Source organism: Amphiura filiformis, chromosome 16 (assembly GCF_039555335.1).
Source record: "Amphiura filiformis chromosome 16, Afil_fr2py, whole genome shotgun sequence".
Taxonomy (NCBI): domain Eukaryota; kingdom Metazoa; phylum Echinodermata; class Ophiuroidea; order Amphilepidida; family Amphiuridae; genus Amphiura; species Amphiura filiformis.
In genome coordinates, this window is record NC_092643.1 from 42421631 (window position 1) to 42482578 (window position 60948).

General features: G+C 37.4%; 2 protein-coding genes across 2 annotated transcripts; both read right to left on the bottom strand.

The window, feature by feature from the left end:
* Positions 1–17305: 17305 nt before the first annotated feature.
* Positions 17306–27174, bottom strand: LOC140172657 (putative enoyl-CoA hydratase). The gene is made up of 4 exons (XM_072195790.1): positions 27053–27174; positions 22793–22971; positions 18586–18721; positions 17306–17468 (listed from the first exon to the last, which is right to left on the bottom strand). Exons 1-4 carry the CDS (start codon positions 27172–27174, stop codon positions 17306–17308), a joined length of 600 nt encoding a protein of 199 aa, XP_072051891.1.
* A 13614-nt stretch (positions 27175–40788) lies between these two features.
* Positions 40789–57668, bottom strand: LOC140172658 (uncharacterized). Its single transcript, XM_072195791.1, has 5 exons — positions 56221–57668; positions 46770–46981; positions 45348–45446; positions 42857–42960; positions 40789–40875 (listed from the first exon to the last, which is right to left on the bottom strand). Exons 1-5 carry the CDS (start codon positions 57666–57668, stop codon positions 40789–40791), a joined length of 1950 nt encoding a protein of 649 aa, XP_072051892.1.
* Between the last annotated feature and the right edge of the window lie 3280 nt (positions 57669–60948).

Here is a 60948-nt window from a genome sequence, read left to right on the forward strand (position 1 = left end):
AACCTTATAGCATGCATATCTTGAAGGGTACACACCCCCACTTACCAAGAGTGTCTGTGGCCATTTGCCTTGCTCTCTTCAATAACAGACTTTCATCTACAATTTCATCGACTAGACCGGCGTTTAAAGCGTCGACTGCGTTGAATCTGTTCCCAAATAAAACCAAGTCTCGTAGAACTTTTGGGGATTGAACTTTCATTCTGCAAGTAGGAAAATTGACACTTTAAACTGAACGTGGCTTTAAATATATATAATTATGCCTCTTTTTGAATTAAAAAATCCTAAAATGTTATCGTAAAATATTTTAGATGGCATTATTTTAGCATGTTGTGAAAAATGTTTTAAAATGTTATAAAAATATTGACGCGTTATATACCCTTTACGTAACCCTACATCGTGATATAATAGATAATAACGGCGCGCCCCCTGTAGAGAATTTTCAATAATAGAAGTCCAAAATGAGCCCCTCAAATTTTAGATGTTTGATTGTTTTGCTGGATTTATTCGTATTTAGATACTTTGAAAGTCTGGATTTCCAGTAATTATAACTGGACAAAATGTCGGAAAATCCGACCTCCTCTATAGGGAGTGTGTATCTATTTTTGGAAAAGCCCATTTAAACGTTCCGTGTCAAGCGTTTTGTGTTTCCTCAGAGAGCATTTACCACTAATGGGCCTCCTAGTTAATGATGTAAACCCTTCCCAAAAAGAAAGTATCCAGTTTAATTTTAAGAAGAGTGTTAAATCAAGACCTACCAAATGTATGTTATAGATAAATTTATCCCGCACAGTTTGATACCTCATTTGTCAAAATCAAATTGATGACAAAAATGACCTTTTGAATGCAATCGCCTCAATTTTAAAAGTTGCAGTAATTGCTATTGATTTGGTCCTGCTGCTCATTATTCATTTTGTTTCACTAAGAGCATGCGCCGCAGAGGTCTGGGAGTCATTGATGCAGCAGGAGGACATACCAGATATTGACTGTGAAGAGTGAAGGGCAAAACATTGAGGAAGGAGTAAAAAGTATCTATATTCAATCAAAAACATGAAGTGAAGTCAAACTGTCTTAGTCTGTCTCTGTTATGGTGTACCTTAATGTAAAATCATGAGAAGCAGGAAAATCACATCAATAAGAATTACTGCAAACATTAAAATCCAGGGTAGATGCATTCAAAAGGTCATTGTGTCATCGATTCTGCATCGACTTGGACAAATTAGGTATCAAACTGTACGGAATCAATTATTCTGTAACATACTTTTAGTAGGTCTTGATTTAAGGTTTTAAGACCCCATCGATCTTTGACTGATGGACCCAAATCAAACTGGACACTTTCTTTTTGGGATGTGTTTATAATAAACACAATAACAATTATTTAGGCTACATATATTGTTTTTGTTGCATTACCTAGCTATTTCCAACACATGTGGAGGTAGTTCCACGTTTAAATGAATCGCAGGAACATAGATCCAGCCTTTCTGTGTCCGCATGATACGTTTATCGCACAACAGAGCTAAAAATGCCCCTCCACCGATGGCATGACCTATCACATACGTGTTCGAGAAAGAAAAGAAGTACAATTCAATAAGGTACGTATAACCGATATACATGTAACACGAAAGGTGATACTCATGGAGGATTTGTCATTTGGTCTATTAAATACCATTTCATCTAATACCTTTTTTTGTCTGCAACCACTTGGTCTTACATCCATTACGTCCAGTAATCATTTGGTCCAGTTATCATTTCGTTCTATTAGAGTCACGCGGTGGCCGTGACCAGCAACGACTGATAAAGAATATTTATACGTAACATAACGCTATTGTTCTATGATATTTTTCGCTGGGTACAAAATATATCTAAAAGCATGTTAAATCTTATTTACTGTCCCAAGTGTAATATTTAAACAATTTTATTATTAATTCAAAAAGTAACACCAATCCTACAGTCAATCATTGATTTGATGATAAACAAACATTCTTACTTCATTTCACGCGGTGTTTCAAAACCAAAATTAGTGGCAATAATACTGATATCCAGAATACGGCTACAGCTCTTCCTGGGAATCACATTGGCACTTCTTTCTCACATTCACTTTCAAATATACCCTAGCCTTTTCCTGAATACCCTACATACACATTCGCCAAGAAATCAAGTTTTTCACAGTTCTTTTAATCTTTCCGGACCACAGCATACATTCATATTACTAAATACTCCATTTCACCATTTAATGAAGTGGTCGAAGCCATGGACTCCTAATGCATTTCTGATTGTTTTGCTCCGGTTTAAACTCGGGCACAACCTGGTTTGTTTTTTCAATGTTTTATTAACCAATTTATTGTCTTAAATCAAGGATAACACAATTTTAAACATCCCTTGCTATTGTGATTTTTTTTTTTATCAAGGCAACTTTTTTGATTTTCATTCACATTGTGGTTTCTTCGTCTTCGTCATATCATAACACCTCTGAAGTTTACAAACTAAAAGAAATTAACAATAAAGTGTACGTTCTTCCCCACATAATAGAGACATTGCGATTTTCTAAACGCAGCGCGTGGAACGTACGTTATTACGTACGTTAAATATTGCTTGTCTCTGTTCCAAGCTGGATTGTGCTCATTCGTCACGAAGGAGAACAAATGAGCTGAAAAAAAGACTATAATATTTGATCTAATCTAACAGCTTCTAACCTAGGTCGATGAGGGCATAGTGATTGAAAACCTAACAGTCCCGATAACAGTAAGCTGAGTCTATGCCTGATTCAAACAAGCCGCTTTTGATTTTGACTAAAATTTTGATCTACCTGCTGATTAAACTTGATTGTTTTTTGTGCTCCCCAATTATTATAGTTGCCCAAAAACATATATTTTGGTAGATTAAAGATCACTACATCAATGCATCATGACTTTACTTTCAAAATGAGACTTTTTCGTCCTGAAAATTGGGCGCGTTGCATGGACTTAGACATGAGGTAAAATCAGCATATTCAACGTAGCATCTGCGTTTTATTCTACGTTGGGAATCCATAATGGGAAATCGCAATGTGATTTTTTTGTACGCAAAGTATCACAGACATTTCAATGGGTAATCTCTGCGTATGAATATTGCGTTTAAATTTCGTCCATTATTAACACATCGCTGTACCTTTATTATAATGATTTGTTACAAACAAAAAAGGATCATAATAATAATTAGACTTTCCTTCGTATGTTCATTATCTTTGACTGTCTTTAACATATTGTGAAATGGACACATTTTGTACATTATCAACGATGTATCTACGTCGATTTTGCACGTGGAATATCTTCAAAAATAGCTAAATACGTGACCTCGCTTCGATACAGGAGAGTGGTTTTGAATAGATCAACGTACGTCCGATACGTTTACGTTTGGAATAATAGAGAGATTGCGATTTTCAAAACGTACGTATCGAACGGCAGTGGAATCTATTCAAAATCGCTCTCCTGTGACGGGCTTACCATGCAAGAACAAGATAACAGAATGCTTACAAATTAATTCGTCAGATTCAAGATGCATAACACTTCTGGAATGTTTTAAGTTGATAATATGATAAAATTTACGTTGTCAACGTTTTTTGGTCGATAACCATTTAGACCAAACGCCAATTAGTCAAATAACCAATAGAGGTTATCCGTGTTCTATAAGGCCAAAAAAAGTGTTTGTTTGCCCAGACACGACCGACCCAAAAACTCCAAAAACATCATACACTTTTTTTTCTTTCTTTTTTAACAATGATAAAAAAATAAAGAAAATGATGTTTTTCCCCAGAAAAATGCCAAATGACACTTGAAAGTTAATATTCCTAGCTTTCATTTTTCTCCAACAATATTTTACCATCAATATAGAAAACCAAGCATGACAAGTACATGTATGGTCTGGATTTTGTACTCCAGCCCGATTTTATTACCAAAGAGGTTAAACTTTATATGGTCAGGTTGAAATACATTCATACACTCCTATATCAAAGCAGCCAATCAGAAAAGCGGTTAGAAAAGAATGCGGAGTGCATTGATTGTGTATAAATCCGGGGTATCCGCATACTACTCGCAGTGCTTTCGCACGCTATCGTATCGCATAGGATTTATTTATTTTTCGGGCGGGTTGATGCATAATAAATGCATTTATATTTGGTCCTAATTTTCCAACATTTTTAGTGAGAGTTTTGTTATAAAAACAGCAAAAATCACATTTACTTGGTGCTTGAGAAATTAGACAAAATAATGCACTTGCGCTACGCATCAACATCAGCGTGCATGCATTATGTTTGTCTAATTTCTCTCCCAACAAATATACACGTTCATTAACCTGTAATTAAAGTTTGACACAAGTACAAAATGTAAGGCTGAATGTTGTATATATGTGTAAAGATCTAAGAAGAAGAAAAAGGGAAAAAAAGGAAATCGCCCTACTGACCCCACTCCTTTCTACCCCATGTCTGGGCAAACAAACACTTTTTTTGCCTAAGCTGCATATCATATCAATCAGCGACTGCTATACCTTGTTTAGCTTTTTCAAAAGATGTACCTGCATGTGCAACCATGACTGTTTCAAAATAACCCGCCAAAGTCATGTAAGTAACTCCGAGGTCGTGTATTGAACCGGGGGCATTGAATTAGTTTGAATATGGAATACTACGGAAACCAGCGCCTTTTGTTCGAAGTCTTCTTTATGATTTCAAGGAAGACCGCTCAAATGCTGATCTTTACAAACAGTACTGTAAAGTTAGAAACAAAATTCAAAGGGATATTAAAAGAGCAAAAGCTGAGTATTTTAGTAGTAAAATTGATGAGCATAAAAATAAACCCAAAAAACTTTGGCAGCAGTTGAAAGCCCTTGGCTACAGTACTAAAACTAAAGAGCAGTGCAAAGTTGTTTTGGAAATTGACGGTGAAACTTGTTTTGATTCTACTAAAGTTGCTGATCACATCAACACTTTTTATACCACTGTTGCTAGTAACCTTGTCAAAAAGCTTCCTCTCACTAAAAATGAATTCAGCACTGACTCGCAAAAATTCCAGAAGTTTTATTCTGATAAAGGTATCACTGAATGTAGTTTTAAACTCTCTCCTGTTACCACTTATTTTGTCTTTTCTGAATTGTGCAAATTACATCCTAATAAAAGTACTGGATTGGACAACATTCCTGCTAAATTTCTAAGGAATGGGGCTTCTGTCCTGAAAGATCCTATTACTTCTATTATTAATTTGTCTATTTTAACCAATTCAGTTCCTATTGAATTGAAGTGTGCACGTGTCACCCCACTATTTAAAAAAGGTAGTAGATCAATGGTTGGAAACTATAGGCCCATCAGCATACTAAGTGTAATCTCAAAGATTCTTGAGAAGTCTGTGCACAATCAACTTTACCAGTATTTAACTGACCATCATCTTCTTTATTCCCATCAATCTGGTTTTAGAGGTACTTACTCTACCGACACTTGCCTTATTCACCTCACTGATCACGTGCGTACACAGATTTCTCAAGGCAATTACACTGGTATGGTGATGTTGGACCTACAGAAAGCCTTTGACACGGTCAACCACGATATTTTGTGCAATAAGCTCCGTGCAATGGGGATTGAATCAGTAGATTGGTTTAGGTCCTACCTAAGTGAGAGACAGCAGATAGTCTGTGTTAATAAATCCAACTCCAAACCTATGGCAATTACATGCGGTGTGCCCCAAGGCAGTGTCCTGGGGCCACTTTTATTTCTCTGCTACGTCAACGACATGCCGATTAGTGTTGACTGTAAGCTTTTACTTTATGCAGACGATAGTGCATTGCTTATTGACGGCAAAGATCCAAAGGAAATTTCTTCCAAGCTCAGCAAGGAATTGGAGTCTTGTCAACAGTGGCTTATTGACAATAAGCTGTCTCTTCACTTGGGTAAGACCGAGGCCATTCTGTTTGGTTCACACAGGAAATTGAAGAAACAATGTGATTTTAATGTCACGTGCAATAATGAACCTATCCAATCTACCCAATCTGTTAAATATTTGGGTAACACATTAGATCAGTACTTATCAGGTGAATCAATTGCTAATATGGTTCTAAAAAAGGCTGGTGCAAGACTCAATTTTTTATTCAGACAAGCTCAGTTTCTTGATCAAAAAACTCGCAAAACTTTAGTGTCTGCTTTGATTCAGTGCTATTTTGATTATTCTTGTTCTTCTTGGTTCTCTGGTCTTTCTAAAAAACTCCAAAATAAACTTCAAGTCATGCAAAATAAAATTGTTAGATTCATTCTTGGTCTGGACTCACGGACACATGTTGGCCAGACTGAACTTGATAGGCTTGAGTTTTTAAATACTGTTGATAGAGTTAAACAATTGAAGCTTAACCATGCTTTTAAAATTTTTAATAACATGTCTCCAGATTATCTGAGTGACCATTTTATAAAAGTAACTGAAAGACACCGGTATAATACCAGGGATAGCCACCTCAATTTTGTTGTTCCAAAGTTTCATGGGCAAATTGGTAGTACCACCTTCCAATACACTACAGTCAAGGCCTGGAACTGTCTCCCAAGCAATATTAAATCCATCAATGGCTATGCCAACTTCAAAAAGAAGTAAAAGCTCATCTTGCTAAAAAAGCAAGATCACAAGAAGGGGGTAGTTCTAGTACTTGACTGTTTCGTTTGTTTCCCTCTTTTGTCATTGATGTTGTCCCCTTTTAAAGGACCCCAATGGAAATAAGCCTCCATGGCTTTTTGGGCTATCCTTGGTCTTATCAACGTGCTCTCTATAAATATGTGCTGTTTATATTCTTATTCTGTTTTTATAAAATGTATTTAAGTATTTTCTATATGTGCCTTTTAAAATGTCAATTGTTGTTGTTGATAAGACTAAATAAATATGATATGATGATGATATGATACACATATGTAACGTGTATAACCTCTATAAGTCTAAAACCATTTAGTCCAGTAATCTTTGGTCTAACACACACTTGGTCTATAACCATTACGTCTAATAGCCATTTGGTCTATAAACCATTAGGTCTAACAAGATAACTGGCGGAGATGAGATTTAAATTGCATAATGATTTTTTTATTAGTCCAGTAGTTTTACATATTTTACTTAAATCTTAATCATTTGCCATAAAATGTGTTTTATATCGCAATTTCAAAAAATCAGAATTACTTGATATCAAAAGAACGTATTCAAAATGCATTTCGATATGTCTGATGTGCTCTCAGGTCCCGCACAAAAATACGTGAAAACGTCGCTATCCGAGCCCTTAAGGTGTATCAATGTTGCTTATCGTGAATGCAACAGATATATTGAGGTAAAACGTTTTGTGTTTGCTTGGTACCTACCATTAATTGCAGCAATTGTTGGTAGTTGAAATGTCACCAACTTATTGTCTAATCGTTTCCATGCTTGAAAGAATTCTCTGGTTGTATCTTCATCTTGTTTATCCAACCACTCAAGATCTAGTCCACTGCTGAAGAATTTCCCTGTCCCCGTGATAACCAATGCCTTGGCATTTACATTTCTTTGAGACAAAATAATAGTGACTTAAAGGAACACTCCGGCAATCACAACATTCACAAACGCATATTGACCATAAAACTAATAAAAACAGCCGGCTCTCAACACGCGATATTCAAAATTCCCGAGCCGAAATTGCCTGTGGCAATGACGTCATGGTTATTTGTGCTCAATTGTTGTCAGCCTTCATTGTGTTATTGACAGGAATTGCCACAGGCAATTTAGTGTCCGGGAAATTTGAATATCGCGTGGTGAGAGTCGGCTGTTTTGATTTGTTTTTATGGTCAATATGAGTCTGATAAATAAAACCATGTGATCCGTGCTTGATAATTGTTTTTTTTAACATATAAACCACAATATTGTGATTGCCGAAGTGTTCCTTTAAAGCAGTTTTAATCCTCATTTTAAACTTCACCTCTTAAATGTATAATAACAAGACTTTCGGGACAGTACTAGGTTAATATATTCCGCCGATTGTAGGAATTTGCAGACATGTTTTTTTTTAAAGCGAGCACGTAAAAAAGCTTTATAGCGAAATGTTTTTGGCTGTTCCTGTGCGCAGACAATTTGATACTGATATTCGACGACGTGTGATACAAAATATAAATACTGTTGACATTCAACCTGTCACCGAGTGGCAAAAAAACCCAACGGCATTGATCAAGATTGTTACAGACATGATAAAAAACTGAACTTCTACAGAATATTAAGTAAATTGTGCCTAGTGAAGCAATCAATTGTCACATTTTAAAAGTCAAAGATCATTGTTTAGTAACATAGTGTCTGCGATTTGACATTTAAACTTTGGAAAAATGGCCCACCTTTTCCCGGAAAAAAGTTGAAAACATACAACCATACAACATTCGTACCTCTCAATACTGTTTACCGCATCCGTCATTGCATTGATACTGGTCACATTGAACTTGTTCTCGCCATCGTTGAGCACCAACACAGCTATATCATTGATGTAGCGAACTATGGGGCCAGCCATCTTTAATCAGCAATAAATACTACGTATAGTTGTTCCAAATATGGCAAACTATATATAATATCTGCCAGCTCTTATAATATTTTGTTCAATTTGTGATCAAGTTTAACTCGGGCACTATAACGCTTGTTTATCTAAATATCTGACCTTTGATTTCATATTATCTATGTCACTGCTAGCCTCACTATATCAAATATAAATTAGGGGTTCATACATACACGCTATATAACAGCGCGCGTGATTGGTCGAGAGCCGGGCATAAACAGCGTTTATGCCCGGTATCTCGGATGTGAGATCGTCGGGTAGGGAAAATGAAGGAAAATGATGTTTTTTAATGATGTTACATGTAATTTTTTGTTATTCTTTAACTGAAATAAAAATCACAAAATGTTCTGGTATGTATGAACGGGGTTCATTCATATATTTTCATGACTAAACGGTTGTTTATGCCCTCGGGCCGCAAGCGGCCCCTCACGTTTAGTCATAAAATGAATGAACCCAGTTCATACATACGCAATATTCTGCATGGTGTTATTTTTCTCTACAATTAAAAATATCATCATGTTAGCAGACTTGTACCCGAGTCCAGCTCGTCCGAGTCCAAGCCGAGCCGAGTCCACTTGTATCCGAGTCCGAGCCAAGTCCGAGTCCTTTTGTGTCCGAGTCCGGACTCGAGTCCAAGTCCGGGGTGCCGAGTCCGAGCCAAGTCCGAGTCCAATAAAAATAAGACCTCGAGTCCGGACTCAGTTACATACCGCGTATGTATGAAATAAGGTTCGCTATGTCGAAGGTAAGGTTCGCTATGTCAAATATAAAAAAGGTTCGCTATGTCGAAGTCAGCATCATCGCGATGTCGCACTTTCTTTCGCTAACCCTATATAGTAACCCTTACTTAAAATTCCCTAACCCTAACTTTAACGCCCGGCTTTAACGATTTTCAGACTAATGATCCTTCTCGGATTATTTGAATTTTGAAAGTTGACCCCACATAACGGCCCGAGTCCCGGTGGCTGTTCGCTGGCAACAGAGTAACAGGGGTGCCAAGAAACTACCGGATGATTGTTACTACTTATATATGTTGTGGGCGTGATGCGCCGTTTATGAAATCGCCCATGTACGCTACCAAAACAAGAATCAGTCGGACTACTCTCTCGTTAAGCAATAGAATAATGCCTGGATCATTTTAGTTATGTTTATTTTTATTCAATCTTCCAGATAAACACAACAGCATCGACTGCTCCAATCCGAGAGAGTACAACAAGCCTTACGTTGCACAATAACGTAATAATAATTTGTGTATAGACGAATGAATCCAATTTAACGCAGTCCTACTTCTCAATGGCAGCCATAGCTGCGACGGGGACCCAGCTATCTCACCTAAAATGTGAAATGATGCGGCCTTGAAGGGTATTTTAAACTGTATTCTATCGCCCGTGTTCCACGTAGACAAAAAATAAGGACAGTTTACAACGCAAAAGAATCTAACATCGAATTTTAAGCGGGTTTAATCCACCCAATTGTGCACTCACAACACCTGTTTGGTGCATGCGGGGAACCAAATATGGCTGACCAAATCCTGACCATGACTTGGCTCGTTGGATTCGTCTATACGCATTAAGGGGTACTACACCCATTGATTTTTTGCATTTTTTGCATTTTGTGAAGAAATTACAAAAACAATTGGACAAAGTGGTATGCAAAATGAAGGGGCAAATCTTCTCGTTTTATTGGTGGCATCGGTATCAACGTAGCTTACATGCTTTTAAAAGTAGAAGCCAAAAGGTGGTACATCACTGATGACTTAAATTCACTTCATTTTGGAAAGCTTAATATCAACGGATTTCGTTAAAATTTTGGATATGTGTTGCTAACACGTTAGGGAAATAAAGTGGATATGTAAAATGGGAATAAGTGGTTCCTGATTTCTTTTATGACTTCATGAACTTGGTGCTCCACAACTATCAAAAAAGGAACTGGTTAAAATGCTTCTATTTTCAATGTTGAGCTATATTTTGTATTTTAACTTGCGACATTATTTCACTGAAACTTAATTAAGCCATAGGTAACAGGTTACCACAACCATACTACAGCAATGTTGAAAAAAATTGTATTTCTTGTCACCTATACCACCATATTGGGTAGTTTTCCGTAAGCTTAACGTTTGTGATTTTGGTAACTATTTTATATTTATTTGTGAAATCCATCTCAACTAGGCATTCTTAATTGTACTCACCATTTACATCCCAAGGTATATTAGTATATCCACCTTGCACTTCTCGATATATGGTTGAATCCAACCAAAAGTGTTCACGGGCCAAAAATAAAAGTCCAAAATAAAAATGTCTCCACAATTTTTTCCTTTTGCCCATTGATTGATGGCATGTTGGCCTTATAGGAACCAAAAGTGCCATCACTAATCTTGAAAAAATAAATCCAGGACGTGTGATAGTAAATGTGACATCAAAACCCAATGTTACCTACGAATACCACTAGGATGCTTTCACTATCGCAATACTAATCAACCTAAATCAAATGGAATATTCCCATTAACACTTTTTTCGTGTAATGTAGACCACGGGGTGTCAGGAAAATGCTAGCTCAACCAGAAAATATTTGTTTTAATTTCTATAACGCGATCAATATGATCTTAGTCAATTTATGCTAGTTTATTTTTGAAAATGAAGTTTAGGTCAGTTTCTGTATTTTATTTATCAAATGAGTATGAATCAATTTACATATTGTATAAGAAAGAGTAGGATGTCTGTTTTCAGGAATATTAGGAATTATACGCATATACCTAACCCTTTACAAAATGATAGGTGAAAAAAACCGGGTATTCGTAGGTAACATGAGCGATTTAACAATATCTATATTAAGTTTAGAGGTTCAAATTTTGATATTATGATAATGAATGAATAAAATAGTAATTTTTAGATCTCTTTCAGATGGTAAGTCCAAATGAATAAGTGCTTTTACCTTAGATCAAATTTTTTTTGATGCTTTTAGCAAGATTTTGAACACTTTATTTTGATATACAAGTAGTTAAACAGCAAATTTACATAATAAATAATTGTTGAATGAATCCGTATATGGGTAATAATATTGTCCGGGGTACCGCTTTAAGTTTTGACAATTAATTTCCATTGGTAGGGACACTTCATTACACATGTCATGTATTATGCTGTATTCGAAGGTAACATTTCAGTATTTGTAGGTAAGAATTAGACTTTTGGTGGATATCGCAATCAAATCTTCATTTTATAAAGCACTTTGAATGTATTATTTTCTTTATGTGCGTTTATTGATACTTGAGACCCTATCATGTATATTTAATGTCGGTTCACAGTGGTTGAAAGAGGATTGAAGTAAGAAACAAAGGCACTAAAGTGACTTTAATTTGCACACAAATCGCTTAAAACCCTTATTGCAGACTTGTGAAGTCCGTCTTGGAGTCAGTTACGTCTTGTGGCCTTTCGTTTGAGAGCAACTATAATTAGCTTTATACTAGGGTCCACCACTGTGTTGTCTAGATCATGAGACAATGAGAAAAGTCGTTTTTGTCCATGGTATTCGTAGGTAAACTTAGCGAAAACGTCAAAAGTTACCTTCGAATAAAACAATTTGGACACAAATTACTCAGAAACCAGAAGGTCGGTAAACGTTTAAAATGAAACACACATGACAGCTGACAAATCCAAGTATTTATCCCCTTCTAATCTTCTTCGAATCTGATTTTTCTTTCAAATGAGCAGACCGTCGTCTATTTCAGTACATATTTTTCAACAATTAAGCCGTATTCAGTTTTGCATGGTGGGCATGTATGTGAATTCGCAACTTTCATTGACATATGATTTGATAGCAAACATACGGGCCTTCGTTATGTACCAATATGGGCATTGACATGAATGGCGGTGTTTCACAATACTGTCATGATGTCAAATTGTATTCGTAGGTAACATTCGGTTACCGAAATTTACCTACGAATACTTGCTTTTATTGTTGACATTTCAGAAATATTTAAACTCAGGCTATTGAAACTTGGTAGAAATAAAGAGTGTAGTACCCTGCACCTATTGCTTAACTATTGTTTACTATTCTCTCAGTTTGTGGAAATGACACAGCTTTTAACATGTATTCGAAGGTAATGCATATTTTTTACCAAACCTACCTTTGTGCCATTTAGAATTTCTGACAGCTAAACACAATAATAAAGATGTCCGAATGCAATGCATTTCAGTATTGTACATATCAAAGCTTGTATCAATTGCGCATTTATTAGTGATTTCCATTTTTAAAGATATATCTAGTGCTATGAAAAATTGTATTCGTAGGTAATGTAAAAAATACCACTCAAAAATTATCACAAAAATTCATAATTATGTACAAATATGTGAAAAATTGAACAGGCAATCTTTGAATACACACCTTTCAGGAAATCAATTTAGATTCAATCCAATGATTTCTTTTCATAACTGATTTAGATGTTTTTAAAAATACTTTAAGAAATATTTTGAAAAAATGGGTAAAAATAGCATGTTTTGGGGTCTCTGTGTCTAAGTTTTTCACAGAAGGGGGTCTTATTATATATGGCGCGAAGCGTATGATCAAGGCGAATAAACACAATATAAAAACAAATGCCAATTGATTAATACTTTTAAGTTATGGCCCTGAACATGCCGTGTACACTTTTCGTTGGATTCGACCATATATCCAGTTAAAGACAGAATATCAAAATTATTCCTCATTATGATACATTTTGTATCACAGACTCTCACATGTGTATTCAAAATTGATGCTTAAATTTGACCTGAACCAATTGACCTATAACCTGACATACGGTGACCTAATAGCCTTTTCTTCTCCTAACAACACATCAATATCAAATTGACTAATGACTATGCATCTATTGTGTAAGTGTTTATTTAATTTATTCAGTGTTATATATTTTGCAAGCACCACTAGATTTTCTATAGTGAGTATAACAAAGGATTTAATGTATTCTATTCATGTACCCTACTTGAACATGTTGAAAAGAATAAATTGTGGTTTGTTATGAAACACGCATCTGAGTTACCAGGATACGGTAAACAAAAAATATATAGGGCTAAAATGACTTACTATACAATGGTTTAAAAGCACCTTTTTTATTTATTTTTTTAAATTTTTTTTTATTTCACATGATCCGTGCATATATCGCCTCGCTATAAATGAAAAAATATTTTTTAGACCAATCAAACCAATATATGGGTGTAGTACGCCCTTAACTGCGATCGGTATTGTTAGAAGATAACGGTGCAACATTTTGACAAACCAACCCAATACGTAGACAACAGTTTATCAGTTAACAATGTCCGATCTATGCCAACTCAACCGAATGTGAAAATTTCTTTTGGTCTTGTCAATAACCCCTTATGCGAAATTTTTCAATTTTTGTCTTATATGATGGGGGACACAGCCCGAAGATACATATTTGTTTTCCGTATAAACATGTAATTATTCGTTTATTTAGTCAAAACACATTTCAATTGATTCAATTATTTAGAAATATACAATATAAATTTATTATTATATCAATAGAAACAAATGCTTACAAATGACATCAATTATCAAGATTAATGATCAAGATATTGTTTACATATCATAACGGAGGCCATCTTGGATTTGAAAGTTATTGCCACAGTTTTCTTCAAATAGCGATTTATTAATGTGGAAAATAAAACCACATACAATCGGGGTCACCAATCAACCGCTACATTAAAAATATTGTTTATAACGAGTATCGGGCAGCCACGTTGCATATTTTGTGAAAAACAAAGGCTCCAACATTGATACAGTAAAATCACTCCTTTGGTGAATAGTATATAATTGTTATTTCCACAGACGTTGCACATTGACGTAAGGCAAATTGTTATCAACAATTTTCAAAAAAATTTCGAGTATACATATTTAGAATGGCAAAGACTTGATAAGTTCATCTGTGAGGTCAAATTTGGGTCAAAATGCTCATTTTTGGCCCACTTTTATTTCGTACAACGTAAAAAAAAATTCTTGGGCCAACATTTTTTTTAAATTAATTTTTAAAAACTAGATAAAAATATCTAGGAGGAGTTTTTTCATTTTTTTGAATTTCGACCAACTTCGAGTAATTTGCACCAAAAATGGTCAAAAAATGCTGAATTTTCAAAAAAATCATAAAAAAGCCCAAATTTCAAATATGTTTGATGAAGTTGGTCAAAATTCAAAAAAATAAAAAAACATCTCCTAGATATTTTTATCTAGTTTTTAAAAATTAATATTAAAAAAAATGTGACCCAAGAATTTTTTTTTACGTTGTACGAAAAAAAAAGTGGGCCAAAAAACCGTTTTTTGGATTTTGGGCCAAAAATGAGCATTTTGGTCCAAATTTGACCTCACAGATGAACTTATCAAGTCTTTGCCATTCTAAATATGTATACTTTTATATACTTAAGACCAACAATTTAGGCCCGAAAGTTTCCATAATTCCAGGGTTCAGACCAACCTTAATCAAATGTAAATGTGTACAACTCCATTTTTGATCAAAATACACAACAAGACACCTTCGTGGGTCAAAATCTCGCTGTCAGTTTCCCAAACCCCGTTACTCTTGGTATCAACATAAAGGACTAATTGATTGCTTTCCAATGACACTTATTACGTCATAATCACGTATTGCTGTTGAGAGTTATGATCAAAATGTTGTTGCAACTGAAAATTGCGATCATTTTGGACGCCATCTTGGATTTAGAGGCGATAGAAGTAAATGCGCAACAGTGAACAAATCATTGCGTCATATGCAATAAGCAATCGAGTAGGTGTACTTAGTTTGTACGCAGGGTGCAATGGGACTCAAAAACTAAGCACGTTTTTGAGGTTTGGACCTTCGATTACATTCGTGATTTAACCTTTTGCTATGGTAGTTGATACATCATAACATCTACGGGGAATATTTAGTTATCGTCTGGACTGTATAAGTATAATGCGCATGACTACAATTTGGCATTAGGCAAACCGTTATTCTTCTGTGAAAAAAATATGTCAGAACTTAGAGTATCAGATTCCACAATGGGTTTGTATAGGTCATGCTTCATTGTCCTCAGCATATTGCGGTCGATCCCATGTTTCCCTGAAAAAGAAAGAAAGAAAGAAAGAAAGAAAGAAAGAAAAAGAAAGAAAGAAAGAAAGAAAGAAAGAAAGAAAGAAAGAAAGAAAGAAAGAAAGAAAGAAAGAAAGAAAGAAAGAAAGAAAGAAAAAGAAAGAAAGAAAGAAAGAAAGAAAGAAAGAAAGAAAGAAAGAAAGAAAGAAAGAAAGAAAGAAAGAAAGAAAGAAAGAAAGAAAGAAAGAAAGAAAGAAAGAAAGAAAAATTAAATTCATTCATTACTTCATACTATAAATTATTCTTCCGGAATAGAAGTTTCCCGCCTAAAGGCGATCGTCAGACGACTTAGTCGTGAAACTCAGAGTAACGACTTCTATTCCGGAAGGTCCAAACTTTGAATATTAATCCACATATCTATGTCATTTCTTTTATGTATTTTGTTGTTGTTGTTGTTGTTGTTGTTGTTGTTGGTTTGTTGTTCTCTACTTTTTACAATAATATTGTCTCATTTGACTCGATAATATCTCACACTCCATATGTGACCATCCATCTCAAACCGCTCGTAAAGTCGGCAAATTGTATTTAGGGACGGATCGTTATTTACGGCAGGGGGGGAATGGGTGTTTTGGCAAAAATATCGACAAAAAATTTCGCGTTCCCCCCTCACGTCCGCTCAAAATTTTCGCGTTCCCCTTGTTTTCCCAATTTTCTCCATTTAAAATTTAACAATCCCCCTCCTGGTTCAACTAAAATTTCAGGTTCCCCCTCAAGACCACAAAAAAATTTCGTGTTCCCCCCTGAATGTACCCATTCCCCCCCCTCTGCCATAAATAACGATCGCTCCCTTAGAGTTACAGTCCAAAATGTGTACAAAGCTTGTATTCATAATGTACCTAATAATTGTCCTACAAGTGTCTCATTTCAGTCCAGTCAAAATATCAATCTTTAATCCTATTGTTGAAGAGGATAATAAGCTTATACTTATAGTAAATAGCTTTAGTCTTTGTTTGCTTTCGCTAAATCCTGTTGAAGTGGTGAGTTAACCAACAATTAACAATGAGAGGACATTCCTGAACCTCGTTGACTTGGGGATGATTTGAAGTGACCGCCAATTATGACCATTTGATATTTAATACCAGCAATGTAGAAAAGAGAGATATTGTAGCACCAAAATAATGTACCTTTTTACTGAGGTAGCAAAGTTTAACAAGCCATAACCCCGCTTCTGGATATTGTTTGAAGTCAAATGATATATCATTGTAAAGCTTATGACATATATTTTCTAAATATGTAAGAAAACAAAATTGACCAGGGGCCGACTTTACGAGCGTTTCGATGTGGATGGTCACATATATGATGTTTCTGAAAGAATGTTTTTGGGGTAAGTATATGTATGTGGGGAGGGGGAAACAGTTAATCATTCCTAAATCACATAAGTATATCAAATGATTTAAAAAGGAGATCCCCATACGTTATGTTTCTGAGAATTTATTCATCATTGCAAATAAGCAAAGGAATCCAATTTAGCTCCAGTACCAATCTTTCAGAAACACCTGTATTCCTGCAACCAGTCTCCCTACTAAAATGATAACATTAATCATTCTACAGCAAAATGATCATAAGAATCATTTTAGTGCAGTGATAGCGCCATCTGTTGTTATTACAACCTTATAACATGCACTTCTACTCACCAAGAGTGTCTGTGGCCATTTGCCTTGCTTTCTGTAATAACAGACTTTCATCTACAATTTCATCGACTAGACCGGCGTTTAATGCGTCGACTGCGTTTATTTCGTTCCCAAATAAAACCAAGTCTCGTAGAACTTTTGGGGATTGCACTTTGATTCTGTAATAAGGAAAATTGACAGTTTAACTGAACATGGCTTTCAAAATATAAAATTATGCCTCTTTTTAATTATCATAAAGCAGTAATGTTTTAGTATGACGTGAAACTTTCCTTAAATTTAACCAGTTTCACTTGTGCGAATAAAGCCGCTATCGTCTGATCGATGATGGCGCAAAACGTGGCAACTGAATAATTTAAATTTAGGGTTACACTGTAACCATGGTAACTGTTAATCCCAGTGGCGTGTGATCCGGTTAGTCACCTATACAAGCCGGATGACGAAGGAGTCAAAACGAGCTGCACATCGAGTCCAAAACTTCTCAGAATCTCTCAAAGCCCCGCAACACTCACAAAAATTGAAAACGTTTCAAACGTGTCATAAACTTGTTTTGGTTTTCACCAAAAAAAATAATAACATTTAAATTTCGGTTCATGCAAACGTGTTTGAAAAGTTTTACATGAAATACACTACAGCTTCATTAAAAAAAAATCCTTAATGTTATCGTAAAATATTTAAAATAGCATTATGTTAGCATGTTTAGAAAAAAAATGTGTTAAAATATTATAATAATGTTTCGTTATACTCTTTATGTAACCCTCACGGTTGTTTGATGTGATCATTTATTAGTTTTTCAAACAAAACATGTACAAACCAATATTAGGCTTCAACAGCTTAAAGTGGTATCATGATAATGTATACAGATGCTTTTGAACCATTTTAAAATAATATGATTTATGATAAATAGCGCCACCTATAGTTTGTATTTACTTAATAATGAAGCCAATTCTATATACATCAAACAACCGTGCCCTACATCGGGCAATTCCAGATAATAACGGCACATCCCCTGTAGTGAATTTAAAATAAAAGAAGTCCAAAACGAGCCCCTCAAATTTAGAATGTTCGATTGTGAGCTATTTTCTTTCACCTTCCCTGTAGGGAGAGTGCATCTATTTCTGGAATAGCCCATTTATACGTTCTTTGTCAAGCGTTTTGTGATTCCTCGGAGCGCATTTACAGGGGCATTTACCCCCTTTACCACTAATTTGCCTCCTAGTTGATGACGTATAATAAGCACAATAACATTATATACAGATGTTGTTGTTGCTTTATTACCTAACTATTTCCAACAAATGTGGAGGTAGTTGGAAGTTATAATGAATCGCAGGAGTGCAGATCCAACCTTTCTGTGTCCGCATGATACGTTTATCGCACAATAGAGCTAGAAATGCCCCTCCACCGAGGGCAAAACCTATCACATAAGTATACGAGAAATGATAAGAACTACAATTCAATAATATACTGATATAATGTAAGTTATAACACGAAATGTGATACTCATGGAAGATTTGTCATTTGGTCTAGTAACCCTAGAACTACGAAGGGGGGTGTACCAACCCATAAGATTTTGTATCCGTCATAAAAAAAACGCACGCGTTTACGCCCAAACGACTTAAGCTAATCGTAGATCCATCGTGATAAAATCTTTACCCCAGCCCCTTTAATACCGGGGGTAGGACCGGCCATCAAAGATGACCATAGAAGGTGGGAGGGGTGGTGAGACTCCGTTAATTTTCATTTCGCTCTTGTGAAATTATTCCAAGAGCTAAAAACTTTATACTTTTTATTTATATAAAAATAGTCATTATACTTTTACATTCTTGAGACAATTCGGTGAAAATTTTTGCAGAATTATTAGCCGAAAATAAATTTTGCCTATACTTCTATATATAGCCAGAATTTCCAAAATTAACGGTATATAACGTTTATAATTGAAAATGAGGGGTGCACCCCCCCCCCTCGTAGTCTGTGTTATAAAATATGGCTCAGTAGTTCTAGGGCTAAATACCATTTCATCTAATACCCATTTCGTCTACGTCCACTTGGTCCAAAGTCCATTGCGTCCAATACTCATTTGGTCCAATTATCATTATCCTATAACCATTTAGACCAAAAGTCACTTTGTCTAGTAACAAACCATTAAGTCCAATAATCATTTAGTCTAATACCCACATGGTCTTTAACCATTAAGTCTAATAGACATTTGGTCTGCAAACCATTTGGTCTAACAAGACAACTGGAGGAGATGAGTTGAATATACAATCCCGCGCGAAATGCTTGGGACAGTTTGTTTATTTTAAACATCCCCGCTCCCCTTATTCAATATTGGATGCTGCAAAATAGTAAGTGGTTGCGCTCAATGTCTGCTCCAACATTGTTTCCAGGGGAGGGGAGGGGGAGTAAGAAGCAAGTACATAACATAAGCTATGAAACGTATCGTGTATTTTCAGCTTTATGTTCAATTCACAGGAAATTGAATTATAAATACATTATCTGTCCCAACGATTTTCGCACAAGATTGTAGATTGGTTGGTTTGATTGAGTTATGACAGACATAACAAAATGTATTATGCAATACTTCAACTGCTGGGGATGGCTATCACTTGAAAAAGGAAGTAATTTAGGTATATCACTTTTGTTAATTGCTAATGATACGAATGTAATTGAGGTATGTAATTTCTGGTAATTGTAAATGCTTCATATGTAATTAAGGTGTACTCATTTTGATATATGTTTAGTGATTCAATCATGTTTCACCGTTGTTCATCACCGATTAACAACGATGCGTCCGCGTCGTCTGCGTGGTTTACTTCGCGAGGGCAGCTTTAGCTGCCCGAGCGAAGTAAACCACGCAGACGCGCCGGACACAACAACGAAAAGAAGCTAAAGATCGTTGATCATTGCCACTCAGCCTTACAAAAACTTCGATGATTTCTCTGTTGATATCAGCAATAAAACTACAGAATAAAACGGCAATGTTTAGCCGCTACCTGAAAAATACTGAATTCAACTTGTAACCTTGCATACGCATAAAGGTTCCAGGCATGACGAATCTTACGCGCTCTCGCGTAACGCTTAGTCTCGCTCGCGTTCGCGTATACGCTACACTAAAAGTGCGGATTCATCATGGATTAACAACGGTCGGCACCTGTACAAAGGGATAGGAAGAGTTGTTGAAAAATGGATGTACGACCAAAATTGAGTCGAGAAAAAAATTGACATGGTTGTGGAAAAAGTATAGAATATTGAAACCATTGCAATTGATACGGATATAATTGAAGTATATTGGTAAATTATAAATGCGACGGATGTAGTTCAGGCATATCATCTTTGGTCATTGTAAATGTGAGGGATATAATCGAGGTATATCATTGTTAGTAATTGAATATATGAATACAAAAGCCACCTAAGTCCATACTTTGGCCAAATTGAGTTAAGCATGGGAAATTGTTGCTATACATAGGCCTGTCATATGCATGAAAGAACAACTCAAATTCATTCTCTGTGTCTATTGGGCATGTGAAAAATAGCATGTATGAAAGAATCACCCAATTCCATGATTTGAGTCTTGTAACACATTGATTGAAATCCAGTATGTATAAAAGTCCACTTGTAACACATTCATTGCTAGAGAATGACTTTTGAACAAAAATGGGTTTAATAAAGGAAAGTGTGTGGTTTATATTACATGGCAGAATGATTATCAACATTATACATACCTGTGTGCTTTATTTTGTATTATCTTACTAGTGGTAATCTCATTCTAACATTGCTGTCTTTGTATATGATTCAAAAACCACCTAAGTCCAAAATTTAAAATGAACCCCACGAAGTCCCTGAAATGCTAATCGTCATACCTAATACAGGTTAATCCACTCATTTGCACGTAAAACTTACCATATTGACCAGGTAAATCTAACTGAAGGAATTAAAATGATACACGGGTTTTTCTCTCAAAATAACTTCACATGGACTTAGGTGGCTTTTGTATTCATGTATTCAATTGTAAGTGCTAAGGATGTAATTGAGGTATATCACTGTTGGTAATTATAAATGTGACGGATGTAGTTCAGGCATATCATCTTTGGTAATTGTAAATGTGAGGGATATAATCGAGGTATATCATTGTTAGTAATTGTAAGTGCTAAGGATGTAATTGAGGTATATCATTGCTGCTAATTACAAATGCGACGGATGTAGTTCAGGCATATCATCTTTGGTAACTGTAAATGTGAGGGATATAATCGAGGTATATCATTGTTAGTAATTGTAAGTGCTAAGGATGTAATTGAGGTATATCACTGTTGGTAATTATAAATGTGACGGATGTAGTTCAGGCATATCATCTTTGGTAATTGTAAATGTGAGGGATATAATCGAGGTATATTCTTGTTAGTAATTGTAAGTGCTAAGGATGTAATTGAGGTATATCACTGTTGGTAATTATAAATGCGACGGATGTAGTTCAGGCATATCATCTTTGGTAATTATAAATGTGAGGGATATAATCGAGGTATATTCTTGTTAGTAATTGTAAGTGCTAAGGATGTAATTGAGGTATATCACTGTTGGTAATTATAAATGCGACGGATGTAGTTCAGGCATATCATCTTTGGTAATTATAAATGTGAGGGATATAATCGAGGTATATTCTTGTTAGTAATTGTAAGTGCTAAGGATGTAATTGAGGTATATCATTGCTGCTAATTACAAATGCGACGGATGTAGTTCAGGCATATCATCTTTGGTAACTGTAAATGTGAGGGATATAATCGAGGTATATCATTGTTAGTAATTGTAAGTGCTAAGGATGTAATTGAGGTATATCACTGTTGGTAATTATAAATGTGACGGATGTAGTTCAGGCATATCATCTTTGGTAATTGTAAATGTGAGGGATATAATCGAGGTATATTCTTGTTAGTAATTGTAAGTGCTAAGGATGTAATTGAGGTATATCACTGTTGGTAATTATAAATGCGACGGATGTAGTTCAGGCATATCATCTTTGGTAATTATAAATGTGAGGGATATAATCGAGGTATATTCTTGTTAGTAATTGTAAGTGCTAAGGATGTAATTGAGGTATATCACTGTTGGTAATTATAAATGCGACGGATGTAGTTCAGGCATATCATCTTTGGTAATTATAAATGTGAGGGATATAATCGAGGTATATTCTTGTTAGTAATTGTAAGTGCTAAGGATGTAATTGAGGTATATCACTGTTGGTAATTATAAATGCGACGGATGTAGTTCAGGCATATCATCTTTGGTAATTATAAATGTGAGGGATATAATCGAAGTATATCATTGTTGGAAATTGTAAATCTTATGAGGCAATAAAAGCTACCGATGATTGAGGTATATCATCGTTGGTAATTACAAATGCTATAAATGTAATTAAGATGTATCAATATTGTTTATCGTGAATGCAACAGATATATTGAGGTAAAACGTTTTGTGTTTGTTTGGTACATACCATTAATTGCAGCGATTGTTGGTAGTGGAAATGTCGCCAACTTATTGTCTAATCGTGTCCAAGCTTGAAAGAATTCTCTGGTTGTACCTTCATCTTGTTTAACCAACCACTCAAGATCTAGTCCCATGCTGAAGAATGTCCCTGTCCCCGTGATAACCAATGCCTTGGCATTTACATTTCTTTGAGACAAAATAACAGTGACTTAAAGGAACACTCCGGCAATCACAACATTCACAAACTCATATTGACCATAAAACGAATAAAAACAGCCGGCTCTCAACACGCGATGTTCAGAATTCCCGCGCCGAAATTGCCTGTGGTAATGACGTCATGGTTATGTGTGCTCAATTGTCGTCAGCCTTCATTGTGTTATTGAAAGGAATTGCCACAGGCAATTTTGGTGTCCGGGAAATTTGAATATCGCGTGGTGAGAGTCGGCTGTGATCCGTGCTTGATAATTGCTTTTCTAACATATAAGGCACAATGCTGTGATTGCCGAAGTGTTCCTTTAAAGCAGTTTTAATCTTATTGATTTTAAACTTCACCTCTTACATGTATGACAAGACTTCCGGGATGCTTAATTTCTTTCTGCAAACATAATGGGCCGCAATATATCACTAACCGCATAGTCCGAGGCAAGGTTCATTATTGTCAGGGTTAGGGTCTTATGGTTATGGTTAGGGTACGGGTTAGGGGTTAGGGTTAGGGTTAGGGTTAGGGTTAGGGTTAGGGTTAGGGTTAGGGTTAGGGTTAGGGTTAGGGTTAGGGGTAGGGTTAGGGTTTAGGGTTAGGGTTAGGGTTAGGGTTAGGGTTAGGGTTAGGGTTAGGGTTAGGGTTAGGGTTAGGGTTAGGGTTAGGGTTAGGGTAAGGGTTAGGGTTAGGGATTAGGGTTAGGCTTAGGGTTAGGATTATATACGTATTTATTAGTACTAATATACTATGCACTTTATTCCGTAATCAATAAGTATCATAAACAAACACCTTTCTGGCACAACGAATCATAGCACAGTCGTGTAGGCATTAGACTATGGATACGAAGATTGTGGGTTCGAACCCCCAGGTAAACCGTTGTAGAATTTTAATTATATCGATTGCTTTTTATTTTATTAAGTAAGAGGAAATAATAATGGTAATAAACTCGTGTTATATCTAGCCTCATAGGCCTATAATTACATGTATGTACTATGTGTTATCGCATTGCGGCCCATTATGGTTGCAGAAAGAAATAACGCTTCCGGGATCGACAGTACTAGGTCTCCCCTGATTATTGTAATTTGCAGACATGGTTTTTTTTTAAAGCAAACACTGAACAACAGCTTTATAGTGAAAGGTTTTTGGCTGTTATCTTTCTTCTGCGCAGATTTGATGCTGATATTCGACAACGTAATACAAAACAATGGTTAGAGACTGTAGAAATTCAACCAGTCACCGAAACATACACGACCCTGATCAAGATTGTTACATACATGTTGCACAAACTGAACTTGTACAGTCTATTGAGTAGACCTAAGCTGTACCTGAAGCAATCATTTATCACATTGTGAAAGTCAAATACCACTGTTTAGTAAACATAGTGCCGGCGGTTTTCCAGTTTGGTGAATACAGGCAACCTTTACCCTGTGACATTAACGTAATAAGACTTAATTTGTTTGGATATTTCTCACTTCCTACCCAGACCTTGCCGTTTTGAGGCAAGCGATCGTTCTCGCTCACCACCGTCGCCCAAACTAGATTTCTAGTGAGCGAATTTCCACTCGCCATATACACTAAATATCACTTGCTGCGAATCTCCCAAAATCAGCCAGTGAATCAGTAAAAATTCAGTATTTAATAAAATCTTTACTCCTCAAAGCGGAAAAAGGCAAAAATTTCGCATTTTAACATAAATACGTAAATACCATTTTAAAACCGAAGCTCTACTTGATTATACACCCCCAATAAGAGTATTGTGAAAACTTGTTAAAATTCGATCACTTGCCTAGCATCATGCTAGAGAGTGATAGAGCCCCGCCACCGTGTTGCGCCCTTGGGCAAGGCGCTTTGTCTCGCTTGCCTCACCCCACCCAGGTGCAATGGGAAGCTATTAGGGGTAGTCACAGTCATTGTACTGATGAACCCTGCGCCATTTGTAGGCAGCAAACGTGGTTCCGACATACCGTATTCTAATAACGGCGAATTAAATGTAAAGCGCTTTGAGGCTGTTTACGGCATAAAGCGCTATATAAATATCTACATTTATTTTTAGCAGTCAAGTTAGCTCAATCGATAAGGCGTTCGACTATGGTGCGAGAGGTTGCGGGTTCGAACCCTGGCGGTGCCTAGTACGCTCTCGTGTAGAAATTGAGTTAGCTTGAAATTCCATTGGACAAGGAACTCACTGCTAATTTGTCTCGTTGTAACCCGTACGAAACTCGGGGAGCTGATCCTGGTTGCGAAGCCGGGTTGCGAAGGTTATTTGTGGAATGTCTAGGGTGTGCGCTCTTGAAGCAGCAAAGTCCCTGAAATGCTGTTAAATGGTTTGTGGAATGATGTGGGCCGTAGTGGTCATCGATAACCTGTAAAGTGTGCTGAGGCTTGTGGATCAACGTCTAGGCGTTGTGCCTGTGCGTAGCGCACTATAAATCACTGCGCTTTCTTTTGATAAACCACTCGCCTTTAAAATCTAGACAGCAAGGCCACACACCACTCTTCGCCATACATACATTCTCCGGCGGCGGGGCTCGAACCCACGCGTCTTAGACCGCTCGGCCACAAGGACTTGTTGGTGTCATCGTGAAAATTTAAACATATAATCGCAACTTCATTACTTCAACATACCACGTGACAAGCAAAGACAGAAAACGTACCATATTTTGGAATTGTATTTGTTTAAAAACATGAATGTGTATTAATAGCGCTCAATTGTTGATAACTGCGTGTTCTATATACAGAAATCCGACAATAAATGAGCCTATACATGCACAATAGTTTTTCCATACATTATATCGATTTTGACTCGCATGTGCGCTACTAGCCTGCTACTCGCCGTATATGTCGGTCAGTATGTGGCCTACCATTTTTCTTGTAGCTTCTTGTATACACGTTGATGTTTTTATCATTTATACAAGAAATCCACAATCATTATACCCCTAATTTTATTTCAGGAAATAAAAGACTAGATTACCATAAAAACGAAACAGTGATCTTTGTCGGGGTCTAATGTAATTTTTACATGGAATTTTCAACGTTGTTTCTATCGCCATTCTCGCTCAATTTTGGCGTATATAGAATTGAAATAAAATTCTCTGCCTCATAAATGACATCAAATGTGCCACAATTGGGTATCACAAATCGTTATATATGATGTGCAGTTAAGGGCTGGGGTATGAACGTTTGGACAGTATTTATTTTGGGACATAAGAGCACATCAGACATATCGAATTGCATTCTGAATACGAAGAATGTCATTCTGATATCAAATAATTTTGATTTTTGAAATTCGCAATTTAATACACATTTTATGGCAAATCATTAAAATTGATATTTTTGATATTTAACAGTACTTGAAGTAAACTTTATAAATCTGATGATTTATACTTAAAGTGTATGTAGGTGGGATGAAAAGCCGACGATCAATTGAAAATTTTGACCTTTTGTATTGAAGATATGGATTTTTTCCCAAAACACCAAAAAAAATTAGGTCTTTTTGGGAAAAAATCCATATCTTCAATATGAAAGGTCAAAATTTTCAATTGACCGTCGGCTTTTTCCTCCCTGCTACATACACTTTAAGAATATATCATTAGATTTATATAATTACTTCGAGGACTGTTATATATCAAAAATTTGAAAAATATCAAATTGTTTTAATTTGTCATAAAATTTGTATTATATTGTGATTTTCAAAAAATGAAAATTATTTGATATCAGAAAGAGATGCTTCGTATTCAGAATGCAATTCGATAGGTCTGAGGTGCTCTCATGTCCCACAAAAAATACTGTCGAAACGCAATAAACGCTCATTTTGGATCCCTTAATATACATATTTTCTTTTATACAGAGGATGCTTCAGTTTTGACAGGAAAAATATTTTCTTGAAAACCCTCTCACTCGGTTATTTCAAAAAGGTAACCACGCTTCCCTAGAATGTGCAATGAATTAGCATTAAAATTTTCTTATTTCAACAGCATTCTAGAAACTCTTGGCGTTTGGCGAATAGAAGAGTAGCAAGGCCTGTTACCTGTTACAAAAGTTCATAACCTCGCCACACCTAATTCTTACCTCTCAATGCTGTTTACCGCATCCATCTTTGCATTGATACTGGTCAAATTGAACCTGTTCTTGCCATCGTTGAGCACTAATACAGCTATGTCATTGATGTAGCGAACTATGTGGCTAGCCATTTTTAATCAGCAATAAATACAACAGCTTACAACGTATAATTAAGGCAAATTATACATAATATCTGGATGATTATAGACACGTTGTGCCACCTCATATAATATTTTGTTAAATTTGTGATCAAGTTTAACTCGGGTACTATAACGCTTGTTTATCGATATATCTGACCTTTATCCCCTATTATCTATATCTATACTTAAAGACAGAGATAAAAAGAATTTATCGCGTCTGACGTCATCTGTCAATCAAATTCGAGCACGGTTTGTTTACAAGTGTCGTGATGATGACTTGCTGAACGCGGAGGTACAACCGGGCGCCTTATTGTTAATTTTGCACCTTCAAACATGCAAACCATCTCAAAAGTTAGGTCTTTATAGTAGGAAACTTTCTTTGGCGAAGGCACCATGTCAACAATGCCTAGAAAAGCTGCTTTTTGCCTTGTAAAAGTACGTAATTTTTCGCCATTTGCTGCTATTCCTTTTCTCCGATCAGCACCAGATAGATCGGTCTTCCTTTTACGCGCTGATTAACCTGTGTAAACCAATCAAAGACCGTAATTGACAGTGACATCAGACGCGATAAATTCTTTTTATTTCTGTATTTAATTATAGTGTCCACTTCTAGCCCAAATCAGGCCATCTCGAATTGATACCAGCTGGTACGCTATGTCAAATATAAAATAGGGTTCGTAATGTCGAAGGTAAGGTTCGCTATGTCGAATATAAAAAAGGCTCGCTATGTCGATGTCAACATCGCGATGTCGGACTTAGGGGTCCCTGACGTTCATTTTACCCACAGGGCCTGTTATAACTCTCGGCGGCACTGCCAAAACAAGAAACAGTTGCACTACTCTCTCATCAAGCAATAAAATAATGACTTGTTCATTTTAGTTATGTATATTTTATTCAATCTTCCAGCAGCATCGACCGCTCCAATCCGAAAAAGTACAGGCATATTACACAATAACGTAATAATTATTATTTTTTACGCATTGAGCTGCGATCGGTTTAAAAAAAAAAGGTTTTATTTCAAACTATAATGGTGACCCGCAGGTCAAATTGCTAGAAATGTACATTAAACACACGTAAATAGACACAATGCAATTTGCAGGCAGCAGCTTAATCAGCGCCAATATTGCAACATTGAAACAAACAACTATACAAACATTCAATCCAACCCAGCCCCATCCCTAGAAGGCAATGAGGATAAAGTGCCTTGCCCAAGGACACAACACGTTGGCCCAAGCGGGGCTCGAATTCGCAACCTATGGATTATGAGTCGGGCGCCTTATCCACTCGGCCACACGTGCTCCCACGGGGGACCGTTCACAAACACTTATTAGGGGGGGGGGCCTGATGCAAAAAAATTTCATCGCGAAAATTTTTCGTCCCCCCCCCCCTCCTTTACAGATCTCAAAAATTTCAAAAATCCCTCCTTTTTGACATGAAAATTATGGGTCAAACCCATAGAAAAGCATATGGTCATTTTTTCAGCCCCCCCCATAGGAGAGTCACAAATTTTCAGGGCCCCCTTTTTGCATCAGACCCCCACAAGTGTTTGTGAACGGTCGCTTAGAACTCGGCAACATTTTGACAAACCAGCCCAAAATGTACATAACAGTTTACAACAGAACTCTTATTGAAAAACATTGTTTTTAATGACATACCTCCCTCTTTGTTTTGTGTAAACTAATTTGTTTTATCAGTCAACCCTGTCCAACCTATGCCAACTTGACTGAATGTCAAAATGTCAAAACATTCAAATTACCGAGCCTCCCGGAGTCCTTATAAGCAAAAGTGCGATGACCTCAGTTTTGATATTGATTCGTGCAACATGGTTACCAGCTAGTTGACTACTAGACTACCAGTTGACTCGTAGCGTCCTTTGTGAGCATTCATTTGAGCGAATACAGACAAACCCTACTACCTCATCCCGCGGTGTAATCCCGAGGTTAACTAATGTAACAATACCTCGGACCAAATTATTCATACTGCAGTTACTGTCCGTTTTCCTATACACAATACACAGTGCTCTCACCATTGACGCGTGACCTCTACAAATAGTGTATGTTAGAAGTATAGGCCATTGCCTAGTTAACGTCACTGTGTGAGAAATAACCGGCCAATATTTAAAGTACTCTTCTGAAATTCTAGAAAATATAGTTTTGTAACATGTCCTAAATTTTTAGCTAATTTAGGTGTTTGGAAATATTCGCACTTTTTTGTTTTAGGAAGGATATGTAAACGACAGATAACACCAAAAAATATGAAGAAATTATTTCCAACCCGTGTTAAGTGTACAACCATTATGTTTCTCATTTTCAAGAATGCTGGTTAACAATAAGCAGACTATTGTCTCATTTCGTAAACAAAGGCCCACATAGTATTGTTACCTTGCGTTTGCTTTATAATCGGTTACCCAACTGAAACTATAATACCAGCTCATTACAATACCGCACAGGTAAAACAGAAACATGTGTAGTGTGGATTTAACCAGAGAAGATCTGATTTAATCAGTTGACCTGTTTTCAATGAGTGTTATCTTGGTTTAATAGCTTTTAATAGGGTTTAAGTCCTGCAAAGGTCGTGGTGAATTCTACTGTAGACATGACTGCATCATGTATGTTATATGTTTAAAACAGTCGTTTCTGTATTTGTAAATGTATGAATTTGGCCGATAACATTAGCCAATTGATTAATGATTATTATTATGGCGGCCGAGTCATGATTATCTCTTCACCTAAATGGTTTACCACGTAGTGGCGCAGCGACTGGGGTGGGGAAGGGGCACGTGTCCTGGGCGCCACCCTTAGGGGGCACCGAATTGACCAATTCAACATCGATTCTCTCCAAGCGATGAAAGTCAAGAATTAAAGAGGGGCGGCATTATATATGCTTAGCCCTGGGCGCCACAACCCTATTCATTACATTTTTTACCAACAATTCAGCTCACATGTCCGCACTGTATAGTCGTGCGGAAGACTCTTTTCAAACTCATTCATCTGTAAAGAAATGTCCTTGAGTACGAGAAATAGGGAAATAACAAAAAGCAAGCCTCCGAATCTCTGTGTGAAAGTATGGAGCATAAACTCTCTCATTTGCATAACAAGGAACCACTTTCATAAGAGCCAACGCCCTTTATATCAGTTTAGTTGATCGCCGGTTTGTCATGCAGTATCAGTCTGCCGCCTGGACAACCAATTCTTTAGAAATGCTTAGTCGCGCTAAAAGTCGATCGATACATGTAAAAATCAGCACAATTCAGAGATACACCTTTTTGCTATGAAATTAATTTTCTCGGTCAAATATAAAGCAATATTTTTTTTCTTCAGTAATGTCAGTTAAAAACTTGGTGCTTGGATATACATTTTTTAAAATCCTGGTGTTAAAATTAAGCATCAAATTGTGTCTTTTAGTGTGATATTTTTGATTTTTATAGGCCTTGAATTCGCCTGCGAGCTTTTTACGGAATTCATGTTTTAGCGTCTCAAACTAACATAGTTTGCTAAAGAAAGATATTTCCCACCTCTGTAAAGCACATCGTGTGGGTCTATATGTTATAGTTTTGTCAGAATTTCCGTTTTTGTTTTACCCTATTTCCATTGATGCTCCGAAAATGTCAAACTAAGTAAAAGTAGGCAATGGTGAGTACTTTTATCTCGAGAGCAACCAGCAGAAATAGTCGATATTTCCTTTGTTGTTATCCAGGTCAATTTTTCATTGAAAGCAAATTGCCCGACCAGCGATTAAATCCCCAATTGGGTGTTCTGGTTAAACATGATCAGTAGGAGCGCTATAGGTCTGGGAATTTCTTTGCTATATTGAAGTTCTGGCAACACTATAGCCATGCCGGTATTCCTATTAAACCCAGGGATATCGATCCACAATGCTAGTACTAGCCTTTAGATTTCACGTGTTGATTTAGAAATTTTTCAGCCGACAGTGAAAGATGGTGAAATCAAAACGGAAATTCTGACAAAACTATGATATATAGCTCACGGTGATGTGCTTTAGAAAGTTGGGGAAAATCCTTCATTAGCGAACTATATTACTTTGAAAAGCTAAAAGGTTGATCCAAGAAAAAGCTCGCGGGCCGAATATCTTACACTAAATGACTGAATTTCAGGCCTAAGTTTAACACCAGGATTTTAAAAAAAATCAGTATCAAGCATTATAGTTTTTCCAGCCATTTACTGAAAAAATGAAAATTATTGCTTTTCATTTGGCTGAGAAAAAAATTTTACACTGAAAAGGTGTAACTCAAAATTTTGCTCATTTCAACACCAATTTCGATCGTTTGTATTGCCTCATTAAATGACTGAGTGAGCCTTGCAGAACAAAAGAATCGGTTGTGCAGGTAGCTGACTGGTATCGAAGTAACGTAATGTTACTATGTCAACTAATGAACCACGATCGAAACAAGCAACACACAAGTATATGCCGGTAGGGTAGGGGGATAATAGGGGTAAAAACGCATTTTTTGGAATTTAATTACACCCACTTCAGGGGTGGTGCATTGGGTAATTTGAGAAACCTACATACCAAATTTGGGCATATTGCATGAAAAAAAAACCTTGCCCCCTGCCAAAAAACGAAATGTGCAATTTACGCTATGAATTACACACAAAATCCTCATTGTACGAATCTATATTACACAATGTACTGCTATTCAATCTGGTTGCAAAGTGCTAGCAACATATGTGTTAATAATAATAATAATAATAAAACGAGATTTCTAAAAGGCGCACTAATACACGCAAATGCGGCCTCTAAGCGCCAGAATACAATAAAATATAACGAACTGAATTGGCAAGAAAAATATTTGATGTCAGAGATTTGTTCGTGTCCTGAACCAGGTTGGAAACATCTTTATAATGTATATTATGTAATAAATACCCCCCTTATGTAGCATCCCACTAAAGATAAGGGTTTAATTTCACTGTAGACAGTGATAGTAACCTATGTTTCATGTTTATATGTTTCAGCCTAGTCACATAGCATAGCACTGGTGGTGTAGAACAAGTTACGTTACAACTTCAAAAACTCGATCCCAGTCGAAGGGTTTTGATCCCAACAAGGACTTTGCTCCATGCAAACACTTCCAGCCCCCAACTAAACTTCCAACAATACAGAGCGTTATCTGCATGATCAGATACCACATAGAAAAGGGGAAAGTAACTACGGACACTGCGGTGCGGGAGGTGGCAAAACAAATATATGCCAAATATTACCACGACACAGTCTTCTGCGTGTCCTTGAGCACTATCGTGAGGAGAGTTGAAGCCCTTCGGAAGCAGTTCAGCCAAGGAAGAAAGAGATATGTCGAGAAAGGAAAGGAGAATTCAAAAGCTGTTCAAGAGTATAAGAAGTTATTTGACATTAAGGAAGAGCTTTTTGACGTGTATGCACAGGACTCTGGTCGGCGGCAATCCGTAGAGAAAGAATGCGGCTGAGGGAGAGACAAGAAGAGTATAGAAGGGAAAGAGACCAGCAATTTCAATACAAGACCATGGACAATATTACTGAGATTCTCATGGAGGCTGGTGAGATTCCTAGCAGTAACAGTGACGAAGAGGATGGGGAAGAGGATTTGTGAGACACCTACCTCATCACAGCATGAAGCAGGTACCTCCAAAGGAAAGAAGAGAAAGCTCTTCGAGGACATTTCTGAAGATAGTACCGTAGACACTGATGACCCGGTTCCCCAAGAGTTCCGACATATAAGAACATCAGAGAGAAAAGTACGTGACGGGTTTTATCAGGCTATAGCAAATCTCTCAGGAAGGGGTCTCTCTGTTAATAAATCAAGCTCAGCTGTCATTGAGGTTGGTAATACAATGTTTGGACGACATTGGAAGTACTGTGGGGATCATGAGACTTTTGACATAGATACAGTGCCAACTAACAGGAGTATAAGGACAGCCCTGGAGCAGATCGAGGCACAAAGTCTGTATCTAGTTGTTGACAAACTTGAGGATGAGAAGCAGAAGGGAAAGATGATCACCCATGCATCAGATAGTACAACAAAGAAAGGTGTAGGGCAGTTTATAGTGCAGGGTTGTTGGGCAGAACAATCCATTTCCACTGCCTATACTGCCAATCCATGGTGAGACAACTCAGGACATAGCCATGCAGGTTGATATGGGCTTTGAAATATTGGCATCAGTCAGAGTAGTCAGTGTGGAAGATGTTTACAAGCTAGTAGATACACATATGACAGATAGCACAGAGCACAACAAAGGCTTTTCAAAGTTACTGGCAGAGATGTACTCCCTAGAAACACCAGCAGGTCAGCTCTTTTGTGGCACTCACACTACACGGGGCTTCAGCAGTGCAATGAATAAGGTCATGAGGCTGGTAGAGGCAGATATGAAGATGGAACAGGTGTTGAAGGGTTTCATGGTAGATCTAGAGTTAGACAGTAAGAATGCCAGTCTAGCAGGGCAATCACTGGACATGTGCCTCAAGCTGGTAGCTCCTGAATACTCTCACAAACCTTGGAACCGCTACAAGGAATTCCTTCTCTTCCTGGAACAAAGGCATGTATCAAGTGTACTATTTGCCTACAAGGATAGCAGATTTGGATGCCTCTCCAGGGCAGCAGCAGTCCTAATCTATAACTATGACCACTTAACAGAGTTCCTTAGTCAGAATCCTCACATCAACAACCGCTTAGCCTGCCTTGTCAGAGAAGTAATGGAGCTTCCTTACCTCAAAGTAGCTCTTGTGGTGTTTGCCTGCCTGGGCGTGCACTTGGTGGAGCCATTCTATGCTAGAACAATAGAGAAAGATGCTACCCATACTCAACTCCAAGAATTCTACAAAGGACTACATGCAGGTTTGGGTCAGCCTATCAGTGAAGACTTTACAAGATTCATCAAGCCTGAATACCCCGGGGTATCTGATGATCTTTTCTCTGGTGTGAAGAAGACCTATAATGAGGAAGTCCTCTACGCTGTCTCTGAGCTTGCTGAGGAACACATTGAAGAAGTGAAGAAGCTGACTCACTTAATGCTACCCCACCTTCAGACTGTCCTAGCAAGGCAGAGGAAGGACTACGGGATTGATGTGGAAGCATTCCCAATGGAATATCCTGTGAGTGATCAAGCAAGTGACATTGATGCAAAACCGGTTCACAATATTGGCATGGAGAGACAATGTGGGACAGTAGATTACAGGCAGAGAAAGCTACGCACATTGAATGCAGTCAGAAGAGCCAGGAACTGAGAGCAGGACAAGTTCCTTCCTTCCGCGGCTTCAAGGCAGCAGCAGAAGCTAAGCGGGAGCTTGAACTCAACTGGAGTAAATACATGAAGGACAAATTTGAAATAGGTGCAGAACAGAGACAAGAAATGGCTCAAAGGAATGAGAGGAAGAGGCTGGACATGCTGGACAAGCTCAAGTCGTGCGGTGGTCCCTTCACGGACAGCGTGGACGTTGAGACCTTTCTAGCAGACCCAAGTGTGGATGTTAGTACAAAGCAACAGAGGATGAAGCTTGAGATACAGTTTGCCAGAGAAAGTACCACTCTCCTTCCAAAGGTAGACCCCATTTTCAGAATAATGGTAACACTGCCGAGTGGAAAGCGGAAATTAAGGAGTTTGGGGATGCCCTCATGGCCTACCTGGGGAGGAGAAGTGACAGGACACTATTATATTATGAGAACTTTCAGCAGACTCTCGACAAGCTGGCCTGTTAGAGCAATTGTTTATGTCAAGAAGTGAACATCATTTAACAAGATGACCCTACTTATCAGTTTATTTGAAGTACACCTATAATAAGTCCCCATGAACTATACACTTTCTGTATTATACAGACCTATGGGTATGTGAGAATGGTGGTAACCCAATGACCCCAAAACTGGACATATATTCTGAAAATTTGGGGTCTTAAGGTAGTAGTGAGGTCTGAAGACCCCCCAAATCTGTTTAAAATACAAATATGTTTATGTAAGGTCAAGTAGTATACATAATTACCTTAGTCGGTTTCATTAACGTGTTATCCTATTGACTCCTGTACTAATCTATACAGTTTTTGGGTGTTTTGGGGGAAAATATTGATTTTCAAGGGGGCAAGGGTTTTTTTAAAGCCACAACATTACTGATGGTCTCAAAATGCTTGTATTGATGGTCTTAATCATATCCCAAGTGGGTGTCTCAAAATTCTGACCTTGCCATTTATCCCCCCAGGCTATATGGCACTCGAAGGCATACCAAAATGAGCGTGATCCGGTAACCATGAGAATTACGTAACCACTTCGATGCTGAATCCCACACAAGCCGGAGAACATTTCTACGAGGGTTGGTCAATAAGTCCTCGCAACTACTATATATCTCCGCTCAAGCATGACTTTGATGACTGTTACTTATCACTTAAACAAATGTGCAATAGCGAGGTTGCATACTTGATGACGTAATCACATTAGCATAAACACATTAGCCTATGGACACTGCATGATTTATGGTGAAAAGTAGTGGAGAAAATAGCGAGCCAAATTGAGGTGTATAGTTACATAATTCCAAATATCTCAAAAATAAAAGTATGGAATCTAGGAATCTAGCGCGGTTTTGCAATTTTAAAGACCGATAACATAGGGTTGATGCTATACTCTTTTTGGATCTATACCATTTTTATTAAAGATCAGAGAGCATGTTGAATATCTCCATTTTTGAGTCGGCTTTGGCAGTCATTGGTCCTTTATGTAGTAAAAGATAGCAAGATTTATCAAAGACAAAATTTAACAAATGGTACCTGATTGGATTGGGTAACTACTGATTATAAAAAAAGGGAGCTTCCGGTGAGGAAATCACAAACATTTCTCTATTAATGAACCCTTTGTTTTCAAAATGTCATGTTTTTGTAATCAAAGTAGCACACCATAGAGAGGTTCTAGACTGAATACGAATTGTGAATTTCAAAAGGTTCGTTTAATTTTAGCATGAGACTCAGTATAGCAAATCACTCACACTGTAGTCCCACAATATTGTATTTAATCATATTTTTAGCGCTTTTTGGATGAAATTTTCCTTTTTTCATACATTTTTGGCACTTTTAATCATATATACCAGCAACGCATGCGCATATTTATATCTTTATTGTAACAATTTCTATTGTCCTGAATATGACCTCTCACACCATACCAATAATCATATTTGTTTTTGTTTCATTTTTGAGATAATTTTGATTATTGTATCTACCTTGTGTGCCCGTCTCTCATAATTTTCACACCAATTTTGGTTGTTGTTAAGGGGTGGGGTATGAACGTTTGGACGGTATTTATTGTGGGACATTAGATCACATCATACATATCGAATACGAAGATATCCTTCTGATATCAAATAATTTTGAATTTTTGAACAGCAAACACAAAAACGTTTTAAAAACGTTTTAAATAAGTTATATTTTGGGTTTTGGTTTAGGTAAAAACGTTTTAATAACATTAAAAGGTCGGGTTATATAAAGGTCATGATAACGTTTTAAAACGTTTTGTATGAAAACACACTACAACAATATTTTTAAATGTTTTCAAAAATGTTATTGTAAACTATTTTTGCAAACATTTTTGCCAAATATTGTGTCAATACTTAAATAACATTATGTTAAAATATTTGAACCCAGCAAACACAGAAATGTTCTTAAAATGGTTTTTCAAAACCTTTTAATAACATTTAAATGTCGGGTTATATAAAGGTCATGAAAACGTTTTTAAAACGTTATTGAAAATATTTTGGGCAAACATTTTTCGCAAAATATTTTTCAACCCCAAAATAACATTCTGTTTAGAATGTTTTGTATTAAGTTTTCAAGAATGTTTTTGGAATGTTATTAAAACGTTTTTATACCCTTTATATAGCCCGACATTTAAACGTTTTCTGTAAAACATTTTTTTTTTGCTGAGCAGTAGATTATCAAAAAATGTTTTATAAGGTTATGAAAACGTTTTATACTCTTAATATACCATTTATATAACCCGACATTTAAACGTTTTCTGACAACCTTTTATAACCTTTTGCGAATGATGTCGAAAACATTTTGTGTTTGCTGGGTTATTTGAAGAAAAACCTCGCCTACAAGTGAGAAAAAAAATCTACCTAACTCCAAACCTGCCCCCCCCCCCAATATCTAATGTTGCATCCGTTAATTGTAAGTGTAGTAATAGGGATGCCCACGCTCAATACAGTTTCTACTAGAACGATTTTTCATTTTACTGTGTGCGTGCACTCACACACGTATTGTCTATGGAGAAACTGATCGATAAAAGAAATCCCAGGCCTGTTAAATGGCGTACATACTTGTTTTGATCCAAATGTAGGCCTATATCAGGGTGTTTCAAGAAATTCCTGATTCCACCAGAAAACATTAACCAAACTTTTTCCTGTTTGGTCAGTAAATAGAGAGGACCTTCCTTCATGAAGAGATCAACTTTTTAATGAAAAATTTAATGAGATGAGAACTACAACAGGTTGAAGTGACACCATTCCGTGCATCAGGTGTTCAAACGCAATTATCTCCGAATTTGGAGTGAATCAGACAAGCAAACTTACATACTCATAAAATTTAACTATTTTTGCAGACAAAATGTACAGGATGTTAAGAAATTTAAGAATGTTTAAGCCTACCGCGGCCCATCTCAAATCATGGACTTCCCGTGCACTTCTCACTACCATGTCCATTTCATATGCTATCCATCATCATGTGATCATGGCTTCCATGCACACACAGTGTATTGCTCAATGTAGTAAAGATAACCTTCGAGTTGGAGCAAATTTCTCAAAATTGGTAGTGATTAATGTTACCAAACTTATGCCATGATGAAATATAATAATTTTTGAAGATAAAATGTGCTGACCTTAAAAGATTGAACAATGTTTAAGACTACCCCTATTCATTTGAAATAATGCACTTATTGTTCATCTCCTCTATGCAGATATTTTCCATGGCGGCCATCTATGATCATGCTTGAGGTTTCACCAAACAAACCATGGGTTTTGAGGTCTTATATTTTTTGTTGTATGTCAACAAAATCGATTAAATTTTCAGGATGATCTTATTTTCATGTTGTTATAAGCAAATATAATGTTCCAGATAACGCTAGTTAATAAATACATTAAGAAAAAGTACCTTAAAGTTGCACTTTCTGTTAGTATTCCTTTTGGACTTTAACTTTTTAACTTGTTCTAGCAGCCCTATATAAAACCGTGACACTCGAAAGGCCATATCTCTGGAATGAAACGTCCGATTAAGATTATTTAAACGCCAAAATGTTTCTTTCATCAATTCCCAGCCAATAAGTTAGGTCTGAATCAATTTTAAAGTACTTCAATTTTTAGTGGACATGCCTAGTAGTAATACTGAGTGACTCTTGTTGTCAATTGATGCGGATACGGGCGTAGGCTATTAGAGAGATTGCGATTTCCAAACGTAGGTATCGGACTACTTGATCTATTCAAAACCACTCTCCTGTATCGAAGCGAGGTTACGTATTTGGCCAGTTTTGAAGATTTTCCACGTGCGAAATCAACGTAGATACATCTTTGACAATGCACAAAATTTGTCTATTGTACAATATGTTAAAGACAGTCAAGGATAATGAACATACGAAGGAAAGTCTAATTATTATTATGATCCTTTTTGTTTGTAACACATCATTATTATAAAGGTGCAGGGATGTGTAAAAAATTGACTAAATTTATACGCGATGTCCATACGCAGAGATTGTCCATTGAAATGTGTGTGATACTTTGCGTATAAAAAATGACATTGGAATTTCACATTCTGTATTCCAAAGTGGAATAAAACGCAGGTGCTACGTAGAAATATGCTGATTGTACCTCCTGTCGAAGTTCATGCAACGCGCCCAATTTTCTGGACGAAAAAGTCTCATTTTGAAAGTAAAGTCATTATATATGGATTTAGTGATCCTTAATCTACCAAAATATATGTTTTTGAGCAACCATAATATTTGGGGAGCACAAAAATACAATTAAGTTTAAGCAGCCTGTTAACATTGGTTTTTAGTCAAAATCAAAAGCGTGCTGTTTGAATTAGGCAGAGACTCCGTAGCCTGCGCTAACCATTATTTTTTCAATCACTATGCCCTCTATTGACCAAGATCAGATATTATAGTAGCTTATGACGAATGAGCACAGTCCAGTTTGGAACCGAGACTAACAATATTAAACACAGTATTAACGTACGGTCCACGTGCTGCGTATGGAACATCGCAACCTTTTTATTTAGAAATCTCTTCAGTAACACGGTATTTTCGATTGATTTGAGGTACACGTTATTATAGTGTCCATACTAAACATGCTAAACAATAGGCTCACAGATCATCTACAGAGAAGAGAGTGCCGCACACCGACACCGCCTGGCTAATAATTATTTGGTGCAGAAGGGACACTAAAATGAATACACGGGATCGATACACGTGAATTGCTATGCACGATTTTGATATCAGACGAAAATCTTCTGATACCGGGTTAGAAAATGATGAATATCTCCCGTCATGATTTTTTTCTCAAGAAACCAGATTTGGTCTCATCAACTTGGAAATACGTGTTGAACAGATATGATAGTCGCTAGAATGCGCTTTGAAAATTAGCCGTGCGCTTTGAACTCAAAATTTGACCATTTTATATTGCGTTGGTCCTGTTATGGACTACAGCGTGCAGCGTGTAGTACAGCTGCACTCACTGTAGGCAGTATAAAAGTCGATGACCATTGACCTCAATGGGGTATACAAGCTTAATCACGCACAACCAAGATCGATTACCCGGCTATTGTGAGTAGCCTTAGTTATGTCCCTCGACTAATTATTAGTTTAAAAGAGCTTTAAAGGTTTGAACCAAATGGCTAATCGTGGCTGTGGATTTAACCTACCATGGCGATTCCTGCCATGAAGATATAGGGTCGAAGACACTGTGTGCCGTTTACCAGACCAGGGCCTAATTAACTAACCCAGTCGTATTCTTCCGGTACCTCGCTAGCTAGTGTCCCCAATTATAATGTCGGTATCACAATATCAACGTACATATGTACAGTTCAGGAAGTTTAGTAAATCATTTTTGAGAATCTTTATCATGCCGCCCTCTATATGGCTATTCCAATGTAATATTTTCATATCTGCCAGTTTTTAAAACTTATAACCGAAAAAAAAAACATTACGTGAATTTTCGTCACTATACGGTGTTGCATATGGTTACTATTGGTATACGCTTCAATTTCGGTAGTGATGTCAATGCTTTTTTGTGGTTGCGCCACAAGCATCCCGACAAACCACCATTGTACGCGTGTGAGTACGCTCTGCGCAATTAACTTTACGTGCGCGATTCGATAATGCGGCCAGCAAAATACGCAAATACGTCACTACCGAAGTTGATGTGAACCAAATTATAGTTACTTCTGTGGCGTTGGGAGTCTATAAGACTTGACAGGACACTCGTTTTAGTTGAAGAAACACTTTTTTCCTTCAAATTTTGGCCGCACTCGCATCAGCCTTATTATTCGTAACATGTGTTTCTATTGGGCACATTTTCTATATTTTGAAACCATATACTAGTAGTGTCGTCTGCCAGTTTCCGGCAATTATTCCATAGTAGCAACACGCGCAGTAGCTCAGTGAACGTTAAAGGTTGCGTGTTGTTGTGGTGGCGCAGTACTCTCAATTTCATGTACCCAAAATGTTTCCATGGTCCCCTTGCCCTGTTATAAAAAAAAGAAAGAAAACGGAATACCAATATACTAAATTCTCATCAAATATTATTGCTGCAGCACAATGCCTATTCAACGGTTTGAAAAAAAATACTAGAATAGTAACAGGACCACATGTCTCTGTAAATGACCCATAGAATTTTTAACCTAATAGTGGGCAATTTGAAGAGCGCCCTCAAATTGGAGTGTCGCACTTTCTACCATCAGTTTCTTACTATACAGAACAATCACATCCCATTTTCATGGTTTAAAACCCGGGGATAGTAAGTCGCTATTCATAGATAATGAAGTGTCTATAATGTGTTTCATCGGAACTTAAGAGTATACTCTGGTTGCTCTACGAAAAAGGATATCAAATCACTAATCTATCCAATTGTCCCCTGCTGATGCCCTATTATGTGGCTATCAACATGGTGTGAAAAGTGTGCCAACAGATTCCATAATACCATTATTATTACATAACAATTTTCTATCTTTTGGCTTGTCTACTGTGGTTTTTCATTCGGGTGGGTTTGTCCAGCTGGGAGTGGATTTAACAAAAGGGGTTAATTACTAGTAACTGGTCCTGGATAAACAGATTTTCACAGAGCAAGAGGACTTATAACACCATGTTGGATTTTGTAGTGGCAGACTCGATTCAGTGCGTTTACGCGAGTGGGTTGCTAGCGTTCGGACGTATCGCCCTTCTACGCATGTGTATACATCTGCGCGGGATTAGGTTAGCGCACGCGATTTGAATCTGCCACTACGAAATCCAACATGGCGTTAGTCTCGACTTCAGGGGAGACACAGTATGATATAATAACGTGGTCTAAAATTTCACAAGTGGCAGTACGGGTACGTATATCTGCATTTAACAGGGTTTGCATGTTAACATTCATATCAATTTGTAAGCGCTCTTTTTTAAAAGTCAAAGTTCATTGAATTTACAACCGTATGACAAAACAGGCGAAAATAGTAACATTTTGCACAAGATTTGCAATTTAAAGAGAATTGACTATTGCTCATTCTAGTGACTCTAGTATATGGTAAAAATAAGTGTGCTTTTTCATTTAATGGCATAAAATTTGAAAAATATTGAACACTTGAGGTTTTGACTTTTAAAACATACATTTTGGTCAAAAAATGTGCTTGGATATGTAGTTTTCAACAGATTTCCCACATTCGCCTTGCTATAACATAGAATTGTATTATCTGTTGACTTAGTGACTAAATAGGGAAGTGTTAGCTTTCGTTTGATATAAAAAAAATTCTGATTGGATGAAGGGAACACTTGAGGTTTTGACGAAAACCAATCAAAGATGCCCATTTTTTAGCTAGAAGCTTCACAGCTCCTACATTGCTATGCACTCAACCGTGTAGTGTAATCAAAGACTGTGGTGGAGACATTCGCTGCTTGTTGTTCTCTGCTTGGAAGCTCTTGGGACGAAAATGTGTGCTCAGGTGTATCGAGCTGGAAACTGTGCGCATGATGGCTTATAAGAGAATTGTTTTTGTATACATGTAGACACCTTTCCATATGACTCTGGGCGTGAGTGTCACTTTTCAAGCCATAAATCATTTAATTATAGGTAAAATCTGCGTATTACCTTTAAAATTGGACAAATCAACGTGCGCGCTGGCTGAGATGATTAACATAATTGCATTATACGTTGAAAGAACAACTATTTCAATTTCTAGAACAACAAGTAAATACACAGTATTAAATCGGTTTCAGACAACTTAAATACACCTCTGCTTTTAAGTTGCTATGTTTATAACAATATATTCACTGAATAATAAAAAGGCAGACAATTCAAGCACTATAAAATACCTCCGCCCCAAGCAGAATGAATCAATCCTGCGCATTTGTAAACACTGCGCGTAGTACGTTTGTTCATTTGAATCCCTGAATTAGTGTAACGTGTATTCTGCTTTCCTGGGTTTTTTTGTTTTGTTTTTTACCTGACTGCATTGTTTTGTTGAAACTTACTTTAACTTCCACTGTTCCTCTGGGTGTAATGAGAAAGTTTCGCCTTGATGACTCAAATTCTTCAAGGTGTGTTTTAGTTACTTTGCTGATGTGAATTTTGAGAGCTGAAATAAAATTTGAAAAATTTAATACATAAAATACTTAAAACATTGAAATGACTCTCTTCAAACCACATTTCAAATACCTGCCGTTCCAACTATAGTAAGATCAGTCACATCAAGAAGTATGTTTTACACTTGTGCTGTATTCTCTCTGCAAAACGTGACTATGGAAATTGCCAGAATTATTATTCCAACAAAGACGTCTTAACATACCGTAAAAACTCGATAGTTAGCATATGTGCTTACTATCAAACGCTTTTGAAAACAAGAAATTGTACCATAGTCCAGCGATTTACCAACTGAGCTAATGGGGTTGAGACACAAATTTGCAGGTTTACTTGTTATTATATAACTATGTATATCGATGATTTACTCAAAACCCTATACACTTTTGTGGATGGGACTCTGCATGTTTGCATGTTTATTATGCTCGATAGTAAGCACATTATGCTAACCAGCAAACACCAAACGTTTTCGACATCATTCGCAAAAGGTTAGAAAAGGTTGCCAGAAAACGTTTAAATGTCGGGTTATATAAAGGGTATAAAACATTTTCATAACATGCAAATAATTTTTTGATAACTTACTGCAAATATCCTAAAATAATGTTATTTAAGTGTTAACAAAATTTAAGCAAAAAAGTTTTCATGACCTTTATATAACAATTATTATTATTACAATGTTTTTCCAAAAACCAAAACCGAAAATATAACCTGTTTAAAATGGTTTTTTAAAAAACTTTTTGTGTTTGCTGGGTAACTATCGAGTTTTTACGGCATAACTCCCATTCTTGATGTCTCCATAGACGTCCTGCTCATTTCACTACCGGCTTCAATTGAAACTTCTATACGCCGTAGAAGTGACGTCATAATCGGATTAACTACCATAGCAATAGATTAATACAATTTTTAATTATACCGCGCTGCACTGCAGCAGCTTGCACTCATCACCTGTCTTCAATCATATAATAGATTGAATACAATACCGCTCTTTTCAAAGAGACTAATCTTACAGGTGCAAGTGATAAGCATTTCTTTTATATATATGGTTCAATGCATCGGTACCGCATGAACGTTGTAGTGCGGGGCGATATAGCCAAAATTGTATTCATCTATTGCTATGGTAGTTAATCCGATTAACTACGTCACTTCTACGGCGTATAGAGGCCTTGCATGTGACGTATCATCCCGTAAATATGGCGGACTACTCAAATGCATTCAACAAAAGCATGATTGCAATCTACCGTACAGTTCGTCTCACACACATAACCCTGCACTACGATCAAATAGGTTGATGACAACATTTGATTGAATGGACTGCACTCCGCCATAACTACGGTGAAGGACACCGGTTCAAATCCTTTGTCTGGAGCCAATCGATAATTTCATGCAAGGCCTCTATAGCTTAGCAATCAATTGACTTACACCTCAACATAATGCCACCGACCTGCGCCCATCGGATTAGCATATATTCTCGTTATACACAACTGGAGACTCGATTCATTATACGCCGTAGAAGTGACGTCATAATCGGATTAACTACCATAGCAATAGATGAATACAATTTTTGAATAGATCGCTACGCACTACAAGCAGATTACACTAATCACCTGTGTAGGTCAGCACACATAGAGGCCTTGCATTCTTTTATCGATTGGCTCCAAACAAAGGATTTGAACCGGTGTCCTTCACCGTAGTTATGGCGGAGTGCAGTCCATTCAATCAAATGTTGTCATCAACCTATTCGATCGTAGTGCAGGGTTATATGAGCGAGACGAACTGTCACGGTAGATTGCAATCATGCTTTTGTTGAATGCATTTGAGTAGTCCGCCATATTTACGGGATGATACGTCACATGCAAGGCCTCTATAGATTGAACACAATACCGCTATTTTTAAAGATACTAATCTTACAGGTGCGAGTGATCAGTCTTTCTTTGACATCTATGGTTCAATGCGTCGGTACCGCGTTAACGTTGTAGTGTAGGGCGGTATAGTCAAAATTGTATTCATCTATTGCTATGGTAGTTAATCCGATTTACTACGTCACTTCTACGGCGTATAGTCGTCGTTATTTTGGCAGCGCATGCTCAAGAACAAACTGCCTTTACGTATTAAGACTGCACAAAATGTGAGCATCTTTAAACCTTTAAGCAATCTGTGAATAATGTATTTTTTTCGTTTATCACAGTGCCTCAGAACAGTCTTTTGAAATGAAATTATGGCTTTCTAAATGTATTTTACTGTTTTTAAATTGTTTGTTTGTTAGTCATAAAGACGTTTGCAGATTCACTTCGGGCAAAACGCACAAAACCGGCCGAAAATTTATATTTTCTTTATTGAATTGGTCTTTACTTTTAGAAAACAAATCACTTTTTAAAGTATAATTACCTTCACCAGTAGACTCCATTCTAGCAGCGGTATTCACGGTATCACCAAAGAGACAATAACGTGGCATCTTCATGCCAACAACACCAGCTACACAAGAACCTGTACACGAGAGAATAAAGAGCGCGACGTTGTCATTGTTATCATCAACGACAACGACCCCCCCTCGTCCTTTCCTGTTTCTGTTCCTACCCTCCTCCACCTATCTTCATCATCATGATCGTCATTATTATTACCATTATCATCATCGTCGTCGTCATCATCATCATAATCATCATGCATCATCGTCATCATCATCAACATTGTCATCGTCATTGTCGCTGTTGTCGTGACCATTTTCGTTATCGTCGTCTTACTTTTGCTCGAAGGACCCAAGCAACCACCAAACTGTTCTTAAAACGTTTATTCAAAACATTTTAATAACAGTTAAATGTCGGGTTATAGAGGTCATGAAAACGTTTTTAAAACGTTATTGTAATATATTTTGGGCAATGACATTTTTGCAAAACATTTCTTGTCAATACTTTAATAACATTAAGTTAAGAATGTTTTGCAACAAGTTTTCAAAAACGTTTTTGAATGGTATTAAACGTTTTTATACTCTTTATATAACTCGACATTTAAACGTTTTCTGTAACACGTTTTGTGTTTGCGGGGATTAGGCTCAAATAGTCATTAACGTAATCTTCATAATCATTATTAAAACTATACGTATACGAAGCGTATGCGGGCGAAGTTATGTAATAATCGGATTAACTACCATAGCAATAGGTGAAAACAATTTTTGAATAATACGCGATGCACTGATACGTTCACGCGGTACCTCTGCATTGAACCATAATCATGCTGATCACTCGCACCTGTAAGATTAGTATTTTTGAAAAGAGCGGTATTGTATTGAATCTATGATTGCAGACATACACAGGTGATGAGTGCAACCTGTTTGTAGTGCAGCGCGATATATCCAAAATTGTTTTCACCTATTGCTGTGGTAGTTAATCCGATTTATTACGTCACTTCGCCAGCAATAGCTATTTAAATAATAAGTAAACAAGTAACAAATTAAAGAGCACATGTTCTATTATTTCACAAATTATCCTTGAGAATAGATAAATAAACAACCACCTTCACAGCAAAATGGTACTACTATGGAAATTATGTCTGCCCTTGTCTAATTATCCACAAAATACAACTGATGTGATTTATTGACCTTGTCCTTAAATACAATTTATCACAAACATATCGTTCTCCCAACAACAACATCGTCATCGCCAATCATCATCATCATCATCTTGTCAAAACAATGCTATTCGAGTTCATCCAGGAAGCGGAAAGTTATTAAATTTGTTTAATTTCCGTGATCTTGATCACTATAATCGAATATGAACTGGAATTATCGGAATGATTGTTATAATAATTATCTACCTGTATGGATTCCAATCCTGAGTCGTAATCTTTGATGCGGTTTATGTGGGATTGCAAAATCATGTACCATGTTGAGTAGATCTGATGCCATGCATATGATCTGGTAGCAATGATCATCACTGCGCTCCGGTAGACCAGACACAACCATGTAAGCGTCGCCTATTGTCTCCACTTTATACACGTAGTGGTTCTCGATTACACTATCAAAAGTGCTGTAAAAAGAAAGGAAGACATACAGAAATCCATCATAAATGAGTGCGTTGGCATTGTATTTGATACCGTCTTGTGTATAGAGTGACGAATACATAATTATTACAATCCGTCCCTTAATTACTATCGTATCATATGCCCGATGAGGGTGACATTGCTGCAGTTCTTCAGTTGGGTATATTGGGTCAGAACGAGACAATTAGCAGTAAGTTACTTGTCCAGGAGAACTCAATCCTTTTAAACGAGAGCGTACTAATCACCGCCGGGGTTCGAACCCTCTCGCACCATAGAAAAACGCCATGTCGATTGAGCTAGCTTGACTGCTAGATAGACTGATCCCCAACCCCTCCCTGAAACTTTTAAGTCGAAAGATCAACATTGATTGATATTTCAACTACTTTTTATCGGACTTTGTAACCCCCTCCCTCTAACAAAAAGACGGTAGCTTATAGGACGTCATCGAGCGTTTGGTTTGTTACGTTCAAAACCCAGCATTTACACTATAACTTACCTATATAGTGCATTTAAAAGTGTGATAACCTCCATGGGCGTACTATCTGCAGAAAGGCGGGTAAATCCAATAATATCGCTGAAATATATAGTAACCGAGTGAAAATATTCTGCCTGAAATGATTCTCCTGCACGGAGTTGATCAGCCACCTTGCGCGGTAGCAGTTGACAGAGTAACTCTTCAGTCCGTTTCTGCTCACTTTTCAATTCTGATTTTTTACTTTGCAGTTTCATGGCATATTTGCCCATAGTGCTCATAAGTCGTTGCATATTATAATTATTTATCACACCCATTGTTATTGAGATTATAACAATAACAGATACGACCGTAGCCATAATAATTAAATTTGTCTTGGCTGATTTTAGATTAGCTTCAGAAGCCAACTTGGTATGCTGTGCTAAAGCCATTCGCACATTACTAACCGAATTGATGATATATGTGACGTTACCAAACCAGGCTAGAGACAAACCAATCGCATCTTCCACTCCAAGTAGATTACAGACATTATCGTTTTGAAAGATTCTGTCAGTCAAACGATTAACAACTGCCTCTGCTGGATCAACCAGGCGAATTTCTTCTTGTAGAGCTTCGGCGACGAAGGTGTCGTAAGTAGTAGCTACAGTAACCAAAGTATGTGACTTCAGTATTACTTCTGAAAACATGGTCCACAAGGTATGATCGAGATAGCAGGATGCGAAACGTGTCCCACCTACTGCTCTTGCTATCCCAAGAAAGTCGACTGATTGGAGCAAACTGTTCTCTGCAACAAGTTCAGGCCACAAATGTCCATTGTGTGATTTGCTGTTCAAAACAGATTCCCTGCTTAAAGCCTGAGTGATGCTAGAGTAAAATCTTATTTCAGTTTCAATGGTAAGATTATTTTCAACATCTACTTTAATTCTGAATTCATGGATGTAATTAAGAAGTTCGTGTTGAGTTTGGAAAGCTTTGTCGTTTACTTTCAAACCATCACTTGGCCAAAAGTTGACGCCATCAAAGACGTGATCGGTTTCTGATCTTGCGTTGTGTAACAATGAATGAACTTGTTCGTGACTTAAATCATCGGCACTGGATCCTGTGTAAATTGCACTTAAACCTCTTTCTGCCATTAATCGTAATACAATGTTATTCAGTTGATTACCACTTTCTATTGTTGAAATAGTCTTCTCTTCCGTAGTTAGAATCTCGACGTAATGCACCAATGAAATTATGCTGATAATTAATATTGTTAACAATGGTACCACAATAACAAAAAAACCTTTGGCAAGACGTCGTTTAGAGCCATTGTCGTCAACTTCTTTGAGCATCTGTTTAAATTCGATCGTTTTGGTCTCGCTTGATGATAAACTTATGTTGCCTTGGCTACCAAATGCGCCCTGTACTGTCCCTGGTAGTGAATTCATAGTGTTTACATTTCAAACTGATCGAACTTAAACAGTAGACTTCGGTTATATATATAAATGCGCTTTTATAAATGCGCACGTGACCAGATGGCCATCGCCATATTTGCATTACATCACTGTCAATCACTGAAATGGCGACCACTGAGGGAGTGGCTACAATTGTGACCTTGTTTTGTGGCTACCACTGGCAAGGAACATTGGCTGGAGGTTCGATGCCATAAATTTGCAACGATAAATCATGGATATCGAAGGATCATGATTATTGCACAGCACCCCCTGTACAAAAATAACTAATTTTTATTTATTTTTTATCTATTTATTTATTTATTTATTTATTTTTTTTTTCTCAAATTGCAAATTATTTACAGATTTTGGTGATTTTTGGGTTATTTAAAAAAAAAGACCGACCGACCCTACTTGAAAGGTCCGTCCGCCCGTAGAACAGGGTTTCTTTTTTTCATTTTCCTGTGGGATTTTTAAAATTTCAGATTGATGGGGGACGTGCCCCCGTGCCTCTATGACGCTACGCCACTGCCTGTGTATAAAGTGACGATACATAACCCGTCCATTAATTTATTTTTATCGTATGGACGGTGAGGGCGACGTTGCTGCATATTCCCAGAATACGGACGATTTAATCTGGTATACTTTTCTGAAAAAAAAAATAAAATAAAATAAAACATCGGGGATGGGAGCGGTGGCGATATCGCCATTTTTACGTCGCCATTGGATTCACACGTAATCATGAAATCTTCATGAAACTGTGTTATTTGTTGTCAAAGCAAAATTATGCTATTCTAAATCCGCGAAAACGAACTCCACGTAATAGCGTCTTGTCGCTTAATCGGGACATATGTATCAAAGGGGTGATCAAAAGAAATGCATGTGTAAGGGACTACTGCAATATTTCTCCCTTTTGTTTGGTCAAGTGGGTTATTGATCACACTTCAAGTAAAAGACTCTACCTAAGCGCTTCATTTGAATAAACAGGAATGCACTCGTCAGGCGATGATGACCCTCTCAACGGGGATTATGTCAGGAGCCAAACACAAAGCGTAATGAAACACCCTTTTTTATTACCCCTCCTTATCAATCCTTACCACTACGGCCCCACATCATTCCTTAAACCAGTAAACAACAATACAGGGACTTGCAGCTAAGAAGCGCACACCCTAGATATTCCACAATAGACCTTCGCAGCCAGAATCAGCTCCCGTTTCGTACGGGTTACAATCATTTACACGAGAGCGTACTAACCATAAAAGCCTGCATATCGCACCATAGAAAAAAAAGCCTCATCGATTGAACTAACTTGACTGCTAGGTAGACTGATCCCCAACCTCTCCCTGAAACCTTGAAGTCGAAAGATCAACATTGATTGCTATTTCAACTAGGTTTTATCGGACTATGTGACCGCCTATCCCTAACAAAAGGACGTTCGCATATAAGACGCCATCGAACTTTTGGTTTGTTGTTCAAAACCCAGCATTTACCCTATAACTTACCTATATAGTGCATTTAAAAGTGTGATAACCTCCATGGGTGTACTATCTGCAGAAAGGCGGGTAAATCCAATAATATCGCTGAAATATATAGTAACCGAGTGAAAATATTCTGCCTGAAATGATTCTCCTGCACGGAGTTGATCAGCCACCTTGCGCGGTAGCAGTTGACAGAGTAACTCTTCAGTCTGTTTCTGCTCGCTTTTCAATTCTGATTTTTTACTTTGCAGTTTCATGGCATATTTGCCCATAGTGCTCATAAGTCGTTGCATATTATAATTATTGATCACACCCATTGTTATTGAGATTATAACAATAACAGATACGACCGTAGCCATAATAATTAAATTTGTCTTGGCTGATTTTAGATTAGCTTCAGAAGCCAACTTGGTATGTTGTGCTAAAGCCATTCGCACATTACTAACCGAGTTGATGATATATGTGATGTTACCAAACCAGGCTAGAGACAAACCAATCGCACCTTCCACTCCAAGTAGATTACAGACATTATCGTTTTGAAAGATACTGTCAGTCAAACGATTAACAACTGCTTCAGCTGGATCAACCAGGCGAATTTCTGCTTGTAGAGCTTCGGCGACGAAGGTGTCGTAAGTGCTAGCTAAAGTAACCAAAGTATGTGACTTAAGTATTACTTCTGCAAACATAGTCGACAAGGTATGATCAAGATAGCAGGATGCGAAACGTGTCCCACCTACTGCTCTTGCTATCCCAAGAAAGTCGACTGATTGGAGCAAACTGTTCTCTGCAACAAGTTCAGGCCACAAATGTCCATTGTGTGATTTGCTGTTCAAAACAGATTCTCTGCTTAAAGCCTGAGTGATGTTAGAGTAAAATCTTATTTCAGTTTCAATGGTAAGATTATTTTTAACATCTACTTTAATTCTGAATTCATGGATGTAATTAAGAAGTTCGTGTTGAGTTTGGAAAGCTTTGTCGTTTACTTTCAAACCATCACTTGGCCAAAAGTTGACGCCATCAAAGACGTGATCGGTTTCTGATCTTGCGTTGTGTAACAATGAATGAACTTGTTCGTGACTTAAATCATCGGCACTGGATCCTGTGTAAATTGCACTTAAACCTCTTTCTGCCATTAATCGTAATACAATGTTATTCAGTTGGTTACCACTTTCTATGGTTGAAATAGTCTTCTGTTCCGTAGTTATAATCTCGACGTAATGAACCAATGAAATTATGTTTATAATTAAAATTGTTAACAATGGTACCACAATAACAGCAAGACTTTTGGCAAGACGTCGTTTTGAGCCATTGTCGTCAACTTCTTTGAGCATCTGTTTAAATTCGATCGTTTTGGTCTCGCTTGATGATAAACTTATATTGCCTTGGCTACCAAATGCGCCCTGTACTGTCCCTGGTAGTGAATTCATAGTGTTTACATTTCAAACTGATCGAACTTAAACACTGAGGTTACTGTATTATTATTCAGGCTGATTTATGAAAGTGTTGCCAGGTACCTTACAGAGCTAGAGGGGGTAATGGACAACAAAATTGACAATGACTAAGCGTCACGTTTCCAACGAAGATGAATAGGTCAAACAACTGTATAATTAACATTGATCGATGTATATAGGCTGATGAAAACAACTTGTCAATTTCAATTACAATGTATTAACTGTCATTTCAGTTGATAACTTCTGGGTATCTTCAAGGTCTTTGATATTATTGTAGTGCCTGGTATCAGAGAAGAACGTCAAACATTATTGTGAGACGTATATTGCGACAATTACATTTTGTAGCACGTGGGATATGGTTATATTAAACGCCAACTACTAATATATATATTTTAGAGCCATACGTTTTCCGTTTTCGAGAGCACACACAGAGCAAAGGAACAACTTCCATCCGGCTACACTCTGCGAGCAACAAAATCAACATTCACCGGGGGTTCGACAGGAGATACTAGAGAGTTTGCGAAATGAAGTTTGAATCCACAAACTTTAACGTCTAGAGGATTATAGAGGATTATGTTTAAATAAAACCACTCTGCCATTAAAGCCACTGGAAGTGGAAGTTAACCCAAGAATCTATAGTGTGCCGTAAATTATAATGAAAATACGTCAATTTAAGAACAATAGTTTTGCATATTTCCTCACAGACTACATAATTACCTCTTATGTATTATCTACAATGTAGTTAATAGACCAATTATTGCAAATCTAATTTGGTTTGGCTAAAAACATGCCACATGTTGCTGAAAATTACTGAATGAATTACATTAAAATACATTTTTGGTCCAAACGTCACGCTTGTATAGTTTTGTGTGTGCTCATCACGTACACCAAATCAGTTTGCGAAACGAAGTTTTGTCATTACTTCCACTTCAAGTGGATTAAGTTCCCGTAAAAATGGCCTGGTTTTACGTGAGCAAGCAGTGTACTATACTTCTGGAAGAGTAAAGCAGGTGCACAACATTTTTGAATATAACATGTCATAGGTTGTGTCTGGTAAGAGGGGGTAGGGAGGAGGAAAGGGCGGGTATTGGATGTGGACAGGGGAAGGTGCATTGACGGTAGCCAGGGGGGACAGCTCACCCATGATATTTTATGCTTTTAGGCCTTTTCTGCCATATTTTGCCCATTTTTGAAAAAATGTTTCCCTTTGAGAATCACCCCCACGCCCTCCGACAAAGTCACTGGGAGGGGGAAACAGGAGTGCGAGTGGGGTATTATAGGAGGGGTCAAGTTTGAGAGAACGAGTACAGATAGAGGGAGAGGGAGGGGAAATAGGGATAAGGTAGGGGAGGGGAAACAGGAGGGGAAGGGGGAGAGAGATTGAGAAGGAGGGGAAAGAAATAAAGAATAGGTATTTCATTAGGCTAGAGTGGCAAGTTTTCCGTGATTTAAAACACCGAATTCCGCGATTTTCCGTGCGTGGTTTTGAATACTAAATTCCGTGATTTTCCGTGATGTAATTTCAATTCCGTGTTCACATTCGGGGTAAAAAGAAGCTAGGCCCTACTTGTATTATGTTTTTTGTTGTTTTCAAGCCTGATATCTTTGAAGACTGACTTCAATTTCATTATATTAACCTCACATTATTTTTTCTTCATTTTTATTTTTCGCAAGGAAAAAACACGTTTTCCGCGAATTTCCGTGTTTTCCGTTTTTTCTTAAATTCCGTGAATTTGTCCGTTTTTCCGTGACACGGAAAACTTGCCACTCTACATTAGGCTTTGCGTAGTAAATTGGAATATGAAATTGACAAAGCTGACGAGCCTTTATATTATATAGGCCTATGAATATCGTAAGAATATTAATTGAAACGAATAGCTTGTTTTAGAATGATATGATAAGGAGAGTAGCACTGGGTCCCGACATAATCCTCGTTGAGTGGTATCGCGAGTTCATTCATGTTTATTCAAACGAAGCGCCTTAGATGTTTTTTGTCTTGAAGTGGGACTAATAGGGATAACCATCAAAATTTCATGATGCCCCTATTGCTACAAAAGATTGTTTTCTGGATAGAACTCATCAATAGAAGTATTTTGATGGTTAAATGGTCAAAATCGGTCAAAAACTTTTCGAATTATGAATTTTCAAAGTTTCCCATTCTGACCGGTCATTGGAACAAAATAAAATGACAAGTTCCAAAAATAGCAATTGGGAGCAAAATTGGCATAAGCATATAATTACCTTTATATATTTCTTTATTTTAATATATATGCAAACATGAAACAAGCATATTGTGAAAGTATCAAAGGGTTTCTTATGAAATGGCACTTTACTAGTCAATGGCATAAATTATTTTTTCAAACCGAGGCATTGAAATCATGCCTTTAGAGAACATTTGCCAAAAATCATCCAAGATGGCCGATATGGCACAAAATCAAAATTGCACTAAGTCCAGGTGAACTTTTTTTTTCACAACCAAAAATGTCAATGTTATTGGGTTTAATATGACCAATTAGTAGGTGCATGCAAAGAAAATCTTAAGTGTCATTGAAGGTCATTGACTCATTCACAACAATAGAGGTTATCCACTTCACTCATCATGCTCATGTGTGACTTCTAACAAAAGGTGCTGGTTCCCGTAGTATTCCTCATTCAAAACAATTCAATGCATGACCTCGGAGTTACCTGCATAACTTTCGCGGGCTATTTTGAAACAGTTATGGTTGCACATTCAGGTACTTCTTTTGAAAGTTCTAAACAGGGTATAGCCAGCAGCAAGTTGTAGATGGTATAGGCCTAAATATATAAGAAAACGTTTGGGGTTGAAATCAGGTGAAAAATACATCGAATGAGCACGAAACTTCACATTTATGTTCAGAAAGGTGTCTTCTTAGCATGATTTGAAAGGAGTATGGAAATTCCAAAGGGAAGCTGGTGATTTAATTTGTAACTCGAGATCTACTTGTTCAATTTTTTAACCTTTTTACAGAGGGTATGATAGAGGTATTACTGGCAACTCTGCCAAATTACAGCTCAGTAGGCTACATTGTTCACCTGATCTTATTGACATGAATATGTTGTGCCTTTCTTGAGCAGTGCTGAGCTCAGCCACTGGCAATTAAGCGCACTGTGGCGATGGACCAATTTTGACTCGCACTTACAAGAAAATGAAATAAGTTATGTTGCTGTAATTTGCAAGATAGTTACAAAATATAATTGGCATTAATTTCCCCAATTTTTACAGAAAAATATTGAAAAATAAAATAATGAGATCAATTTAGAAGCAGTGCACAGTTGAGCTCCCTGCATGTATATGGGAGTGTTCTAATCAAGTTGATGGTTCATTGGCGGGTTCATTGGTCATTCCTACTAATAACCACTTGACTAAACAAAAGATACATTTTGATGCAGTCGGCTACAAGCTCTTACACATGCCCTTCTTTTGAACGCACAATAATACACATGTCCCGAGTTTAAGTGACAAGACGCTGTTGGTGCAGTAACCAATCATACGTTCGCGTTGTAGTAAATTTGAGCAAGAAATCCAATCGATATTTCTGAAGTTGCCGTTCCAGTTAAAGTAAATTTTCAAACTTCATTTCATAAACTCTCTACTATATCACCAAAACTTTTAGCGCAGCTCTGGAAGTCATCATACAAAACCTTGACTGGGAAAAGAAAGGGATCAACATCAATGGGGAGATCGAGAGGATAAGCTACCTGAGTGGGGCTGAAGATCAACATGAGCAAGACCAAAAAAGAAGATTAACAGATTTGTCATCAAGAAGCAAATCTACATTCACCAAACAGCACTGGAAGAAGTAGAAGAATATGACTTGGGTCAAGTTGTCAAAATGAGCTACAACCAGTTTGACAAAGTTAGAAGACGAGTAAGAGCTGGATGGGGTGCTTTTGGAAACTTGAATGACGTGATGTAGAGCAATATGCCAGTATGTCTTTAAACGAAAGTCTACAACCAGTGTGTCCTTCTAGCCATGACATATAGCTCAGAAACTTAGGCCATGACTCAGAGAATGGAGCAGAAGTTGAGAGTGGCTAAACACAGTATAGAAAGGAGCATGCTAGGGATTACAAGAAGAGACAGAAAAACAAATGAGTGGATCAGAAGTATGACACAAGTCACCGAGCATAAGGCACTGGAGCACAAATTGGCTGCGCTCTAGTAGGGCCGCCCGGTCGCGTGTTTATTTTATGCAACCATAATGGACCGCATATGCTAACTCTAACCCTAACCCTAACCATGACCATAACCCTATCCGTAACCCTAAACCCTAAACCTAACCTAAAGGGTTGGTGGCATTGTGGCCCAATATGGTAGCAAAAATAAATTAAGCACCCCGCTCTGGCTACATGCTCTACATGCGTTCAGCTTACCTGTACAAGGAGTTCAATAAATCCACTACTTCCATTGGAGTGCTCTCTGCCGAAAGTTCCGTAAACCCAACGATGTCGCTAAAATATATAGTAACACAATCAAAATACTCGGCTTCTACCCTCTTGTTTAGACGAAGTTGATCTGCTACAGCTTTAGGGAGAAGTTGATACAGTAGTTGGTCGGTACGTTTCTTTTCTCTTTTCAGTTCTAGCGTTTTGGCCTCTAAATTGTTCGCATACATGCCGATTGTGGACAAAAGTTTATGGATTTGACGCGCGTTTACGATACCCATGGCCAGACAGGCTAACACGATAACTCCAACTACGGTACCTAAAACACTCACTTTTGTGTTCGCAAACTTGTAATTGCTTTCTGACTTTTGTTTGGTGTTTTCCGTTAGCAAAATCCGTACATTACTGACGGCAAGTATAATCGCGGTAACATTACCATACCAATAAAGTGCTAATTCTGCAGCAAGTTCTACTCCATACAAGTCACAGACATCATTATTCTCAAATATACTTTCGGTCATGTCAGCAACAACTTCTATTGCTGTTTCAATGTTCTTAAATTCACTCTCTAAAGTTTCTGCAACAAAGGTGTGATAAGTTTGAGCAATATTCATCAGAAGGTCCTCCTTCAAATAAGCTTCTTTGAACAAAGACGACAGTGTGGAGTCAAGATAACAACCAGCGAAACGTGTTCCACCGATGGCTCTTGTAATTCCCAGGTAGTCTGCTGATTGTAGTAAGCTATCTTGTGCAACAATTCCAGGCCATAAGTTGCCGTCATGCGATCTGCTTTTGTAAATCGCTTCCTTCGTAAATGCTTTTGTGATATATGTGTAAAAGTTAATATCTCTCTCGATAGTGACATTAATGCGTTTATCAATCACATGTCGAAATTTATCAATACGGTTATGTAAATCTGCTTTTGTTTGAAAATGTCCTGCACTTGTTCTTAGTCCATCTGAAGGCCAGACCATGAGGTTCTCCAAAGGTTCGTCTGTAAGTGATCTCATGTGGCTTAGTTGTATGTACACTTCATCTGTTGTCGTTTCGTCAGAACCGAGATAAATGGCACTTAAGCCCCTTTCCGCCATTAAACTAAGTACGACTCGATTGAACTGATTGTTAGAATGTATCGCTGAAATAGTTTGGTGTTCTGTTCTCAATATTTCAATATTTTCAGCTAAAGATACAATACAGATGGCGATAAGAGTTATTAGTGGTATTATGATCACAATAATAGTTTTTGCAAGACGTTCTTGAGTTCCTTTAGTTTCAACTTCTTTAAGCATTTCTCTGACCTCTCTGCCTTGTTGAAAACTAAGAACACTTATGTTCCCTTGGCTTCCCCTGTAAGTGGATAAGTGATTAGAAGATGGTATATCAAGAGCTGATGGTGCTGTTGATAACCCTCCGTTGATGGTATGGGTAGTAGTCATGATGGTAGGGATTGTGGTCCTGATGGTAGGGGTAGTGGTCCTTATGGTCGGAGTGGTAGGCCGGAAGGAAGGGGAAGTAGTCCTGATTGTAGATGCTATGATTGGTTCCAAAAAGTGACCACGCAGCTTCACATGACTTGACTTGTAATGGAGTCAAATATAACAAGAGCTAGTTTATATATGCTACTGTTGTACTGCTGGGCATACTGCTGTCGAAGTCCATTTATTAAACTCGATGCAGAAATACATGGGAAAGACAAGGACACTCGTGGTGTAAGCTTGCTTCAATTCGATATCACTTCAGTTTTCAGGGATAAAAATCGAAGTATATGTCAGAAATTGAGTTTTCTAAACGAACGGATATGGGCGCTAAAATAGCTGATTTTTTAAATATCTGCAATATAGTCATCCTTGATCGACAGTACTGTAAGTTCCAATAATGGCTTACAGGCCGGCAAGCAAGCAAGTTAAAATATTCATTGAAACTCATTTTGATGAATTTTCCTTTTAATAATAAAGTAATAATTATTATCTGATTAACACTAACGCCCTCGCTGCTTTTTGGCGAGGGGAAAGGAAAGAAGGAAGGAAGAAAGAAAGACAGACGAAGAAGAGAAAACTTTTTTCTCGGGTGCGGTTTTGAACCACCGACCCCTCGGGTGCCACACGTGCACGGGCCTACCTTGCCACGGGGGTGTAGCTTGCCCGGCCAAGCTTTCCACGACCAAATGACTGTTCGCATGATGACGCAATCACATCACGTGGCATACCGGCCCGTGCCTATGTTTTGTGAACTTTGGTTTTATGTTGATAGTACGGTTAGGGTTAAGATTATAGGAGGAAAATTAAGGTGTTCTTAAACTCCCAACTTAACGTATATTTCACGCAATTTCGCAGCTGGATCCACATCGTATAGGTCACTTTGGTAAATCAAATACAAACGCAAATCATGAATCTAACATTTGTTTTTAAATTATAAAAAATATATCTATACCATGTTGAAATACCCTGTATATATATATATATATATATATATCAATCACTCTTTATTCATTAAAAAACACAAAGAATGGAAACATGAAACCCAGGATAGGGTTTGGGAAGACCCAAACCCATGCAGGGTAGACATCAAAAACAGCACAAATAACAATTAAATATATAAAACACATTTCATCAAAAAGGCAAGGTTAATAGAAAACATGAAAGCCTGGTAATGGGAAGGATGATGCAGAAGAAAGTAAAATCCTCCAGAGGATGAGCTCAGCATTTTATGTAGGAACAATTCTCCCAAACAGCATTATGCCGCGCATTCCAGATGGTATAGCTTGAGAGGAGGGCGAGCTGGCTGAGCTCCTTCTTCAGAGGTTTGACTTTCTTCGTGCTGGCCTGTAAAATTGATTTCAGACGATGTTCGTTTTCGTGAGTTATGAGGCCACGACTGCCTACTTCGATGCAAAACAGTTGACATTTATAACCTTTGTCATTCAGATCGTGGATGAGATGGGAATATTTGGTTTCTTTCCGGTCGTGGGCTTTTTCAATATTTGTTTCAAAGGGGACAGTGAGCTCAATGACTTGAATGGAGATGCCGTCATCATGAAGGACTACAATGTCTGGTTTTAAATTGGTGATCATGATGTTAGGGGGAATAGAACCCCCACCGGTAGAGAACCCGGCGATGTCAGCAAAAATTGTGGCCAAAGGAAACTTAGATTTGAGAATGTTAACTAAATGAAGTAAAATTGTGTTGTGACGCCAAGTTAGGCGGCCCTGTTCAAGGGACACGGGGCAGAAATTTAACACATGAAGAAGAGTTTCTTTGTTCCCACAGAGTTTGCAATTAGCATTAGTCCTTTTACCCCAAGTACGCAGGTTACTTAAAGTTGGCAAAAAGTCGATGGAGGCACGAACGGCAAAACGTAACACCCCTCTCGGAAGGCTGTATATAAGCGATCTCCAGGTAAGGTCGAACGACTGGAGATGCATTAACTTCCCTGCTGAAGGAGAGGGCGAATGTAATCTTGCCAAAAAGTCACGCGATCATCGTAAATTATGTTTTTGATCTCAGACTTGACTTTAGGCCAAGTCTGCTGGTCAGTACTGGCGGAAGCATTGGTGAAAGTTTTGTGCAGGGCAGCGAAAAATAATTTCCTTTCTGGGAACGTGAAGTGCTGTTTGGAATATTTTCTGCCAGCACGGAGCCGGAGCGCGAGTAAGAACGGGTGGGGTCCAGGGCCGAAGCCCCAGCGGGGGTCCGGGCAGGGGCCGGCCGTTGCACGAAACTACGAATAACAAGCAGGTTGCAAAAATGTATACCAAACATCCAAAATGAAAAAAAAAAATATACAGTCAATTTGAGAAAGTACTATACGGTGTAGTACGATACGTCATTGAGATATGTTTAAGATCTTTATACCGAAATACTTTTGGGTTTGTACACAAGAACAATGGTTAATTGAGGACACTGTGGCTCAGTGGCTACGGTCTTGGACTCATAATCTTAGAGCTTGCTCGACGTGCGTGGGTTCGAGTCCCCGTCCCACCACCGTGTTGCGCCCTTGGGCAAGGCGCTTTGCCTCGCTTGCCTCACCCCACCCAGGTGCAATGGGAAGCTGTTAGGGGTAGTCACAGTCGTCGTACTGATGAATCCTGCGCCATTTGTAGGCTGCAAACGTGGTTCCGACATATTCTAATTACGGCGGAATAAATGTAAAGCGCTTTGAGGCTGTTTACGGCATAAAGCGCTATATAAATATCTACATTTATTTATTTAATCCTGATGAATTTATGTACGGAATTTAGGTCTACTTTTTGACAAAATTAGCGCCATATAAAAAGGCCAGATTTTACCGTGTGGCATCCGACTACTAACCATGTTTTGACCTCGTCTGTTCATGCGCACATAATCGTAAATATCACTCAAATTGTCGTGTTTTCATTTCAAATTTGTTGAGATCACATTCTCAAGTTCCAGCAAACATAAATTTCAACACTAAAATTGTTAATATTGTACCGATTTTGCACAATTTTTATGCAAAGTTGAGACTATATAGCGGATTTAGTGGTATGAACGCTTGAAAAACAAGATGACAGTTATGGACTCTACCGCATTTACTTTCTGGGATCCCAGCGGTATCGTCTGGTTTGGAGCTCTTGTTGACGCAGCAGCGTTAGACACTATAGTGGATCGAGTCATACACAATTTAAAATCAACAAATTAAAAGGCATCTGTTTATTTTCATATTTTGTTTACAAATATTCCTCACGTTTAATTTTATTG

Bases quoted from the DNA above. Each gene is read 5' to 3' on its own strand.
- LOC140172657 (XM_072195790.1), bottom strand. From the start codon at position 27,174: ATGGCTAGCCACATAGTTCGCTACATCAATGACATAGCTGTATTAGTG. The intron at 22,972-27,052 runs GTAAGAATTAGG...TTTGTCTCAAAG, and splicing joins GCGGTAAACAGCATTGAGAG to AAATGTAAATGCCAAGGCAT. The intron at 18,722-22,792 runs GTATGTACCAAA...CTTATGTGATAG, and splicing joins AACAATCGCTGCAATTAATG to GTTTTGCCCTCGGTGGAGGG.
- LOC140172658 (XM_072195791.1), bottom strand. From the start codon at position 57,668: ATGACTACTACCCATACCATCAACGGAGGGTTATCAACAGCACCATCA. The intron at 45,447-46,769 runs GTAGATAATTAT...TCTCGTGTACAG, and splicing joins CAGGATTGGAATCCATACAG to GTTCTTGTGTAGCTGGTGTT. The intron at 42,961-45,347 runs GTAATTATACTT...ATTTTATTTCAG, and splicing joins AATGGAGTCTACTGGTGAAG to CTCTCAAAATTCACATCAGC.